At 32.2% G+C, this 72,089-nt stretch overlaps 3 protein-coding genes across 4 annotated transcripts in view; 1 reads left to right on the top strand and 2 right to left on the bottom strand.

Annotated features, from left to right (window-relative positions):
• The window catches only part of LOC105776083 (nudix hydrolase 16, mitochondrial), a 5,758-nt gene extending 1,378 nt beyond the window's left edge, over positions 1 to 4,380 (bottom strand). Inside the window, exons 1-3 of one of the 2 annotated variants that reach the window (XM_012598556.2) lie at positions 3,944 to 4,380; positions 1,931 to 2,045; positions 109 to 192 (exon numbers count right to left, since the gene is read on the bottom strand). In XM_012598556.2, the coding sequence (XP_012454010.1) occupies positions 109 to 192; positions 1,931 to 2,045; positions 3,944 to 3,984 (240 nt within the window). In that variant the 5' untranslated portion in view covers positions 3,985 to 4,380. Of the gene's footprint in view, positions 1 to 108; positions 193 to 1,930; positions 2,046 to 3,913 lie in introns of both variants that reach the window. The other variant, XM_012598555.2, reaches the window with a different exon arrangement.
• Positions 4,381 to 35,286: 30,906 nt separating this feature from the next.
• LOC105778703 (ARGOS-like protein) lies at positions 35,287 to 35,981 on the top strand. The gene has a single exon (XM_012602456.2). The coding sequence runs from the start codon at positions 35,517 to 35,519 to the stop codon at positions 35,784 to 35,786; it is 270 nt and encodes an 89-aa protein (XP_012457910.1). The 5' UTR covers positions 35,287 to 35,516; the 3' UTR covers positions 35,787 to 35,981.
• A 13,787-nt stretch (positions 35,982 to 49,768) lies between these two features.
• LOC105778129 (thioredoxin-like protein CITRX, chloroplastic) lies at positions 49,769 to 53,495 on the bottom strand. The gene is made up of 4 exons (XM_012601744.2): positions 53,252 to 53,495; positions 52,154 to 52,276; positions 50,479 to 50,559; positions 49,769 to 50,137 (listed from the first exon to the last, which is right to left on the bottom strand). Exons 1-4 carry the CDS (start codon positions 53,447 to 53,449, stop codon positions 50,021 to 50,023), a joined length of 519 nt encoding a protein of 172 aa, XP_012457198.1. The 5' UTR covers positions 53,450 to 53,495; the 3' UTR covers positions 49,769 to 50,020.
• Positions 53,496 to 72,089: the final 18,594 nt, after the last annotated feature.

Raw genomic sequence — 72,089 nt, 5'->3', positions numbered from 1 at the left:
TGCTAAAAACTTCAAAACATCAAGAAACAATCTAATATTAGAAAATATGTTAACTTGAAAGAAAACAACATAAAATGCATAATTAAAAGCGAGGAAGAAAATTTTCACCATTAAATCCCCTCGGACTCCCGCCTCTTCAATAGCTTCCCTCACTGCAGCCTCCTCGACCGTTTCATCATTCTCCCAACCTCCCTAAAGTCAAAGAGCAAAAATTCCGTAACAAAATGTTACTCAAGAAATCCTCTTTTCTTCAAAACATTGATAACGAGAAAGCATGGTAACCAAACAACAGTTAATTTTGACTCCATTTAGGTCAACTATTTTCCGTATGCAGTTATCATATTCTTTAATGGCAAGAATAATATAGAACCATGTTACTCGGACTTAAATGTGAGTGTCAAATACGGGATATGCATCCGAAAGAGGTATTTCAAATGTGGTCTTTAGAAGGTTATATGCCCATACCCATGTCCTAATATATATCCAAGTGGATGTCAGATATGCATATTTCAAGAAAAATTATTGGAAAAGCATCTCAAAATTTAGCTAGGCCTAAGTATTTAGTATTCCAAACTCTAGTTCAAGTTTCATCTCAATGATCTCAAACTGTGAATATTAATAACAGGTATGTCTTCGAATGTTAATAGCAAGAAAAACCATCCAGTATGGAGAAAACAACACGAAGTAAAAGATATTGTGAGACTTGCTCTATCGTCAAATGAACCTTCATATTCAAATATGAATGACGATTATTTCAAGCAATTTTATAGCAGATTTAGTTATGCTCCTCAATTGTTGAGTATGTAACTATTCTTGAACAATTCAGTCAAGAATAACATCTACTTAAACTCCCATCCACGTGAATAACAAAATTATCAAAGACAAGTTTATTCATTCAAACCTTAACCCTACTACAAGGAACTCTTGTCCATAGACGGCATTACTAACTTTTTCATGAGATTACATGATCTAATTCAGTAAAATCATATCAGAACCAGAACATCGTTTATTCCTCAACAATTTTCATGAAATATTTACCTCCTATGTAACTTTGACATATTCATTTCCCTGAAGTATATGCGTTCAACACCCATTTCTGAAACATACTCAGACACCGGTATGAAGACATGATCCGCTACGGACCAACAAATACATGAAAATCTTAAAATAAAATTGATCATACCCATGTCTGATACATCCAAGTCTGAGTAACATAGTTACCTCTCAGCAAATAAATTGTATTCTAAACTTAAATACAACATTTCAATCCAATAAAATAGGAAAATGTCATAACTACTTACTACCCAATTATTAGACTACCACAGTGCCCTCCCATCATCCAAGAAACAAGTGCAAAGCTCACTTATTCTGATTTGTTGTATGCCCTATATTGCTCCAAATCTCATTTTTCTTAAGTACCAGTGTCTGATGCCTTTACGGATATGATATAGGGATATAATCCTCCAAAGATCCTCCAAATACATGAAAACTTGAAAATTTTGAACATACCGGTGCCAAACACATTTATATCCGACACTCGCACTAAAGTTGGAGTAACATAATTATTTTCAAAATACTAAGTACACCAGCTACTTTGTCTTAAACGTTAATAGGAAATTTGAATGTAAGACACTAGATTTTTTAGCTAAAAACTGCAAGAAACAAGAAATAGGAATTAAAGGCTACTGGTGAGTAATCCAAAATGCAATTAAACATTACCTGACATTGCAACATAACTAAGGTTGGATACATGCGTTTTTATGAAACTTTTTTATGTTTTATCTCTACCAAAAGTAATGTATATATGGGGAAAAATAAATGCAACCATATTCTACGGGGTAATGGACTTATGCAGGTTGGGAATGGTAGGGAAGAACAGGGAAAGAATGAAGTATTAAACTGTATGCCTGAACAAAAGGCTAGTTTGTACCTTTGGAAATAAAAGACCTGGTCCACTAGTTGAGTTAATCATCAGTACCTCAACCACCTTTCCAAATTTTACATCATCTGCCTCATTTGAACTTCTATACCTAAATGGAATACATCTGTCAAGAGAGAAGAGCAAATTTAGCACATCGACATCAACTGTGAATAGAACTTTTACAAAACTTCAAAACTGAAACCAAGTGTCCCATAAGTCAAAAAAGTCTATGACATTACATTCAGAATGAAACAATCCAATCTCAATCCAAAATAGCAAGCAACAAGGGAAAAAGAAGAGAACAGATTGAAGACCTAACATTCTCCCAACATGGTATGTATAAAAATACGGTCATAGTTTGCCCTCAGACGGTAGAAAAACAGGCCAAAAATAGAGAGGAGCCCCATTCAATAACATCTTCCTCATTAATATGCATTTGTATCTGAAGCTCACATCCTAGTCCAAATAACAAATTGAAGGATGTCCTATCCCCAAGACAAATTTTTTTATTTAGTTCCACCGATAAAGTCAGCATAACTTCAACTGTCAATCATAACTATATAGATTAAGCTGCTTGATCAACCAGTAATAAAGGATATGTTAGGAAATTTCTAAGATCGTTCATTATCTTCCCTAGTTTTTTTTTGTTTGCCTGCCAAGGAAACAGAATCTATCACCATCATACCATATTATTAAAACAATAACCACTACTATTCAACACAATAAATTTTCCAAGGTCTCACAATCTCCTTTTGTCATATGTCATTTCCACCAAAAGTCACTCTCAAGGTCATGTTGATATGCTAAGTCCGCTCCACCTGATGAGTCATTCATGAAATTTTGATATTCCAAGATTAGCTCCAAGAGAAAATATCATTTCTTAAGCCAGTGTCACATTTTTCAGACACTTCAACTACCAATTATACTGAAATCTACAAAGAATTATCCTAGAATTTTAGTTCCAAAAGCTCATAAGGCAATGTAGAGAAGAAAATTCTACAAATATCGTTCACTTCATCACTGAGAACATGTAAGCAATAATCGTTATCCATTAAGCAGACACTATTGACATTTCTCATAGAAACAAACAAACAAAAATTAGACACAAACAAAATCCACCAACTAATCCCAAACTTTTGAACTAAAGTAAAACAAAAACAGTAACACCCACTTGCAATTTTCATGTCAAGAATGTAATAAAACATTTCAGAATTAAAATGTGCACTTTTATGCCATTAAAAACAAAACATAATCAATTTATACACACCAAAGTAATATATCCATTTTCTATGCTCATGCCAAGAATGAAAAAAAAAATCCATAGAAACCTCAAAATGAACCAATCCTAAAAACAAAAACAGGAAGTAACCATTTTCAATCTTCATCTAAAAAATGTAATAAACAACAATTCGAACCTTAAATGAACTATCTCAACACACACCAAAAGAAAAGAAAAACGAACAAACCCTCATCTAAGAATGTAGTGAATCATTCGAATTGTAAAACTACTCATCTAAACAAACAGATAGATAATATACCAAAAATTAAAAGCCATTTGATATTCATGTAAACAATGTCCTTAATAAACATCCACTCCAACCTTCAAATAACCCATTAAAAAACTGCATATACCAATGCACATATACAAGATACGCACCAAAAACAAAATACACTCATTTGCCAACACAATCCCAGAGACGACACAAACCATTCAAAAATTAAAGTGCACCATTAGAATTCAAAAACACAAAAAATAAAACAAACCCATTCTCCAGATTCTTTTAAAAAGGAACATTCTAATTGATCATTCAAAATAAATAAATAACTCAAACCCGATGCTCTAATAAACATTCCAATAACAGAAACAACACCCTTCAAAAAGATAAAAAGAACCAAAAATTGATCAATCAAAATTCTCAAAAGCTACATGCAAACATATCTTCCACATCTACATTACACAGATTAAGCAAATAATCATAACAAAAAACATACCCAGCGACAAGGCGAAAACCAGCCTCGTACCTTTGCTGAAGACGACCCGTACGGGCCACCAAATCCGACATAATATTATGAAAAAATCTCAATTTCTTTTTTTCTTCTTTGTAAATCTCAAATCCTCCTAATTTCAACAAAAGCGATCATGGTTGGTGTTTTTTGTTTCTTTTTGGGGGGTTTACAAAAAATGCTCAGGCTTGTACCGGATTATGGTTCATCCATTGCTGCTGGCATTGGAATTGACGGTGATGATCAATGCTAGAAAACATCATTTAATGGTTGTGATTTTCTTGTCTTTTTATGTTAAAATTTGGGGGGATTTTAAAAGTAAAAAAAAATTCGTAATCAATGCGAAATTTCTTTTTCAGTTTTTTGGGAAGAAAGAAAGAAAAAGAAGGAAACTAAGAAACTAAGAGAGAGAAAAAGAAAGCGCTAAGAACGGATCGAGCGGTGGAGTGGTCAAAAACCATGTGAGCTGAGCTGGTTATTATGTGGCTGGATAAATTACAATATGCATCACCTAAGTCAAAAAATTTACTTTATGCTACCTTTTTAATAAGTAATTATCAAAATCGGATGTTGCATTTGCTTTTCTATCCTTCACTCCAAGAATTATCAAGTATAGTGGTTGTTTTTGTATTTGAGTATAGTAATTTTTTAAATCAATTATCAAAATAAGTATCATTAAAAGTATTTTCTTAAAATATATAGTTTAAAATACCCATCAAATTTATGGGGTGTCATCACAACACATGTCTTATTTATCAAAAGAAAAATATTACAAATTACGGTGTTCAAGACCTCAATACTATTGAATTCAGGTTACTCAACTTTAATTAGGATATTTATTTACCAATTAGTACAACCAATTCATTTAATATTAGAACTCAACATTCGTGAGTGTAATGGCAATGCCGATAATATTTTTAATGGAGACCAAATTAAATTATATATTATATATTTTTACTATATTAAAAATATAATTTCATCATTTTAATAGTTTATATCTTTATAATTTTAAAAGATTAAATCAAATTTTTATTATTTTGGAAGATCAAAGTACAATTTTACCATTACTAAAATTAAGTGTTCAAGACCTCAATATTGCAATTAAGATATTTATTTACCAATTAGTACAACCAATTCATTTAATCTTAGAACTCAACATCTATGAGAGCAATGGTGAAGCCAAATAATTTTTTTGGACAGAATTAAATTATTATCATTTTAATATTTTATATCTTTATAATTTTAAAAATTAAATAAGAATTTTATCATTTTAGGACCAAAATATAATTTTATATTTACTAATTTAAAATTTTATAAATAAAAACTTAAATTAAAAATTTATCATTTTAAGCACCTACCACGTGAGTGTTAAGTTAATAAAAAATACTACACCACTTTCTCTTCTATTCCCACAAAATATCAAACATTCAAACTCTCCTAATTTTCCCAAAAATTATCATTTTCTACTTTTCCAGGAAAAAGGGATCGTTTCAAGGTTTGAAGAAGTAACTTTACCATGCTGTCAATATGGGGATACCTATAGGTTTCCTCTTAAGTCTTCTCTATCAGAGATTCCTTTGATATTGGGGATACTATTTGATAGGACATTTTATTGCATTGATGTTGTGTTCACGCTATTTAACATCGCATCTTATGATTGGTGAGTTTAGCAACTTCCAAACCCTATAAATATCTCCCAACGCCACATTTCGTTTTTCAATTACATCTAATGGTTATCATTTACAGCTTAAGAAAATAAGTAAAATGTTGTCAGTGCTTTGAAATAGTTGTCAAGTGAAAAAAGAAGTACAGAACTCAAGGTTTGGAGTTTTCTTCTTCTTCGATGCATGTAGATGCTTGATGCCACCAACTCGCTCTTTTTAGGATTTACGAAAATTGGTTAAGGGCCTAAGGATTTGCGGCTTTCTCCTAATGTGAGAGCACCTTACAAAAGTTGCCCACTTTTGCGAAAAATCATGTGCAGTGGCTTAGGCAGATAAGTGATGGGTATCAATTTTGGCGGGTGCACATGGCAGCTGAGTCCATCAAAAGTCACTAGATAGTAATGTGTTAGCGACTAGGGAAATGGTTTAAAGCTTTTCAGGCACATACGCTTTAGGGTTTGTGATTGTGATGGCATGGATGACCCTAGACATACACAAAATCGTTATATTTGCCACTCAAATCAATCGATGGGTGTATCATCTCTGTGAAACTAGCAAAATTGGCAATGCTTTCAGAATCGGACTGGACCAGCCAGTATACCCGGTAATCAATCGGTAAACCGAACGGATTGGTCGGATTAAAAACCGGTCAATAAACCAATCCGATGATAAATTAAAAAATGGGTCAAAACGCTTTTAAACCATGAACCGGTAAAAATGGGTCAAATCGTTTTTTGCATTTGACACACAGAAAATAAAAAAAATAACATGAAAAGAAAAAGCCAAACGTTTGCTGCCTTCTTGTTGCTCCACTGCCGTCGGCAACTATTTGCTACCTTCTTGTTGCCGTCGGCAACTATTTGCTACCTTCTTGTTGCCGCCGGCCACCCACCATATTCAATCAAAGAACAATAATGAAAACTCAATGGGGTTGGCTTTGAGCTTGGGTGATTCGGTATTCCACCAAGCCATTTTCGTTTCTAGAGAAAAACCCAATGGATTTGAGTTGTAAAATGAAAAAGTTCAGATAATAGGAAAAAGGTTCGAAAATAGAAAAGAGAGATGAAAAGATGTTAAGCGGCTAGGGAAAATAAAAATGATGAGACTAGGGTTTTGTCAATTTTTTTTGCTATGGGCCTAACATAGCTGGGCCTTAATAGTAATTTAGCTCCACTAAAAGTTTGGTCCAAGTTTTATTTTAAATTAGGTTTTTTAAAGTATTATTATTTTTAATATTTATATTATTTTATATTATTAAACAGTAAACCGGTGGCCTAATCAATTTCATCACTAATTGAAAACATTAAAAATTAAGTTATGCTATTTTTTCCCAATTTACGTAATGTTATTAACTAATTAATTATCTTATTAACATGTAATGTGATATAAATTATACTATTCGAAAAATAATTTCTTGAATTTGATGCCTTACATAAATGTGCTATTAATAAAATTTTAGTACTCATTATTTCTTCCATTTTTATCTATCCAAACCCTATACTTTAAACCAATTGAATCGAATAAATAAAGTAAAATCTTAATTCGTTAACTGTAATTAAAATTAATGAAAATTAGTTTAAATTAAAATTAAAATACACAATTTATCATGGTTGTTTGAACAGGATCAGGCTAGTTGGTTGGACTAAGAACCAATCAAAGTATTGGTCTAGAAAGAGGCATTTGACTGGTTGACTTAAGAATCAGTATAAGACCAATTGAATTAAGCTAAAAAAATTGGTTGAATCGATTGAACTTGTTTTTTAAATATTTTATTTTATGAATTTTTAATGATTCATTTAATCGAATTGGTTAAACTAGCGAGCTGGTGGCCTGACCGGTTTGACCACTAGTCCGATTTTGATAACCTTGCAATTTACATTCATTACATATACCCTAATCTATAAAAGCATAAAGAAATAGCAAATCTATTAACAAACCCTAAAATATTAACATACATCTGTTGGATTTGGTGCCCTAAGTGTAATATTTTCGTCTTTGTATACTAGTAGTTTTTGAACAACTTGGTTTAATAAAATATCTATTAATCATATTAATATTCTTTGTATAATGTCTTTAACGATTTTTGCACAAAAAGAAAAATGGAAGCAAATATTGGCTTACAAGTTATCAAGCGTTTAACTAATATTAAGCAATATTACATGGTCAGACCGTAATATGGAAAACAGCTTGTATTAGTAGATGAACCTAAGCATATTCTTAGTCTAATAAGAAATGAACAAACTGATTGAAAGACTAATATGTTGTCTATCAATTCCAATTGGGGAGATGTTTTGTCTTGAGCGTTAGAGTGGATGACTCCTAAAAGATAGAGATATAGATGTGACTCACTGGGCTGGCAATACATCGGACAAGACCCAAGTAGAATAGATCCCAGATTTGTTTATGGATTTATTCGCTTTTGACTTTCATAGTATGACATACCTAAATCTTAAGTGGATGATGGACTATGTATGCATGACTCATATACTTTGATGTAAATAAAAGCCTAAGTTCAAATAGATAAGGAACTGAAAGCTGATGCGTTAGGTATACGATTTCTGCAAGTAGATAGTATCATTCACAATATTGGAATTCATAACCCAACTAATGGGTAAATGATATCCTCTCATTGGAATTACATGATAAATGAAAAGTAAACATGGTCACGGGTTGTCTGTCTCTGTGATCAATGACTTAATTACTATTTGATAGTAACTAACTTTTCATGAAGAGAGATGTAATGGTTACCATAAGATAAAATAGGATCATATTGAGAGAACGTATTTATCCCAAAGAGATTAAAGATAACCTATGAGGGTAACACACTTATGACAAGGTCATTAGGCGAGCATTGATTAAGTAGCTTTTGTAATTGTATGTAATTAGGGAGAACTCAGTCACAATACTATAATGGAATGACTTCATGACTAAATGAGTTTATAATTAATAGGCGAAAAGCTTGAACTTAATTATAAATCATTTGAGCCCTAATTACAAATGTCCAATCAGTCCTTATTGAAAGTAATTAAATCATTTCTTGTTCAATGTTTGAATCTTACTAAAATTAATTAAATCGTTTCTTGGTCTATGTTTGGTTTGTATTACTTAGCTCACACTCAGCACAATTCGAGGTATGAGGATAAAGGATAAGGTTGTTCCATTGAAAGCAGGGAATGATACATATCCGTCTCGCACAAAACACATGTACTTTTCGGGAAAAGTTTATTACTATAGATATCACAAAGTAGCTTAGTTTTCAAAATTTTAAATTTCCGCTGTGACTGAAAATCATTTTCTAAATCAGATTTTTCCAACAACATTAGATCTAATTAAAGTAATAAAAAAATTTAAATATATATATTATTTGTGGGTGCATTAAATCTTCAACCATGATTTGGGTAAAGCCAAGATTGACTTCCAATTCTTTAAATGTGAAGCCTCCATTAGGTTTAACAAGTATGAGAGTCAGGGCATTTTCAGCAATAATGCTTCGCCCTCTTCCTCGACCTTGACCATGTTGCTCAGCTTCAACAGCTTTGCGTATGCCTCAACCTCTACCACAAGGTTGTTGATTGCTCCCTCCTTTTCCCTAGCTTGCTTTGGTAAGTTGGCCTTATGCTTCCATTTTCCTCATTTAACTTTACAAAATTGGATATTGAATTTGATGTATAGAAGCCTATTTCATCATATAAAGATTTGGTTTACCATTGGCCTTAAATCATTCTAGACAAGTCAATGATATTGTAAAATTACCATCCTTGATCAATGCAGCTTGTGGGCTATGCTAAAGATGATTAGCTCAATGTAAGACTTGTTTGGCATGTTTAATAGCCCATTTATTCTCTAACCTTAAATGCAAATCCACTACATGATGGTCATCCATGTTGTTTAGATATGTCAAAATTTCTTGAAACGTCCTAAATTGTCATATAACCCGATTAGGCTAATGCCACTCAATGCAAGAGAGGCATATAAGAGACATGCACATGTTAAAAACATGACTCTATGCACACCCTTCCATTGAGAACATGGAAATTATTTTTGTTACTTAGTACAACATCCACAAAAATTGCAAAAATAATAAAAATACATTTACTTTAAATTAAATTATACGGTGATATTAATTATAGTAAATAAATAACATTATAATACACAAATTATCGAATTATTTTGTTTAACATCAATACATTCATGTATCATTACAATATTGTCCTTGAACGATGGAAATGTGCAAGTGTACACAATCGCAACAAGTAATAAAGTGTTAAGTAAATGTTAAGTTATTGTACCCATAGGACTGTGAAAAGAATTATTTATGAATGTAATTAAAAACACTTTGGTGAAGAAAATATTTTGATTTTGAGGAAGTGGTTAAAACTAAAATGTAACTAATTAAAATAAAATAAAATAAAAATAAAATTTCCAATACACGATTTCAAAAGATGATTTTAATCAAGATGAGATAATTGTGTTAGATTAATTACATTTCTTAACTTAGAATTACTAAACTCATGTTCATGTTGTTACGACAACTTGGTAATTTACTAACTATTGCTTATACATACTTATTAAATTAACTAATCTCTTGAATATTTTTCAATGTCAATTCAAACAATTAATCAATCTTCATAAGCACATAAAAGATTAAGTGAGGTAACAATATATTCCTACATTGAAACAATTTAATCACATTAATCTTGCAAGTTATGCAAGGCTAATGTACTGCTTAATACCGTAGCTAATTTAACCTCACTACCTTAGAAGATTAAACATGCATTGTTTAAGTATTGTGTCAATTAATTACAATTTCAACATGATTTAATAGTTAATTCATTAGTTACCTTACAATTATAATGCAAGAATAACTTAATCATGATTTTACTTTATCAAACAATTTACCAAGACCTATAACAATACAAACATAATTTAAATAACTTAAGTCTCCGAAATGCAATCAACCTAACACGAATTAAATTTAAGCCATATTAATTAAATTACACATATCAACATAACAAGTATTCATAGACATGTTCATAATCAACAACAATAAAAATTAAAGGATAGGGAACTAGAATCAAATCTGGTGTTTCTCCGAAGCTTGACTAGTTTGCTCCACTCCTCCTTTTTCGCTTGTTCTTGTTGAACCGATGCTTTTATAAGCACTTGAATGCTGCTACCAATGGTGGTTGAAGGGTTTTTTTCCAATAGGGGAAATTGGCGAGGGAATGGAAGGGAAAAATGGAGAACAAAAGAAGGGTTTTGAAGAGAGAAAGTGATAGAGAAGTGAAAAATGAAATGATGAGAGGTTTGTTTCAAATGAGCAGCCAAATGGGGTATTTATAGGTTGAGTAGGCTGCTAAAAATAGTAAAAATTAGAAGCCATTGAATCCCTCATGGCCAGCCACACATGTGGCAAGTTTGAAGCTTTCAAACTTGCTAAATTTAGCTAAGGGCAAATATACAAAAGCTTGATAAGTTGAGGGGTTTGAATGCAATTTCAAGGAAGCTTCAAGGGATATTTTGCAAGCCAAATAATCAACTAAATAAGCTGATTGAGTTAGCATGTGTGATGGTTCTGGGCAGCCCATTGCTCGGTCGGATCGGTCTTCCCAGTTTAATAATTTAATTAATAATAATTATTTAACCCAAAATAAATTGGATTAAAATTACAATTAATTATATTATGAATTAATATTCATAATTTGGACCGTCTTAGGCTAAAAAATTAATTCGCCTCGATGCTTCAAAAATCGCTTCTCGATTTTGTGCTTCTAGCAGTGTCTGCCAAGTCAACTTTCACCCTTTGTGCGAATCTATCGAAAATAAATCAAAATTAATCAAAATTTATTATAAAATTAACTAAAATTCAATATGTTAATAATTTAAGTACAATATAATTATATTATATTTTTGGACAAGAATTACACCGAAACTACATGAATTTGGGTTAAAAAAGGTATGAAAAAGTATATATTTTTGTGTTTCCAGTCCTTCCAGTAAGTTCTATAGTCACGATGCTTAGACCATTATCGCTGCCTTGACGTGTGTGCATTGGGACTGATAATCAACACTAAAACAAACAATCTAAGTGCAGTGTTCTGCAAGTGAGATAGTTCAGTTGTAATATTTGTAGTGTTTCAATGAACACCCGAGTATCTAAGGATCGAACCCAAGAAAGTTTCGAAGCTAAGGGCCAGTTCAGCATTGCTTCTCAAAAGTACTTTTGGGACAATAAGTACTTTTGAGAAAAAAAATATCGCTAAACAAGACGCTTTTGAGTATTTCAAATGTGCTTTTGGAACTAAAAATGCTTTGGAAAAGCAGTTTTTTGGCCAAAAGCAGAAGCATAAAATTTTAGCTTTTTCTTAAAAGTGCTTTTTGGCTCAAAAGCACTTTTGAAAAGTATTGTTAAACTAAAATTAAGTGATTTCTAAATAGCTGGCATGCAATCAAAGAGGCTAGCTAACTACTTACTAAATTTTATATTACGACAAGTCATGGTCAAGATTAATTAAGCTAATTAACTATCTAATGCTAAAAAGGACTAAATTATAAAATAGGAAAACCTGAAAAATTAACAAATTAATGACAAACAATAGTTGGTTGACTTCCATGTGGCTAATTAATCCTTGAATTATGGAACTAAATCATTTAACTCCTAATTTGGCTTAATTTTACCTTTCGATCTCAACTTTACCAAATTAGACAAATTAGTCCAGTTTATCTCTCGACCTCACCAAACTAATTTGGAACTATCAAAATGATGCTCAATGAGATCTCCTCTCGACCTCACTCATCTAAATTTTCCCTTAGGGACATCAATACTAAGTTTTGAAGTCTTTCCGGTTTAGTCCTTGTACCAAACATTAACCAGTCAACATTTTCATCAACAAACCACCTTATATTTAGCTACTCATACTTATTTTCAAACAACTAATTAACTAAAGCACTAAAGAAACCAGAAAAACACTAGGGTGCGTTTGGTTCGCTGTATTAGATTAGAGGTGTATTGGATTAGAGGTGTATTGGATTAGAGGTGTAATAGCTAATCCACTGTTTGGTTGAATGTAATGGAATAGAGGCGTAATAGTAATCTTGTGTTTGGTTGAATGGAATAGAGGTGTAATAGCATAATGGAAAAAACTAAAATGACTAGAATACCCTTAGCATAAAATTGTTTTGGTAAATGATTATTGTTATTGTTATTTAAATTTTAATAAGATTATTATTATCGGTAATAAATATTTTAATCATATTTAAACATAATTATAATTAAATATATTTTAATTAAAATATATAATTTAATAAAATTATTATAATTAACAGAAAATTATTTTGGTAAATGATTATTGTTAATGTTATTTAAATTTTAATAAGATTATTATTATCGGTAATAAATATTTTAATCATATTTAAACATAATTATTATTAAATATATTTTAATTAAAATATATAATTTAATAAAATTCTTATAATTAGCGAGAAATTTGTTATTGTTATTTATATTTTAATAAGATTATTAATATCAATAATAAATAATTTAATCATATTTAAACATAATTATTATTAAATACATTATAATTTTGGTATATAATTTAATAAAATTCTTAATAATTCATATTCTTATATGAATTTACTCAAATCATAATATATGATACTAAATGAAAATTTGAAATAATTAATATTAAATATATTTTAATTAAAATATATGATTTAATACAATTTAAAATAATTATTATTAAATATAATTTCATAAAATGTTCTTATGAATTTACTAAAATAAAATATAACTTGAGAATTATTTTCGCATAAACATAATTAACTTATACTAAGAAAAGTTAGATGAAAATGAAATTGTACATCATAATCCATATGTTATATAGTTTTACAACATCAAAAAGTTTGAACATTGATATTTAATGGTGAGAGATCGGGCAACTGAAGGTAAACTAAAGAAAACGATCATTTGATTTGGATGATCGGAAATTTTACTCAAAGCATCATACCGCTGATCGTTGGTTAAACCTTCAATTGACCATAAGGCTGAATATAAATTTGAAGCTTTCTCTTCCATATTCTCTTCTGACTTGTGCTGAACTACCACCTCGGAGGTAATACTCCTACTGATTTTATCGCCAACGGCCTGGATTTTTTCCCCCAACAAGGTGGCAGCCTCCTCAAATGAAGAATACACATCATCACGAGCATCAGATTTCTTCTTTCTCTTGTTTGAAGATGAGGAACCCCCTTGATCTCTATCTCCTCGCGGATCCGTATCGAAACATCCATGTCGTCTAAAGAGACGTCGACCATGCATCATAGAATGTGTTTCTCTCTTCATTCATATCTCGTAGTACGTTCATCCTCAGATGTATTTCTTCAAGAACATCAAGAGTGCTTGAGCGTCTTTCCGATCGCCGATCTCTTGCGATATGGCGAAGAAGTGGTTGTAGTAAGGAAAGAACGATGTCCGAACCGAGAGGCTTCTTTGTGACTCTAAAAAACGAGAAATCATATTAGTCCATGTGTTTTGTAAAAAAACAAATAAATACTTGAAATACATTTTACCTTACCATAGGATTCCCAAACAGCATCTTCAGCAACAACGAGCTGCCTATGCTCGTCCTAACCAAAACCGCCGTTGTTCTGACCATTAAGCATGTCGTAGACGACTGACCATTCCCTTTTTAGGCACCTAATCCGAGATTCAATATTTGGTCTCGCCTTCAACATTGCTCTTGGTAAAGCCTTTTCTAACATTTTCTCTAGCTCGTTCAAATAACCGGCTTTGAACCCGGTATCAGCATTAAATGTTCCTACATTGTGCAAATCCACCATGCAAGAAACCAAGGCTGCATTCTCTTCTGGAACCCATTTTCTTTTGCTTCCTCGAGAAGCTTGAGAAGAAGCACCCGTTGGTGGAACACCTGACATATTGTTCTTAAGAAAAAAAAACAAATACACATTATTTACTATTTTGAATTTCATGAATCAAAAGGTGAACAGTTTATATATATTATATCGGTAGTTCAATACTAAATTTAAATTTATAACACATGCTGAATGAAAAGATAATTAAATTATAATTCAACAAAGTTTAGTACAATACAGAATTGTAATCAAAGACCACCAAAGTTTAATAAACTAGATACATAAAATAACATCAACAAATCAATTCAAACTCAAATTGTCCCTAAACCTAACTAATTTCTAGATGCTTGCCATTCATCGAACATTTGGTTGGCTAGTTCCATCCTCCAAGTAGCCCAAGCATCCGATGGATGAATATTTGTGATATTCGGTTCATCGTCATCCACCACATTAATAGGTAATCCTTCTCCCACCTCCGCTTCAATGGGATCAATACTCATATGGGTTCGAATAAAATTATGGAGCAAACAACATGCAATAATAATTCTATTGTGCACCCTTACAGGATAAAACGATGGACTCCTAAGTATTCCCCATCTAAGTTTTAATAAGCCAAATCATCTTTCAATGACATTACGTGCTGAGGCATGTTTCATATTAAAAAACTCTTACGGAGAACTTGGCTGATAACCCCGACGCCACTCGCTTCGGATGATATCACCGTCCTCTAAATGGTGCAAGAAATCCTCACAATTTGTGTATCCAAGATCAACTAGATAATAACAACCTATAAAATAAATTGGCTAAAAATGATTAATTCAAGAAACAAAGTTTGATCTTAATGAATAATTCAAATTCCTCTAACTATACACTTGCACCATGAGGAAATTTTAGTCCATGTCTTCTACTAATGGCATCTCAAGCACCCGTCCATCGGCAATCGAACCTTCCCAACCGGAAGAACATAAACAAATTGCATCTCGTGTACAAACACCTAGCATATTTGTTGCTATGTCACCTTTTCGGTGCGATATCTAGGTTTATCAACTGTTGGCACCCTAATCTTGATGTGGGTTCCATCAAGAGCACCTAAGCAATTCTATATCACATGATATAAAACATTGAGTTAGAACACTATGATTAATCATATTAGTCAACTAAATATTGTACAAGCTATATATAAAACTCGGTCTAATACCTTAAACCATTTCCACATTGTGTCGGAAGAATCGGTCAGAATCGGGTCCGCTTTTAAATAAGACATCTTGTAAGCGTGTGACAAGATTTAAAACATTATGAAATGCTCGCTTACGCTTTCCGGACCTCCTAAAGTGATGCTTGATAACTCGATTTTTAGGTGATGGGAGATGATATGTAAAAACATTGCTACTTGCTCATCAACAAGCATGAACCTTGACGACTTCAATCCCCTATCGATTCTAACATCTCACATAGTTTAAAAAGGCACTCTATTCATTCGTACTTGTTCAATACAAGTCTCGTCACTAGCATATACAAGCCTCTTCACATAATCCGTTGTGCATAAAAATCTACGGTATAGGACCTAATCCTTGGTCTATAAGTATGTAGGCTAAGGTGGCACCCATTCTAAATAAGAACCAAATCGCGATTCTCTGATTTCCAACCAAATTGTCAATGCAAGACCGATTCGCTTTCGCCTCACACTTTGTACAATTAAGGCGACGAGCCATTATCGCACCATATTAAAATTAGAACTCAAGATCAATCCCTCACACTTTAGAGTAGCAAATTTTTAAAATAAATATCGATAAGATATCTTTTTCAATTAATAAAATAGATAATTCATTAAATTTTGTTGAGATGTTGTTAATCTTCAAGAAGATTTTATCAATTTTAATTTTAGAACATTTTCTCCGTTGATGCAACAAAACATGAGTAATTAACATTAAGCGCATTTGAAAAAGGAACAAACTCTTTATGAATAATTATGTCAATTGAGTGTCATTTTATAATTTGATAATTTATTTAAAATAATATTATAATCAATTTGAATTAAATAAGGAATTTGAATATTATTAATTTAATAACAATTATATAAGCATCGAAATTGGAACTTGAGAGAATAACATCTATGTTCATATCTTTACGTATGACAACTAATATCCATATTACAACAAAAATTTAAAAAATTTAAAAAATTTAAAAATTTAGAAGAGTGGAGATGATGTTAGCATAATGGATGGGTGCAGAAGAAATTAAATAAGGGGAATGAATGGGTAATGTGAAGAAGATGTGACTTGAAGAGAGGAAAATAGAAGGAATCAAATTTCAAGAATGATTGGATTTGGTTGACAAACTTTTCTAACATTTCCAACATTTTTACATCACCAAAAGATTTTGTCCCCAAATTTATGCTTTGCTTATCTCTCTTATTAATCTATGTTGGATTATATGTAAACACGTCCTTTTTCAATCAAATCTGCAATTTCAATTTCTTTAGTAAAACATCTATCCAATTTTATTATAAAAATTCAAATAAAAAAAATATCCTAAATGATGCATAAACTCGAACGACTTATTTCTAAAACGACATATTATACAAAAAAGAACATAAACAAATTTGGTGTCCTCCTAACTGTGATGCTTTTGAACCGAGAGGAGGTGGAAGCGACAAAATGAGGAAGCAACAGCCTAGCCGAAGCTACAACCCAATATTCCCTGGTCGCAAAATTTAGATAAATAACAACAAAAGTTGAAAACCACCTTCATTACCATAAAGTAAGCTGCATATTTAGGAAAAGGATCCATTCATCTGAAATCTTCTTATGTTTCACGCTAGTTTTATAGGCTACTCATGAACCACATGATAAAAGAATGCAAAAATTCACCAAAATCATGCAAATAATCTCAAGAATAAAGATAAAAAATCAAATAATTTAATTGCAAAAAACTTACGTGACTCAAAGAATACAAGAGGCTCAAGTGAATACAAGTGGCCGGAGGCGAAGCAAGCAAGGAGGTTGGGACTGCACCATATTAAAATAAAATACAATTTCAATAATAAAAATAGAAGAAGAAAAGCGAGAAATTGTAGCATGAATTACTTCTTCAACTATGTTTAGAAAAATTATAAATAAGGACATACATTCTTAGTAAAAATACAATTTCGATATCCAGTTCATTAGCAATTATAAAGCATTCTCACAAATAAAACAATGTCCGTAAATGCAAAACAACACCATTGTAGATTTTTCATTTTGATCGTGACAACAGATATACACGCCACTTTTGGGCATCTATCTCTCCTTACTCAGAATAAAATCGAGTGGCATTCAAAAGCGTGTTTTGAAGGGCCTTTCAAAGGTTTGCCAAAGCTTGTTCTTAGCACCGAGATTTAATTAAGTACATTTCTAAAATAAAAAGTGGTTAAAGAGTTTCAATAGTTGATAGTACACAAATGAGTCCTATCTATACATAATCTAACTTACAATAAAATTTAGCAGTGTTAGTTGTATTGCTTTTGTCTTTGAAAAGTCAGTGATTTATTGGCAGTTTGCTGGGAAAGATCAGTGTACCTTTCTTTCATTTATATATCAAGACTTGCTATACTTTTAGGCCGTGCATTCAAGGCGTGTTTAGTGTTAGGTGTTAATAAGATAGATCTTTGTGTTGTAGGAGTGATAAGATTCCATTCGGTTAAAATATTTTAGAGCTCCACATCTTCGAAGGCTTTTTCAGTGGGTTGTGATTGCCATTATAATTTCATAATGAAATAACCATAGGAATCACATCCATGAAAACTACATGGGATTCAATTCTTATTTTCTTTCTCTTGCTTTGCAATCCAGTTCGAGAACTCCGTCTTGTTGATTCCACACTTGGCAAAAGGCTCTCATTTATTTCTTTAAATCTTAGATCAAGCCTTTTCAATCCATCACCAAGCCAAGATTACCTAACAATAGTATTTTAACCACAAAACCCAATTGCATTAAATAAGATACTTTTCACAACCCTATCGACAGCTTCAGTAAGTAATTTTTCTTGACCAATAAGCAACCAAATTCACACCAAAACTGTCGATACTTTAAACTCACAAAACAATATTAACCATCCCCAAACCCTCCAACAAAACATACCCCACTGTTGTTCTACCTCAATATTATTTCGAAATTTCTCAACCAAGATCTCTGTTTCAGTATCACTTTCTTCCACTATGATTCCCCCCTTTCAATTCTTTCATCATCTATTCATCTCAGTTAACTACATAATAGCAGCAGACTGCCAAATTTTGGTCTACTATAGCTACCCAATAAATATTACAATCATATTTAAAATACATTAGCCACCCCCCTTTTTTTTTTCTTCTTTCTCTCCTATGTGATGCATGTTATATAGTTTTATGTGTGTCGCATTCTGCAGTCAATTTCTAATTCTTTACCCTCGTCTGTGATCTAGCAGCTGCTTACCTAGCCTTCCCCCCCCACCCTAGGGGAACTAACCCATTATCTTAAAAGTAATGAACCCCTTTTATTTTTTTCCTTTTAATTTAGCCAAGCATTTCGAGATATTAATTGTTCTTATGTTCTTAGACACAATTTACTTATCCAGTTCAGCTAGCAATATACACATGACTAGAAAGCAAGAGGGCAAAGAAATTAAGTAAATTAACCTCAAAAAATGTACTCTTACAGGAATCGAAGCTTTTGAAGCTTGCCCGAGTAGATGGAATGTGCCGGTTAAAGTATTCCAAGATCCTCCGGATTATACCGATATGTTATTACTATAAAGCTCCCCGTAAAAAAAATGGTAATCTTCAAAAAAAGAAGTTCAATAGAAGCACATAAACCATGCATGTATCTATGAAAATGCAACCAAATCCAATGGAAAGATGACAACAGATGCAAACCATTGTGTAATGACAAAAGCATAGAACATCATTGTTTACAACTATTTCTACAGGTATACCGAATACCTCGACATTCAGTCGGTTTTGGTTACTAGGATGACAAAATCATGCTGGTGTTTTGTTTTTCCTTTATGTATGTCTCAATATTCTAACAATGAGAGGTAGCATGTAAGAAATGAGTTATCTATTTTGGGGTCAACCAAAATTAGACTAGGCCTACACTATCGACTTACAAATTCGCAAAACCGAAGTCGTCCAAGTGTGGAACCAAATGACCGACAGATGACAACAAAATCGATCGCCAAAAATAAAACCAATCAAATGCATATAAAATAACTTCAATTAACACCAACTGCTTTCTTTTACACAACAAATCAATAAGAACAACAGAAGAACACATGCAACCCCAAATCCCCCTTAAAAACGCTTCTTTTCCTTTGATTAATTAATGCTTTTAACAATTTAAACCCAAAATGAAACAACTTCCAATTCCTGTTAGAACGAACCAACAAAGCCTATATACTTCAAAAAATGAATGATGCAATATAAAACCAAAAGAGCTAAAAACTCAGTAAATGAATGATATTAATTAGCATACAAGGAAAATGATCATAGTTTATATGAAGAAAAATACCGAAACTAGGTGCAAACTTACGGTCTCATATCAAAACAAAGAAAGAAAGGAGAAGAATTTGGGGCTTCGGGTTAAAACTTCAGATGTTACAGAAAACAAAGAAAGGAGATAAAGGCGAAGCAAGAAATTGGGGCTACTGGCCGAAGGCGAAGCAAGCAATGAAGGAGATAAAGAAGAGACAAACCCAGGAAACAGAGGGCAAATTAGGGCGTGAAACTAAAACGGATGTAAACTGAGGAGGAGCCAGGGATTAGAAATCGGGAATTTTCGGGGATTAGGGCCGTAACGTATTAGGGGTGTATTAGCCAATACATTGAACCAAACAACTGCTTAAGAGGGGCTTAAGTGGGGCCCACGGATTAGGGGTGTATTGGCTAATCCAATACACCAAACCAAACATAGTGTAAACCTTAGAAAGCCAGAAGAAGATGACAACAAAAACTAAGCTAAAAAAATGTTAAAGCAATAAGAATAAAGGTACCTCCTTTTTAATCCAAAACAATGGTTTAAAATATTAGAATATAGACCTAAAAAATATGACCAAAATGCCATTGATCGTCTAATTTTGGTCGAGGGACATGTTGGGCAAGGACTACCCCTGCAGTCATTTTTTGTCTTGTGAAATAGTGGTGTCATGGCACCCATGGCTTGTTGTCGCGACACCTAGGGCGATCTCTAACGGGGGCTCTTGAGTGGTCTGACAATGTAAAACAGAGTCCATGTCCCAACGACCAACCCACCTCGTCGCAATAATGTAACAACCCGTTTTTCAGTAGTGACTGAATAGTGTTTTTGGGACCACCAATTTCCATCGTGTCAACCCATAAATATTATTTATAGAATATTTATGGGGTAATTAGAGTCGTATTAAAATTTGGTTAAGAAATTTTAACGTTTAGATAGACAATTAAAGAAAAATGACTAAATTGTAAAAGGTGCAAAACTTAGTAAATATTGCATAAGTGATCAAATAGGTTAATTATTAAATAATGAAGGACCTATGTAGCAATTAGCCCTTAGCCATTAATGTTGGATGGAAATTAGAGTGAAAATGATAAAATAACATGTGATTAATGGCAAAATTATAATAAAAGTAAAATTAAAACAAAATTAAAGGAAGAAAAACATTTTCTTCTTCATTTTTATGCCAAAATCACCATTTAAGGGAGCTCCAAGCTTTTGTTTCATTCTCCTTGTGCATATAAACTTAATTCTCACATATTTCTTGTAGTTTTTATGTTTTTGAGATCGTTACAACTAGGTCCAGCTAGCCCAAAGCTTCATTTTTGAATCTGTTAAAAATTTTATAAGTTTCGATTGATGAATCTTGAATGTTTTTTTATGATAACTATGTGTTTGAAGCTTTGATTGTGGTATTTGGTTGTTTTGTAAAGTAATTTTTGTTAGATTTTGATTTAAGGATTGAATTATTAAAATATCAAAATTTCAAGGTTTTTTAGTGAATTTGATGTATAATAGGGACTGCTAAAGGGCCTAGAATACTCGGTTGTAATTTGATTCCTAGAAAATGGTCAAATTGACGATTTTCGGGTCAAAAGACTAAATTGTAAAAGATGTAAAAGTTTAAGGAAATGTGTAATTAATGAAAATTTAAGGGTCATATGCATTGAATGGAATGTGAAATGTGTATGAGATTAATATATTTTGTTTAATTATTATATAGATCAAGACTTGAATAAAAATGACAATAACCGAGGAATAGGGAAAATAACGGAATAGTCCCTGCGTGTTGGCCGGACTTAAATCGTAGGTAAGTACATACTTTTTCAATGCATAAATGAAATTCTACTTGTAAAATTATATTATTGTTCTTTAGTTTATATGTTTATGGATAATTATTGTATGAATGCACATACGTGCTCCTGTTTGTACTTCAGTACCCCTGAATGCACATACGTGCTCCTTTTGTACTTCAATACCCCTAAATACACATTCGTGCTCCGTTTGTACTTTGATAACCCTGAATCAAATAATATGTGAATTGTGCCTAATTGTATTTAGATTAAATGTTATACTATGTCCTTATTAAGTTGTGTACGCTTATAGGGTTTCTTGTGGATTGTTTTGTAGATAATCGTTACTAATATTTTGGAAAGATCAATCAATCGGCTCACACTATCCATCTAAGTTGGTAGTTTTTGTATCTCTTGGGGTTGTGGCATGTATATATAGATAAATATGTGGTTTTGAAATGTTGATAGGTATATTTTATGAATGAGATGTGTGTTTTGCTTAGGGTATGCTTTGTATTGATGAAACAGGTATACTTATGTATTACATAGATGAAAACCTTGATGTTTAGTTGTTGAATGAAGTGGCTTAATCATGGTGCAATGCTTATTTGTTCGATGTCTTATAAAGGAGGTCTTTTGATCATTTTTTTTACTAAATGTTTAGTATATATATATGTGGTGCCTTTGAATGACATATTGGTTGGATGAAATTAATTGATTGAATTGGTATATTTAGATGTGTTGAAGTAGTGCCTAGGTTTATTAAATGTGTGCATAATTGGAGTGGGTGAATAGGTATGGTTTGGTTTTAAAATGGCATGTTTTTGGGTCAAATTTGGTGCACACGGCCTGGGACACGGGCTGTCACATGGTCGTGTGTCATTTGAGAGTTTCTTAGTGTTTCAAGTAGTGAGTTACACGGCCTGGCACATGGGGCATGTGTGGCAACTCAGAGAGTTACATGGCTTAACACACGGCCTGGCATACAGGCGTGTGGGGAAACTCAGTGAGTTACACGGGTGAGGACACGGGTTGAGACACGGTTGTGTGTCCCTAGATTGAATGTTACATGGCCTAGGGTGTTTTCACATGGCCTGACCACACGACTGTGTGACCCTTGTTTTCCAATTTTTACAAATTTTTCTTAAAACTTCTATTTTGTTTCAAATTAGTCCTAAATTTCTTCAAAGCTATTTTTAGGGCTTTGAAAGCTCGATTTAGGGACAAAATGCTTATGATTGATATGTTTGAATGTCATTTATTTATTTTGATGTTATATTGATAAATGTTTCCTGATTGTATGGTAATACTCTATAACCCTGATCTAACGAAGGTGACAGGTTAGGGGTGTTACAGATCGATAGTGAGTCATGTCGCGACGTTGAGTGGCCTGATGTCATAACGTGACATACTATTTGGTGACATCACGACGTGGAAGAGGTGACGTCACGACGTCGGTCTTGAACTTTTAAAACTGTGCAATTTGGTCCTATTTTAAGTTCAGATTGACAAAAGAGCTCTCGTAAGCTCAATTAATACTTGAAATTGATTGTTTAACATGATTTTGAATGTGATTAAATCCTGATTACATGTGTAAATGATTATATGTTGGCCGATTGATTCTACTTGCTTCGACAACGAATGTGGAACTTTTTCGCTTATTTCTTTTATTCCAATAGATTTTTTTCTAATTGTTTGATTGCTAGGATTAGTTAACTATATTGAATAAAAATTTCAAAATTTTGACTCGATCTTTGAAATCGATATTTCCCTGTTCATCTTCTGTCAATGTCAATAAAGAGAGTTCTTTTTCAGTTGCTAATAATTTTATATTAAGTGTATCTAGTGTCTGTTCAAATTCAAGATAATCAATAGTAAGAAGTAGAGCATGAATCTTATTTATTCAAAACAGGTTCATGGTTTTTTATAAGTTTGATTTCTGCTCCTGTAGCTTGGACCCGACAATCGGGTCAGGCAAGGGGTGTTACATCTAGTGATCTTGCAACAATTGGACTCGTAGATATGTTAATAAAATAGCTCACTCTTTGGCGAGGGCAACTTTATCTCATGTGAACTACTTTGAATTTGTTAGTTGTCCTTCTTCTATTTATGCTATTTTAATCTCTGATTATTCTTTTATTTTGGGTGAATACGAGGGGAGTTAGGTTCGGTGTATTGGGTATGCTTGTTGACTTGAGTTTAGATATTCTACTTTTTTTTTCCTTTTGTTATTGTTATCCCTATTAATGGCATTTCTTTTGCTTAAAAAAAATCATTTCCTTTATAAAAATCATTTTTAGAACCTAATTGATAAATTTTTAAAAATAATTTCTTTTGCTAAAAAATAATTTCCTTTATAAACTATGACTTTCATTTTAAATTGGTCCACACACTTTAAAACATTGTAATTACATCCCAAACTATCAATGTTATATCAATTAGGTTCTATTATTAAAATTGTTAATTTGATCATATGTCACGCCAAATCTTTTGCTTAACATAATTTAAAATGATTTTTAAAAAAAGTATAATGTTCTTGCATAACTTTTAAAAGTTAAAATTAAAAATAAAGTAAATTTGAAAAAGAGAATGAATGATAAAGGCTTTGTAAAAGCTTCAATCTTTCTTTAAGTTTTTCATTTTAAACTATCACATAAGATTTGACAAATCATTTAATGACTAATTTAACTATTTTAGTAATGGAATGATCTTATTGATATAACATTGATAGTTTGAAGATCTAATTTGAATGTTTTAAAGTTTGAGGATCAATTAAAAATTAAAGGTATATTTTAGAGATGTATGATGCAATTAACTCTAAATTTTAACCATCCAAACAAGAAATAAATATATACTTTCCTTAACCATGAGAGTTAGGTAAGATGATAAGGGTCTCTCTCCTACCTTACCCAGAGGTTCGATCCTCGCCATAAGTATGAAGTAGCTTTAAAACTCATGATCAGCGTCTACCCCCTTAATGGGTCTACAGAAAACGGAGAATTAGTCACTAATCTTGTTCCGGGAAAAAGAAAGAAAGAAAGTTAAAGAAAATTACAAAAGGAAAAGAGAAAAGAAAGCTTTAATGGATATCATATACACATGTTTGACTCATGATTTGTTATCTTTTGACTTTGTTTTATATGTTATTAGTATATATTTTGACAATGAAAGCGTGACTAAATATCTTCAAATTAGGATTTCTAGAATCGTATGTACTTTGAACCTTTCTATCATCATTTGTTTTTCTTTGTTCATTATATCATGATTTCTTTTGGTGAAGAAACATGTCTTCAAAATTCTTGTTTGAGACATGTATTTAATAAAGTTCAATTTTGGATGTTACAAGAGCAGTAAATCTTTTCTCATGTGTAAGTAGATTTTGAATCTAAGTTTATTTTATTATTTTTAAAATGTAGACTGTAAGTGCCCAATTTCGTTCGGCTCAAACAAAAACCAAAAAATCAAAGTCCATTTACAAAAATAATGGCCCAAATACAAAAACCCTAAAAATCAAAGCTCAAGCCCACGACCTAAACTTTTTTCAGAAAATCAAAAAACCCTAGACCCCTATGTGCTGCTACTTCTGGCCACGTCAGCGGATGCATTGCCCGAGGCCTGACGTCTTCTCTGCCACCATTGCACCAAAATAGCAAAGGTGCGACTCCCATCGTCGCCGTTGACCATGGATGCCTGCAAAAAGAAAAAAACAAGGACAGAAATGCAACACACAAAGAATAGCAAAAAAGAAAATGAAAAATAATAGTCTAATGTAACACATTCGGCTATTAAAGCCATAACAACCATGTAAAGTTTTTTTAGAGACAATCGAATAGATTAAAAAAAATTGAATACAAAACGGAGAAAGCAATAGAGTTTTTTAACAAAACAAAGGTGGTTCATTTATTTTGCCTTTTTTATATCGAAAAAAATAAAATAAAAAGTTTAGATTTTTACTTGACGCTTCGTCTTCCGCCATCGTGGGTGGGTGAGGACTCCGTCTCCGAGGAAACACAATCTTCCCCGATGCGAAGGACCTTTGAATCCATAAGGATTCGTTGAAGGCTTCATCGGAGAGAAGAAAACCGAAAGGTTTTCTCTCCTTTTTTGGAGTTTTGGCTATAGTTCTGGCAATTTTGACTCCGAATCAGAGTTTTATGCGAAAAAGGGAGTCAAATGGGATATTTTAGAATTTTTTTCGGCCATCGAAGGAGGCGATCGCCGTTGCCAATGACCGGTGGATACGGCGGAGCTACGGTGGCTCCCATGACCAGCCTAAGGAAGACTTCAGAGAAAAAAAGAGAGAAGGGAATGTTTATTTTTTAAAGACCGAAGAAAATAAATTTTTAAACATTTCTTTTTACTTATATAGCCCTATAAAACAGCGTCATTTTGGGCTTAACTTTCAGACGCCAAAATGGCGTCGTTTCAGGCCTGATCTGCCAACCAAATTCGGATCCCCTGGGATCCATGCATTTTCGTGGAAAGAGTTTATTTATGGCCCTAGTCCTTTCGCCTTTTAAGTTTTTTAAATCTGGTCCTAATTTCACTATTTCTTCTTTTTAGAAATTATGCCACTCAATTTGGATTCATTTGCAGTTTGATCCTTAGACCACTGACCCCTTGGGAATGACGCGTGTACTTTTTTGGATTAATTCTCCTCGGATTCCTTGAAATTTTGCATCGCATTTTACTTTAGTTCTGTATGTCCTTTTTTTTAATTCAGACATCAGATTTCACTAAACTTTCAATTTAGTCCTTTATTTTCCCTTTTCTTTATTTATTTTGCGATTTATAATTTAATTTTCACTTAAATTTCAATTTAATCCCTCTGTTAGTTAATTTTGCCTCTTTATTTACTATGTCATTTATTTTAACGCTTAAATTTATGTTATTTATATTTCCTTTCATTTATACATTTTATTTTTATTTTACCTTTGTTATTATTATCATTATTTTATTTATTCATATTATTATGATAATAATTATGATATGATTAGTGCTATTATTATTACAAATCGATATTCTCATTACTATTATAGTTGCATTGTTATCGCTCATTTTTACCTATATGGCTATCTCGTTTTATTTTGCTATCATCATTTCACGTGTCATATTACAACATATTCATCCGATTTTTTGAATGCATATAGTTTTAAAAAGGGGTTACCTTCGTTTTATCTAACGTATAAAAAATACTTAAAACCAAGGAAATGTTCATTATTTTTGGAATTTGAGGAAGTCGTGCTCCTACCTTACAGAGTATGACATCTTTTTAGAACCGAAGTAATCAAATATCCTATTTAAAATAAAATAAAAAACAAGATTTAGGTAACGATCAAATGACGATTATTCTGGTTTTCGAGAATTTGAGGGATTGTGTCCTAACTTACGGGTACGAAATAAGGCCCTCTTCCATAAAATTTAATTTAGTTGAGTGATATTTTAATCAAATAACATTATGCAAAGAGGAACCGTGTTTTAAATTCTCTTCAAATTTTCAATTCTCGACACTAAAACATCAATTAATCAATTAGATACCAATTTTGGGCGTTATGATGGTGTTAATCCTTCCTCATATGTAACCGACGCCCGAACCTGTTTTTCAGATTTTTGTTGACTGAAAATAATTTTAATAAACCTAACATTTTATCGAGCTAATACTCAATCGACTTTAAAAAAAAAATTCTTTTTGAAAGAAGATATTATAAATAAGTGTCCAGTAAAACTTAATTAAAATAATTTTTGATAAATCTCGTTTCAATAAAATACCTTGTGGTTTTTTAAGATCAATATTTTTATTTTTTCTTAATTTTTTTTGGTCGAAAAGAAAATGATAATTAATATAAGCTAAAACAAAGTTCAATATATAATTACCTCTATGCATCATCGAGAAGTAGACGAGCTAACAGAAAAAGTGATTAAAAGCAAGATTACCTAAGAGAAGGAGGCTGAAAATTACTAGCAAATGCGCGTAATAAAAATTGGTAGCCAAAGCTAAACTTTGATCAAGCGAAGGGCGCAAAGAAAATTGTCTACAATCATACGACCCGTTTCCATGGAAGGGTAAAACGAAACTACACGAGTGACAAAGTAAGAAAAAAATGACAACCGAGACAATATCTAGAAGGATTTAGTTAAAATTAGTAGTATTTTATACTAAAAATTTTATTATATATGTATATGTATGGAAATCATTTATTTAAAATATAAATGTGAATTAAAAATAATATATAATAAATAATAAAATATATGATTTGAAATTAATTATTAATAATACATAAAATATGTATTATATTAAAATAAAAAATAGATTAAAGTATGAGTAAAATAAAATTTAAACATGTAAATATAGAGTTTTTTACTAAAATAATCCAAAAAAATAAAATAAAAAACCAAAATAGTATACCATTTTTTTATTTACCAAAATGGTACCAAAAAAAAAAACAAAACAGTTAAAAAAAAGCAGAAATCTGGATGATGGGCCTGCCACAGGCGACACCAAAGGTGCCTGTGACAGAGGCGGCACCAAAGGTGCCACTGCCACAGGTGGCACCACTTCAGTTATAAAGCTTGATTCAGTCCAGTTGAAGGAGAAGAAGGTGGTGCAGAAAAAGAGAGAAAGAGAAGAAAAAAAATAGAAAAAATAAGGTATTTAAAAAAAAAGGATTATCTTGTTATTATATTTTTTGTATAATTTTTATTGTTTTTTGTTGTTAGTTTAGTTATTATCTTGTTATTAAGATTATTTCGGCCTTTTGTTCGTATTTTTTCCGTATTTTATTACTTTCAATAAAAATATATTATTTTCGTATTTTATTATTTTACATTATTTTAGTACATTATGTTTGAAATGTATTATTTTAATGTGTTTTTAAATAAATTTAGTAAAAACTCTTGTATTTTTTACCAAAGCCTCATTGTTTCAAAAATATATTATTTTCGTATTTTATCATTTTACGTTATTTTAGTACATTATGTTTGAAATGCATTAATTTTGTAAAAACTCTTATTTCGCCCTTTGTTCGTATTTTTCGGATTTTATTATTTTCAAAAATATTTTATTTTCGTATTTTATTATTTTACATTCTTTTCATATTTTATGTTTTCTTAAACATATTTTTTATTTTTATTTTTAATGCTATTTTGTAAAAAAACTCATTACAACATGCTAAATAAATTTCATAAAAATTATCTAATTTACATAGAATGTACATAACATGGCTTTTTCATACTAAATAAATTTCATAAAATATATATGCTAAATAAAATAATAAAACACATATAATGTACATAACATAGGTTTTTACAAATATTACAAAAAATTAAAATAATACAAAAAATTACCTTTACTTATTTTTTTCTTTCTTTTCCTTCCTCTAGACTGTCGCTTTGGCCCGACGACCGCCTAAAAATATCGGAGGTTCGGGTAAAATATAGGCCCAAATATGGGCTTGGGCAAAAAAGAGGCTGTTTAAAAAAGCAGCCAGGCCTCGAGCACCACTTTTTGGCCCAGCCCACTTTGCCTACCTTTACCGGCCGAATATAATAAATATATTTTTATTTTTATTTTTATTTTAATATACTTTTAAAATATTTTTATTTTTATTTTTAAAATAATTTTTAATGTTTATTAAAAATGGGCGGTATGGCCGGCGGACTCAGCTTATGATATTTTTCCGGGCGGGCCAGGCAAAATTTTAGGCCCATATTTCGGGCCTGGCCGGGCCCGGGCCTAGGAGGCGGGCCGAAAATTTTTCTCAGGCCGGCCACCCATTGATGTGTCTACTTCCTCCTCTTCTTCTTCTCCTTTCCTTTTCTTTCTTTTCCTTTCTTTTCCTTTCCTTTTCTTTCTTTTTCTTTCTTCTCCTTCTTTCTTCTCCTCCAGTCGAATGGTCCCCCCAACCCAATATAAGGGCTGGTGCCGCCTGTGGTAGTGGCACCTTTGGTGCCGCCTCTGCTACTGCCACCATTGGTGCCGCCTGTGGCAGGCCCTCCACCAGGGTCCTGTCACTTCCATCAGTAGCTTTTTTTTAACTTTTTTGTTTTTTTTTGCACCATTTTGGTAATTAAAAAATGGTATACTATTTTGGTATTTTTTATATTTTTTTGGATTATTTTCGTAAAAAAACCCTATAAATATATCATATTAAAAAATATTAAATGAAGTTAATTATTTATCATGATATTATTAATTTTGAGTTGGTCTCAAATTAACTAAAATAAAAGAAATATAATATAATTTATTTTAAATATAAAAAATATATTTGTAACTTTTCTAATCGAATTAAAATTCGATTCACTCATTATATCAAATTAAATAATAATATAAAGATTTTATTACGTGTGGGGTTGGGAGAAAAATAAAAGAGAGAAAATGTAAAAGGCGTGGGATAGCGAGTGGGTTTAGATTCGGTGCATCTTGAATGACAGAAAGTTGGTAGGTTAGCGAGTGGCATACGGCCAACTTGCGTGTGTTGTACCTCAATTACCGAAAAGTAAATGAATCTTTCTCAGCTATCACTACCGAAAGACGCGCCGACGTCGATTTTCTTCACTCGTCTTCGGCCCTATTCATTGAATTAAGATGCTTTGTGTACGATGTTGCTGTCCTTTTCTCTTTGCTCCCTTCCCCCAGCGTTCTTCCATTTTGGGAGCATTTTCGAACCTCACTCCTTTCTATTCCACTTAATATTATTATTTATTTAATATAAATATTATCATGAGAATAAAATTTATTGTTTTTTAAATAATAAAATGGATTTTTTGGGACTTTCCACAAGTGTGTTTAAATAATAGATTTAAATTATGGATGGCTAATTCTCACCTCCTCCTTTCACTACTTTTCTTATACAAATATATATATATATATATATATATATATATATATTCACATGTTTATCTTATCTTACCATCATTTTGTTTTTGTGGTCATATAGTCACGTATTTTAACTTTTATATGTTTTTGTTTTTTATACTTTATTCGTTTACATAATGGATGATGCACGTAAATTTTAAATATTTTTATGTAAAAATTCAACAATTATTTATTCAAAGGTAAAAAAAAAACCTTCAACAATCATGACTGTCTGATATGAATATAAATTAATTTGAAAATTTTATGTAGGTGATGGGTAAAATTATATTCTCAAATTGATATGAGAAAATATTAAAATACACTTTCGATTGAATGGTTATTATTAATTAATTTGATGGTGTTTTTGTTTTTCATATTTTTATATAATTAATTAATTGAGTTAATGTTATAAGTCAACTTGATATTTAATTTTTTATAATTTAATTTTTAATATTGAAATTTTCTGTCAATAATGTACTACAGAAAAAAAACAATACCATTATAAATAATTAATATACATTTATTATGCTTAATATGATGCATTTATCTATTTAATTTCTTTTTACTCTCAATTTAATTTCGTACATATTGTATATGTATTGTTATTATTATTAATTTCAAAATGTACATTTTATTATTTGTTATATATTATTTATAAATGCATACCTATATTTTAAATATGTAATTTTACATACATATATAATAAAAATACATCATTCTATGTAGTTAAATTATAATCAGCAAAGTTAACCAATTTTGTTTGAATTTGGACTGAATCCAAACGTTCCAACTTGATTTTGTTTGCAAAAGCAGTAACTAGGGACACGAAACAAGTTGAATCCAACGTTCCAACTTGGTTTTGTCTTGGACGCCAAGAATTTCATTTTACTCCAATTTGAACAACTTCAATTTTAACCTTATACCGGATTAGATTGAAATTGATTCACGTAAACATTAAATTTTAATAATCCAAATTCTTTTGATATTTCCACTGTTGATATAAAATATAGCAAATCATGACATATGCATATGTTAAGATTAAAGACCCTACTTATATTGCAATTAGAATGGCGAGACTCAAGTCTCAACCCTAACCAACAATACCAAAGCTTTATTGGAAGACAATTTAAAATACAGTTAATCCTCTATTTCCCATTTATCTATCAAGATTTTGTCTATTATAATCTATAACAACATTTGGATGTTATAAAGAAATTATTGTTATAAACTTATTTTCTTCACCTTATAAAAATAAAACTATGTTTAAATTGAAATTTTTAATTATATTGTATTATATTAATAAATTAAATGAAACTATTTAAACACCAATATAAAATTTTAAAATTAATTAAATAAGTTTTTAATGGTAACTTAGAGTTGGTAGATTTCATCCTGGTAATATAACACTTATATTGGCAAAGAATTCAATCCATATCTTGAACCAAAGGGAACTCAATAGCTTTCTCTTGTAGGCTATTCAAGAGATTAATAGTTGAAACTTTTAACTTATATATTTAATTCCACTTATTAAATATTATCTTTATTTAATAAATATAATTAACATATTTTTATGTGAAATTTAAACATTTTATTAAAATAATATTTTAACTAAAATTATTTTTATTTAATAAAATATAATTAATATATTTGTTTATATAAAACCATTATAATTTAAAATTTAAAATAATTAATTGTTATAGAGAATTAATTAAATAAAATATACATTTTATAATTATAGATGTGCTATTCAAATAAAATATAAAATATCGATTCTACTAAAACTTAACTGAATTTCAAAATATCTGTATTCGAATACTATTAAGCGCATAATATCTTCTATTTTAGCTTAAGAATTGTATATATAATCAAATTCCTTAGGATCTATTCGTAGTAAGGATTTAACTAAATATAGGAGTCCCTAAAGCTTTATTTAGAGAATGTGACTGACAACTGACAAGTATTTTCTAGTTTCAAACATGGCTGGTTACTTCTTTTAACTAAACATCTTGTTTGATTACCCAATTCAATTTCATTCTCTTTTAGAATTTTAAACATTAAATTATAAAAATTTTTCTTTTTTATTTTTATAATTTAATCCAAGTATGGCTTTGTCAATAATTCGAGCCTATTGTTTACTATATTTAATTTTAATTAGTTTTAGCAATTTGATTATTATTTTTTTAATTTCTCTATAAGACGTGGCTCCCATGTAGCAGAAATTTTTAAAAAAAAAAAGTTCCTCTGGCCTGAATTCACCCCCAACCTGCCAACTTGTTTTACTCTTTATAAATATATTTTTATGATTAATTATATTAAAAGTTTAAAATTCATATTTATTAAGTTCAAATTTTACTGTAATACTATTTTATTAAAAATATGAAAAGATAATAATATTATTTTATTGTTAACTTTGTAAAACAAAGATAACTTTGAGGTTTAATATAAAATAGATATATTAGAAGTCTAATTGTATTTTACTTTTTCTTTTACTCAAAACGAGTAAATTATCCTTAAACATAATATCAAAGAGCAAATTAATTATTTTATTAAAAATTTCATTCAAATCTACTGATAACAATTGGCGCGACTAACGGAATAATTAGATAGTTACACATGGTATCTCATGCTAATATACATATATCAATATTAAGCGGTGAAGATAAATGGAAGTTTTAATAGAAAGACTAATTCATTTATTTTTATTTTATATACATGAACTAATTTATCTATTTTTAAGTAAAAAAATAAAATACAATTTAACTCATAATATAAACAATCCTATAATATTTTTATCCACTAAAAGCCTTTAAATTCGAAAAACGTATACACTATCAAAAACTAATACAAACCGAACCAAAATCAAATCGAGATGAAAATCTCAACTCCACCTAAATTGACCCATCAAACTCGACAAACCATCCAACTGTTAAACACGTGGAATAATAAATGGGTTTCTCAAAATAAAATATTTACAAAAAGTTAGGGCGAAGGAAAGAGAGAAGGTTTAGGACATGACGAAAGAAAGAAAATTGACACATGATTATGGTGGCTAAATTAAGTGTTAAAAGTCGATTTAGAAGGACAAATTGACTAAGGAAACGCAGCTACAATTTCCAATCAAATTTTTGGAATTAAATACTTTGAATATTGATTTCTACCTTCTTAAAGTTAATTCAAATCATCCAATTTTTTCAATGTTTTTGATGTCTAACAACAAAAAGGAGGCTCCAAATATTGGGATTTTTCACATTTTTATCGTGTTATTACCTTCTTGGCAATTCTCAATTTCTCTTCTTATACTTTTATCATTGTACATCTATAATAAAATAGAATGGTGGACTAAATTATGAGTTACTATTCTGGTCATTTTCAGTAAATTTTTTACTTTTATAAGTATGATTTAATAAATAATACGTGTCTATTATAATTTTATTAATATTTTTAAGAATATATGTCAATATTTTATCTTTGTTTGTAGAGTAGTTTAATTGCATTCGCTATGTCAAAATTTAATCCTAATATTTGGTGATCTAGCAATGTACACTTTTAACTTCATAAGTATAATTAAAAATTATTATGTATCTCATTCATTTTATATAATACACTTCTCGATAATTAATAATTTTAATATTTTACTATATTATATAATATATTTGTCGATAACTCAACCCTACTTTGGGTGTACAAAATACTTTCTCTTAATTTAATAAGTGAATATTTGGTACAATCGACAATGTATGTTTTTTTTATTTCACAAGTAACTTTAAAAAATTAGTATGTGTCTCTTTTTCTTCTTCAATATTTTACTATATCCTTATATAGAACACTTATCAACCCATGATCTTACTTGCAGAGTCTAAAAACTACATTGGCAATAAACCAAATAATTTTTATTAGTGAATTCATAAAAATATTAAAACAAAAAATTACAAAAATGTTTATAATTTTATTATTTTAAAATTAAGAATTAAAAATAATTAATTAACATTTTTACCACTAATAATAATATTCTGTGATCCATTTTTAACTTTTAAAAATTTTCTCTCATTAATAATTACTTTTATACGGTATTTTCTTTAAACTCTTAAATAAAAAGAAAAGAAAAGAAGACATGCTTAAATACACTCGAATCCTTAAGATTATTTCAATAACAATAATGCCAACCAAATTAAGTTAAATCAACCAGACAACCACTAATAACTTCTTTAATATGCAACTTTAATTTCTAAAACCAATTTTATTTTTCTATCAATTCCATACTTGAATTATGTTATTTAAATAATGATGATATAATAAATATTTTAATATTTTTAAAATTATATCGATGATCAAATTGATTAAATTATTAATTTTAGTTCGATTGATCCATCCGATTCAAATCAATTAATTATTAAAAATTAATTCAATTAATTTTTAATCCGATTCAAGCTCTTTGTATCAATTCACGAACCAACTAATTTTTTTTTGTGTACCCTAGCGAAATTCAATTCAACTTGCCAATCAACTAGTGTAATCCGGATCTGAAACATCTTTTTATAATTAAAGAATATTATTTAATTTTTAGTATTTCAAAAGTGAAAAGAAATTTGTTGGACACTCAACATAAAATTTCCTGGTCCAAGAGTACCGACACGACATGATTGAACTCTGAATCAACAACTGAGATTTAACGCAGCCACCATACAACTTGACATTCATTTATATATATATATTTATATACACATTCTCTCATCCATTTTCACTTCAAAATTTCATTATTCTCCCAACAAACCCAAAACCCAAAATCCAGAATCCTTTCCTATCTTAAATTTTCATTCGGGAAATCTCCATTACTTGCTCTTCTGTGCTCCAACATTGGGTTTCAGCTTTTAAACGAGTTTCGTTGCTAAAAGTAATCATTTCATCGCCATTTTTTTTGGTGAGATTATGCTGAGAGTTTTGTCGACGGTGACAAGATCCGACCAAAAACAACAAGGAAGCAATTGTACGATGGCTTTTTCTGGCTTTGGAATTGGGGGATTACTGTTGATGGTGGCTTTGGCGGCCTCCATGGTGTTTCTCCCGTTGATGTTGCCGCCGTTGCCGCCTCCGCCATTGGTGCTTTTGTTCTTTCCTGTTGGGATCATGGCGGCTCTCATGTTCTTGGCGTTTTCCCCGGCGGAGGTTGTCGGCAACGCGGTTGCTAGTACTTTATAACTACCGGTGTCAAAGCGCGTGTTTTGTAGGAAAATGGTCGGCAATTGTGCCGGCTGCTGGCGGCTTTGCTGTGTCTAAAAAAATTCAACAAGTTGATGAATTTTTTTATTACGTTTCTTTTTGTATTAATACAATTAACATTAACATTATTTTGTTATTAGTTATTTCTTACATATAAATATACATTATATTTTTGAGAAAATAATTGGAAAATTGCATAAAAATAAAATTAATTGTGGATATTCCTTCATCTTGGTCATTTTATTTTGTTTATTTTCTATGTTTCTATGATTTAAATTTTGAATTTTGAGTTAATTTAATTAAATTATTTAAATTGTACATGTTTTTAATCAATTCAAATAAATAATTTAATTCTTTATACTCAATTTAAGTCGTATTTTACAACTTGAATAATTTAAATAATTTTTAAGTTATTGATAGTTTTAGAAAAATGCAAATTGATGTCTCTCAAAAAAATTACAAAAAATAAAAATAATATTCAAATTTTCATAATATTTATATAATTTTTTTCAAATTTTTATAAATATATAAATATTATTTTAAAAACTTTAAGATATATAAAATGCTAATTTATATATATTTAAAAAATCAAAATTATAAATTTAAGACTTTAAATAAGTTACCAAATCAAATTTATCATAATATTTATTTTGTTTTGTTTTAAAAAAATTTCAAATATATATTGAAATTATGTTCTTTAACTTGGAATTTAGTTACATTGTCAATAAAATTTCAATATGATCAGTTTAATTTTTTTATTTTTACTCAAATAAATTTATTTGAATGGACTTAAATTTTATTTCATTCTATTTGATTTAAAAATTCAAATTAAATTAACATAATAAAATAAAACTTATCAACTCGATTAACTCAAATTTTTTAAAATCAAATTCTAGATTAAAACTAACCCTTGAAAAATGGGTTGAGATTTTGTTCTCATTTCCTGGTTTTTAGTTTCATGTAATAACGAAACACATGTTCCATAATTTGAAGAAAAAAAAGGACAAATTTAAACCGGACTTCAATTTTTAATGATAAATTTATTTTGGTTGTGCATTCTAGTTGATTGTAATTGTAATTATGACATCTTGTAAAAACTATAAATTATGCTTGTATAATTAAAATTTCTTTTAAATAAAACAATAAAACACATATATTAATAAAATAATAATTAATTAAATTATATTCAAATAATAAGTTAAAATTAAATATTACAAACATTGAATTGACTAATTTAATTCAAATTAACTAACTAATTAAACTTAACCCAACAAATTAATTAGCCTAAATATAAGTTTTATAAGATGAAACTCGAACTTAATTAGCTTAAGAGGAAAACAAAGTCCTAACAACAACGCGATTAGTGCGATTCAATACACGAGATTTTTGAACTATTTATGTTATTGATGATATAAATGAGCTAAGTATATTTTATTTGAATTTAATTTATCTAATAAATGATTCTCAAAATGTTTTCTTTTTTTAGTTCAATATACTCAAGATGGTATTCATCATCATTTATTTAACTCAATAGTCAAACACAAACAAATAAAACTCAAACAATTCATAACTTATTCGTTGAACATTCTGTTGATTTAAGCAGCCACATGAAAACTCCTTGGAGCCAGTCAAAAGCAAAAGGGTTGAAAATGATTCAACCTTAAATTAGAGAAAACATCAAGACCTTGGCATAAAGTTTTAGGGTTAATTTCACCAAAACGCCCTCAAACTGATCTTTAGATTTTGAAACATTTTAAATGAATTTTTAAAGTGCTAGTGTTACCTTCTAGCTTAATGTCTGTTTGGATATGATATGAAGCATATTTAAACATATATGTACTTACTACATAGCAAATTAAATTTGATGTGTTAAATAAAATTTAGGATGGCTATTTTCTATACTTGTCGGATCCCAACTGTTTATAAAGTAGATACAAACGTATTTATAATTTGATCAATGTATTTTAAATATGCTTTAGGTCATATTTGAATAGCCATTTAATGCCTAAGCTAATAGTTAGATTGAAGAAAATATTTGATTCTTACAATATTGATACTTTGTGAATTCAATAAAATTTGAAATTCATGAACCAATTTAAGATATGGGTCATGATTTGAGGATTTTGGTGCAATTAACCCAAGTCAAAATTAAAATAAACATTACAAGGATATTTCAGTTTTGAAAAAGTTAAATTTCAATTACAATGTTGTGGCTTATTGGTTTGAGTGTTCACCTTCCTACAAGTAATTAATCCAAACAAATACATAACAAAGCTTAAGGCTTAACTCGTGTAGTCACCTAAAAACCCTACGAACCTAAACATTGTCGTTGCCGTGTAGGGGGGGGGAGGGGAGAGAGGATTTATTAAATTGGGCATTAATCAAATTAGAAAAAAAAAGTCTAATAGGTTAAAAGCAATAAAAAGATTGAATCGAATATTGAACCAATAATTTTTCTTATTTATAATTAAATGACATTTTAACATATTAATTTTTTGGGTAAATTACAACCAATGTCACTAAACTATTAGTATTTAGTAAGCTTAATGACTTAAATGAAAATTTTGACTAGTTTAATAATCATTTTATAACTTTTTATAGTTGAGTGATCAAAATGTAAACTTACTAATAGTTTAATAACTTTGGGTGTTATTTATCCTTATTTTTTCCTATTAAAAACCATACCACTAATCATAGGTATATGTTAATGTTTATTTCTTTTGTCTTTGGTTCAACTAATCATATGTATATGTTTGTTAATCATTATCTCAATATAATAAATACAGTGTTTAAAAATATTTTTAAAAAATGATAAAACTGGAAAGTCCAAGCGATTGAACCGATCCTTGTGTTAGCACATGCTTTGTCGCCTCGATGTGTTGCTTTAGCAGCCTAATTACGTTTCCAAAGGTTTAACATTATTTCTTTTTTGATTGAGACTTTAACCAAAGTCTTAAAATGGAAGTGGTAAATTCTGACCTACCAAGGGGCAAAGAGGATTTTTGGCATTGTTTAAACATTAGTGATTTGATTGAGATTGAGGTTATTCAAGTATTGAATCTCCCCTTGGAATCAGATCATACAGACTCAAAGCCATGTGGCTGCAGCACCCCGATTGCAAAATAGGTCATAAGACAAAACTGGTGCAGGCTTGGTCACCGGCATTTCAGGTCTGTTCTAAGATTAAACTATGTAAGAGAGCTCTCTTAAAATGGAACAAACTTTGTTTTGGTAACTTGTGACAAAGGAAACTAACAGGGGATTCCCTTTCAACATATTTGTTCATACTTTGCCACAATTTTCTTTCCATGGCCCTAAGGAAAGTGAATCAATTACATGGTTTCAAGGTCAGCGGATGGAGGAATCCAATAACTCACATATTGATGACAGCTTCCTTTTCTTCACCGCATACTTGGAAGAATGCAGAGTTGTCAAGGACAGGATCAGTTCTTATTTGCTTTCTCTGGTCAGTGCTTAAATTTGGATAAATCTAATCTCTTTATTAGTCCAAATTGCCCTCTAATGTTTATGATAATCTTTAAGCAAATACTGGGAGTCGAAGTCAGCGACAACCTTGGGAAATATTTGGAGTACCTTGAAAACCTATCAACCAAAGTAATGGCAAATAACTATATTATGAGTTGTTACCTTCTTGTCTGACTTGATCAACTCAAGTTTGGTGAACATTCACGGTTCTCAATAACTTGAAAACTGTTGAACTATCCATGACTATTTTTTCTTCGTCCTCATAATCAATGGCTCCTCTGCCTAGATCTCTTCTTCCAGCCGCAAGAATTTCATTTAACTTCATTGAACATTGGTCTCGAAACTTACATTCAAATGTCTCTAGATATATTGATCAATGTCTTTATGTAAATATATTGATCAATGTCTCTAAACATGTAGCTCTTGAAGTTTCATGTAAATTGGGTGTTGTCATATCATTATTATTATTTTCTATATAATTATTGTTAGATAATTTTTTTTTCTTTGATTAAAAGTTCTATAATACGAGTTAGAGGATTGAAGGCTTCCAAGCAAAACTTTACTAGGAATACGACAATTTGTTCATCCAATATTTCTATTGATAGTGTCTCCTATTACTTGAAAATCCCTAAGCATTACTATGAACCTAGTCTTGAAGCTATTGATTTAAGTTTCAATTTCTTTTTCCCATACTCTTTTCACTGAAGAAAGTACACTTCACATGCCACCAGTCGTGAATGAAGTTCGCTTGCATCTGTTCAACTAAAATACCTAAAAATAAATAAATAATTACATAAATGATTCAAGTTAAAAAATAATCACCCAATAATTTGAAATGAACAGTAAATTAGGGTGGGGGACTTAAATGGCCGGCACCACCTAGATTTTTATGCCAATCATCACCTAATAATTTTCTCAGGTGTTTAAAAAAATATTTTTTGGGGCACCCTCGTATTTGTTTCCACTCGTATCATACTAATATATTTTACACGAGTATTTTAAAAAAATTGGGCTTGGGGATCCTAATGGTCGGCACCAAATTTACAGATTAAAAATAGATCTTTTTTGGGTGCTGGCCAACTGATGGCTGGCACCCACTTTTTCAGAAAAAAATTTAGGGTTGGGGGTACTAGATGGCCGGCTTCAGCTTTCTCGGGGACCGAAAATTTTTTTTCATCTGCTAGGACATTGATGGCCGCATCCTTGTACCAGATTTGAGAAAAAAATTTGGGTGCTGGGACATTGGTGGCGGGCATCCTTGTACCAGATTTGAAATTTTTTTTTAGGTGCTGGGACACTGATGGTTGACACCCACTTGGTCTATATATATGGAAGGTCTTGGGGTGTGATATTGTAGTTGGTTAGAAAAAAATTGTTGAGCGTACCACAAAATGAGAGCATCTGGGAGTGTACTATCAAATGTGGATATTGATTTTGGTAGTGTATCATCAAATAAGTGTGATGTAGTGGGCTGCAGATGGGAGTATTTGGGAGTGTACAATCGAATTTTGGGGTTGAATCATATATTGTCATTTTTCAATAGAGTTGAATTATATACTGTCATGTGAATCGCAAAGGTTATGCCATTAAGGGTCAGATGACTTCTTCCACCATAGATAGTGAACTGTGTAGACCGGTTATGGTTAAAGAATATGACAGGCGAACAAGACCTGATTCAAGCAGAATACGACTAACTGTGGAGAAACTATTATTCAAAATGTTTGTAATATTTTTGTATCCGTAAATCAATTTTAGTCTGTATTATTTGTTGGTTGAATTTTATATTTTTGTATAAAAATTGGTCTAAAATGTTTGTTTTATTTTGGGGTGCTGTAAAAATGTTTTAATCCGTATTTGTTGGTCGAATTTTATATTTTTGTATATAAATTATAAATATTTCGTAAATTAGTTTTGTAGAATGTTCGTGTTTTCTTATATTATTATTTGCGTAATATTATTTGTTGGAATCATATATTTTTAACTTAATATTTTGTATTATGCCAACTTGATAATTACGATAAAAATTCCAATTTGACTTGATATTTTGTACTAGCCAACTTGATATTTTGTATTATGGGGATTACCTCCAAAATGTTGGATCAACTACTCAAACTATCGGAAATCTACTATACTTGCGTACGGAAAAAACAAACCGTACGCTAACCAAATACGCTCAGTAGTATTTCTCTGATTCAAGCTAAAGCAAGCAAATGCAAGCCAATGCATATATTTCATACAATCTCAATTTATAACCTAATCTCATGCCATTTCATACCAAAACACTTTCATTGATGTATAGACAAGTATATAATCAACTTGCAACCAAATCATACACATATTCATACTAAAATTTCATGAATACATAACTTGTATATAGCCATCTTACATAACAATTCACCATATGTATACCTAATTTACCTTATCACATTCATTTCACATAGTACCAATACATTTCATATTGTTTTCTGTAGGCACATGTATATTCAATTTCATAACAACAATTAACCATTTTCGAGCCTATTACTTCATTCGCAGTCAATCCACCCCCATGGCTCGTTCTCGGTTTGTTTTATAAAATCATTTGTATCTTACCGTATTCACAATTCAATATCATTTCATTTCATACATCATTTAACCAATTCAAGTATTTATAACCCTATTAACTAGACACGGATTCAGAATGGATACACTGATCTGTCACCCCGGGTTGCCCGACGATGATGGCTTTCACAATTTGATTATTTTGTCACCCCGAGTTGTCCAACAACGATGACTTTATATGTACAATCTATGAATTTGGTTTGTCCAGAAATGATGGCTTTCAATCAAATAATCTAACCCTATGACATGCTAGCTATATCCAACTCGGTCCGAACAGCTAATATGGTAACCAAATTTTCAATTCATTATATATAGTTCAAATCACACTTTATCATATCCAGTTAACCATCAATTCATCATATAATACAACAGGTTTCAACTCAATTTCATACAAATTCTCATATGTCAATCAAATCATACATTTTTCTATTCTATTCAATTTAGTCTCTATCTTGATAATCACTTCCAATCGAAGCAGTTCAATTCAAAAATCCAATAACAATTCACCTCTATATTATATGATGCAAAATAACATGAATATACAGTAATAAAAAATGCTTCAAGCAGGATGCTTTATCAGAAGAATTTCTGAAATCGCGCCCATGTTGACGCGCTTTTGCTATAGTAGGTCCTGAAAAATAATTTCGAGTTGACGTTTCTGAGCGAATAGTATAAAAAATGCTTCAAGTAGGATGCTTTATCAGAAGAATTTATGAAATCACGCCCTCGTGGACGCGCTTTTGCTACAGTAGCATGTTTGGGGTGAGGCTATAAATGAGGCAAAAAATGTTCTCAGATGCATAAGTTACAGAGCAAAAAAATTTAGAGAGGCTAAGAAGGTTAGAAATTAAATATGAGTGAACGTATTAGTGCTGTTATTTACTATGATGGCGAGGTTTGCCACACCGAGAACGGTGTTATTTTTTTTTGGAGAATACGGTGCGACTGGTTTTTAACCAGAATATAGATTTGACAGAACTTCGTAAAAGAATTAGGCGTAAAATTTTTGGAACGACGCCAATGAAAGTTCTGTCTATTACGTATCGATTTTGTTCTTCTGTTAACCCGGTGACATATGACTCGTTCGACATAAAAGGTGCTCGTAGCTTAGAGTCAGTGGTGTAGACTCATCTTGCTAGTGCAGCACCTTATATTGAGTTATATGTACAATTTACATCGCCAAATGATGTACTTGCGACCGATGTTCGAGATGTATACACGACCCTGGCTGACACTCGGTTAGCGGGTTACAAAACACAGAACAACTCATGTTTGGTAGCGGTGTGGAATGCACATCCCCTGTAAGACACTTTGTCGGTGGATGAGACATGTACGTCGGTGGCTCGATGTTTGATGCTGGAAATACGTACTGGGGAACGATATCAAGTTTTAGTGGTTGACAATCTACATCCAATTGGGGACATTATGAAATGCCCAGAAGAAGGGATGATGTACTCCCTACGACGTCCACCGATGAGGGGACCTCGTACGCTGCAGATGATGGTGGGTTAGAAGATGACTCTGATGTGGACCCACCTCGAGAGCCTGGGCCCGATAGTGCAGAAGTTGGCTTATTTTTTGAATCGAAGCCTATTTTAACAAAACCTGAAGATGCTGAAAGGAGTTTAGATGAAGAAGAAAATCCACGATTCAGAGCATACTCACCTCCAGCCCAAATGCATAATGTCGATCTGTCTGCAGATGATGCATTAGAGTTTCCAGATCTACCACACCGGTTGCATGATCGTACAAGTTCGGGGCTAGATTTGGGTGAATTTGAAGTTGGTAATCAGTTTTCCAACAAGGATAGTTTTATTGGTGCTTTGAAACAACATAGCATCAAAAACAGCGTTAACTACCACGTCGTTAAATCCAAATCTGATACGTTTGAGGCAAAGTGTGCCGTGCAAGACGGCATATGTTCATGGAAAATCTACGCCTCGTTAAGGAAAAGGACAGGGTTATGGGAGATAAAAAAGTACAAATGTCCACAAACATGTACTGCTGGTACAGTATTGACGATTTCTGAATAATACAGTTATTATGTAATGTTGCATTATTTAATATACTCCATTTATAGGTGTTTCACAAGATCATACCAGGATGGATTCAGCTATGTTAGCTAGCTTGATACTGCCCACGGTGAAAGCAGATCTCAGGACTTCAGTGCCGTTGTTAATTGCCAATATTCGTAGCCAAATGGGGTACACACCCTCTTACCATAAGGCTTGGATAGCTAAGCAAAAGACGTTGGAGAAGATGCATAGTGGGTGGGATGCCTCATATAATGAAATATGGCATTGGTGTCAAGTGCTAGAGAGATACGTCCCAGGTGCCATCACAGACCTTGAAACGGAACATGTGTACTACAACGGTCGATTGCTACGTGGATGTCAAGTGTTCAAACGCCTGTTTTGAACCTTTAAGCAATGTTGAGACGTATTTCCATACTGTAAGCCATTGGTACAAATTGATGGTACCTTTATGTTTGGTAGGTATACTAATCGGCTATTGCTTACAGTGGCACAGGATGGCGGTGGGAGAATTCTTCCAATTGCGTTTGCAATAACACCGGGAGAGTCATCTGATGATTGTGATTTCTTTCTATCTAGGTTAAGGTGGCATGTGTGCCTCCAACCTGATATCTGTGTTATTTTAGATTGGGGTACAGGTATACTAGCTGCATTTGATCGACAGGGAAGCTTATGGCAGTGCACACACCATCGATATTGCCTAAGGCACGTTGCTTCCAACTACTACAGGTAATATCCATCTAAGAGCGAACGTCGACAAGTGACCAACATGGGTATTTAGTCTTTATCTGTGTTATTTCGTTTGTCAATTTGAATTAGTTGTAAATGAAGAAGTGGTATGTAATATTTGCTATGAACTTATATTGGCAGGGTATAAAATAAATAAAGACCGTTTCACGAGATGTTGGCAATTTTGCGTTCAATTAACGGAGAAGGGGCAGACTACCTTTGTAACATACGTTTCGAACAGTAGGCATAAGCATACGACGGCGGCCTACGATATGGTCATATGACCTCAAACCTGGCTGAATACATAAATTCTGTTCTAAAAAGAATGCGTCATCTACCGATAACATCGGTTGTGCAAGAGACATATTTTCGTTTGACGGTGCTATTTCCAAAGCGAGCAGCGAGTTATGCAGGCCAGATGCATGGAGGCCATGTATGATGCAGTAAGGTAGTACAAGAAATTAACAAGGCCAAGGCACGAGCGAACACTATGCACACAGTGTGTCACGATCGAGACAACTTATGGTTTCGCGTGACAGAGTTTGACAGACTGCACCAAGGTATTGTTGGGGGCAATATTGTATACACTTGCAAAACAGGACTTGCGACTGTGGGATGTTTGATGCACTTCGTTATCCATGCGCTCATATTATTGCAGCTTGTCAGACTCTCTGTCTGGATCCGATGAGCTATGGGGATGAAGTGTACAAATTAGAAAACATGTACAACGTCTGGAGACATGTTTTCCCATCAGTCCTAGATGAACGTAAGTGGCCGCCCGTATCTCTTGCTCCTTTTAAGCTGTTACCGGATAGAGAATTGCGTCGCAAACCAAAGGCTCGACCTTGCTCGACTAGAATACGTAATAATATAGATATCCGAGAAACAGCCAGTCAACAGAATTTTGTGCGGATGGTGTAGGAATCCAGGCCATACAAGTCGATCATGCCCAAATTGCAATAGTTGAATGTCACTGTAAACAAATTATATTTTTTTGTACCAATCAAAACATTTTGTAAAATCTAACATTTTGTTAGTAAAATTTTTAATTGTTAATTGTATTAATTGTTAGTAAATTTATCAAATTATATCATATTAGGGTTAGGTTTAGGGTTAAAATTTTTGTTAAGATTAGGGTTATAGGGTTTTTATGTTAAGGGTTGGGGTTTTTAAGTTAAGGGTTAGGGTTTTTAAGTTAAGGGTTAGGGTTTTTAAGTTAAGGGTTTAGTGTTTTTAAGTTAACGGTTAGGGTTAGGGTTTTTGTTAGGGTTTGTCAAATAAATTATAAATTTAATTATAAATTATAAATTTATAAATTTTTAATAAATTAGTTTAGGGTTTTTAAGTTAAGGGTTAGGGTTTTTAAGTTAAAAGTTAGGGTTAGGGTTTTTGTTAGGGTTTGTCAATTAATATCAAAATTTAATTATAAATTATAAATTTATAAATTTCTATTTTATTACATCAAATAATATCAAAATGTTCAAAATGTTTGTACAAATATATTAAAATACAAATCAATCTCCGTGCCCACCAAATTCAGTGCCACATGACGGCCGTCGACGGTTACGCGCTGGATTCCTCATTTGTCTAGCTTCCGGCGGGGGTTGTGATTGCTCCGGCAGGGATTCTGTTTCCTCCAGTAGGGCATCTAGTTGTCGGTGTTGGGACGATGAGCCACCTTGATAGAATAGTGAATGTGGAGGTGTTTGCATCACCAACGGTGACGGTGTTTGAAACCCATACGGTGATGGGGATTGGTAATAAGAAGAGCTCCTCGACGGCCCCTCTTGCGATCCTTCGTGCGATGCTGGCCTATACATCGGCGGTCCACTCGGCATAACAGAAAATGGAGATGAATCGGGCCATTGACTCCAACCTGCCATGAGACTCGAAAAAGGAAACATATAAGGGTTAGGATACATTAAGGGGCTAGGATACGCACCTGACATCATCTGAAAAGGTTGTGCCGTAGGTATCATCGGTTGAATTGTTGGGTTGGGTGACTGTGTCGGTACTGTTGCTGGGCCTGATGAAGTTATGGGCGCTGATGATGGGCCAGGTGAATTTCTGGGCCTTGTTGATGGGCCTGCGTTGTCATCCCTTCGTCTTGGATTTAAAGGCCCACGTCTTTCCCTTTAGACACGCAATTGTCGCTGCCTCTCCTCTACCGACAATAAATACGGCTTGCCATAGATCCTAAACCATGGCATGTATTCCGGCACGCACGCTAACTCCGGAACGATGATCGGTTCCATAGTAGGTATATACTCATACTGATCTTCCCACATTTCGATGTAGTGAGACCAGAATCTCGACCAATCTGTATGCAGTTGTCGTAGGTCGATTTTGTGTTGATCATCAAACACCTCAGGTGCCACGAGAATCGGTTGTCTACATCCAAATTGCCGTAACACTCTGTCTGACTGGTGCATCTCCATGGTCGCATAGCTGATCAACGCGACTTTTGCGTGCCAAGCGTTTGGATTTTATAAGAACTCATCCGAAATTACTGCCCGAATTTTCGGATCCTCGTATGGTGTCCATTGAAACTATATAAACATGATAGAAATATTAGTTATATACATAATACTAAATACTAAATACTAAATACTAAATACTAAATACTAAATACCAATCGACTAGCTCATGATGGAAATATAAATTTTATTTAATACTTACATGTGCTTCCGACTGTTGGTCTAATAGAAGCCGTATATCTTCAAGAGAGGTAGGTAATCGAGCATAACTTGCCGGATGGTTACACCTAATTAAAAAAAATTTAGCATACTATTATTTTTAAAAATCTACATAATAATTGTAAAAAATCTAATATAAAATTTACCTCGTTATTAGTGGGAATGTATATGGGTGGTCCACTCGAGGACGTAGAAATGGAAAGCGAAACCGTGCCCATGACTGCAGTAGTGACAGGCAACCTCCGATTTTCGCTTTACTCGGTCGCGTCGCTCCGCACATCTCCCGATATAATGTTGCCAAGACGGTAGACCCCCAACTCAATTCACCAGTTGCTCTAAAATCAATGAGTTTCAGCAGCCATCTTGGATGTACGAGGTTTCGTGACAAGTCCGGCATCAGATAACCTCCACTTATCTGAAGAATGTATGCCTGAGCATATTGAATTATTTCTACTTCAGTTGAATCATCATCCGGCTCCGGGAATGTGTCTCATAGCTAGCCCATCTCTATCCGACCTCCATTAATTTTCTTCGGAATAGCGCCCAAAAGCTCGTAGCACACCGCTCCCCAATCGCCAGATTGAACAGACCTGGTGATTGGGTACCCGTCCACCGGCAATCCCAATTGCAGATTTACATCTTCCAAAGTGATAGTGCACTCTCCACATGGAAGATGGAATGTGTGCATCTCGGGTCTCCACCTCTCGATCAACGCACTGATAAGTTTTGGGTCCAACTTGCATCCCCAGCCTACTGTCGCCATGTGCCAAAAACCCACTTTCCGCAGGTAATTCTCTACCAATGGTGATGGAGGACCATGCATATTCCGGATATAGCATTCCAATATCCGATCTACAGACTTTTATAACAAATAATAAATTAATAATTATCTAAAATTGCATAAATAAAAAAATCTTAAATAATATTTAAAAAATAAATTTAACACTTACCATTTTCATTTTTTCGACGGATATGTCTGGCCATTGCTAAATTCGTACAAATTTTTACGATTTAAAAAAATTTTAAAAAATTATTTTTTTTAAAATAATTAAAAATAGGGATTTAAGAGAAATTTAAGAGGAAATTGAGAGCAAAATAAAATTAAATATGGATTTGAGAGAAATTTGGAAGGAAATTGAGAGCAAATTGAGAGAAAATTGAGAAAATAATTGAGAGAGGATTAGTTTGTGAAAAAAATGAAAGGGTGGGGGGTTTTATAGTTTTTTTTTACCGTTAGGGGGGGCAACGGTCAAAAAAATGACCGTTGCACTGTTCACGCGCGGGGAAAACGCGTCCCCAGGGGCGCGCTACGTGGCAACAAATCGCGTCCCAATGGCACGCTTTGCCTACGTGGCAGCAAAGCGCGTACTCGTAAGCGCGCTTTGTGTCCATGCAAGCAAAGCGCACTCCCAGGACGCATTTTGCTGACGCGTTTTGCTGACACCGCACTGACGGGGACGCGTTTTCGGGGAAAAGGGCCCATTCTGGTAAATAATAAAATATCGGGCCCATTTTGGTAAATTTTAAAAAAAGGGCCTTTAATGGTATTTTGCCCGTATTTTTTATCTTATTTTAATATCTCATATGGGTTAGCCAATGAATTATAAAGGGCTAAAACTATTTTTTCTAATATTTTTTAATTTTTAGAGTTAGGGCTAAATTGATAGATTTTGTAAATGTTGAAGGCCAAATTTATTAATTTTTTTAGAACTAGAACTAAAATGACAAATTTTGAAAACATTGGGAGCTAAATTTGTTAAATTTTGTACATTTAAGATCAAATTTATAAAATGTATTAACATTAGAGGTGTAATTCTATTACTAGACTAATATAAAAACTTACATCAACTCGAGTGATTAAAATATTTAATTTTGAAGATTTTAGTAATCAAATTACAAAATTAATAATTGAATAACCAAAATGGAACGAAAGACACCATCTTTATAATTTACCCATAAAAAGTAATTTTCAGCATTTTTAACGTTATTATTTAACAAAAAAAAAATTTAAGATCAGTTAAATTGCATCTTTCGAAATGCACAAGAATCAATTTACCCATTTTTCAATAAAACAATCCATCCTTGAGTATAAAAGGCTTCCCTCATACTTTTACAATATCTATTCTTTACATTGCTTGGAGGAGAGGTCCAGTAGGAATGGGGTTTGCATTCTTACTCTTGAAACCATGGAAACAAAATATGCAAATCATAGGAAGGAAGTGGTCAAAAGGGCATCAACACCAGCAGCTTCATCACCTTGTCACTTCCTGCTTTTCTTCTAATCCTCTTAAGTTTAGTTACATATATAGTCTAAGGGTTTTCATTTTTAATCTTTTAAGCTTGCTGTATACCATAAAAAATTATCTTTGATTAAGAAAATAATAGTGATAACGAAATAATCAAATTACATTAGTGATAACGAAATCTCAACGCAATTCCCTCAATTAAACTAGTTTATAATCCTTTGACAAAGAAGAGATAGTTGACATGCCATCTATACAATAAATAGATCATAAATTTGTTTAAACTCCATCCCAAGTTTGCTACAACATCATACAGTTTCCCTACTACATTGTGCATCAAATCAGCACCGGAAAATATATATTAACACTTTGAAGCAAAATCTGGTACCTTAATTCGGTTATGCAGTAAATAATCAGTCTTCTTCTCACATCTCGTTGTCTAGTATATCGCGCATCATTTGTATCGGAATAAGGCCTTCAGTCCGGATTGCCTCTTTGTTTGGATCAGGACTGATGAAGAATAAAGTAGGCAACCCTCTAACCTGGTACAACAGAATTTCCAGTTCCATTCACTCACTACTTTACTAAAATGACTGGAAGACTTCTAGTCAAATTGACATTTGGAAAGAAGCTACTTTAATCAGGTGAATGGTTGCTTGGATTTGGACGTGTCAGATACGGGTATGCATCCAACTAATATTTTCATTTTTTAAAAAGTTCTTTTCCCCTATACTTGAAGGGTTCTGGGAGGGTAATGTCCCCATACCTTGTTTGAATGAGTCGGACATGGATACTTTTAAGAAAAATGTAGTGTTGAAGCACCACAACTAGAGAAACAAATTGTGAGAAAGAAGTTGAGGAATAAATATTACTTGAAACTTACCTGCATATCTTGCGCAAATTGATGCTCTTCATCGGTATCAACTTTGACAATAATTGCATTTTTCTCATACTCCACTGCTAGCTGTGATTAAAAAGAGAAAGAAAAAACTAAACGGTTATACTTGACTTAATCTCCAAACCAGGTCAAACAAGTCAAGCTGGTCCTACATGTTAACGAGTAGAAATTTAGGTGAGTTAACAAAAATAAGTAATCCAGTTGACTCCAAAACTTTTTATAGCAAAGCAACCAAATATAAAGGCAAACCCCAGTTTAATGCAACCAAATGTCTGAATTTAATTTGAGAAGAAATGGGGTACTTAAGTTCTGCAAGGTGATTCCTAGACTTTTTCTAGCACATAACTTAGTTAAGGGCAGTGTTTCTGCCACTTTTCCCAGAAATCGGCATCCCAAAATATTTCAAAAACATATAAGCTACTTTAAAAACTGTGTTGAAGCTGAGAAATTTCAGAAAGCATCTTACTTGAGCATTAAATGCAAAACTGCAGCATTTTTCAATGCCATTTCAATGGACCCACCACCAACATTTAAGTTCATGCTATGTTAACGAATGAGATATCAAAAATGTTTGCAGAAAACTCACGATAGCATCTTTAGTTAGCAGTCTATTCTGTAGTGCAAAATGTCAAGAACATTGCTGCTCCTTTAGTTCTACCACAAAGGCTACTCTCAAGGAGAGAAATGAGTATCTCAAACCTTCCTAGAGTTCTGGAAGAGAAACAAAAGTCCCATACTAGTCCTATTTCACGGAACTACTTCAATAACATGAGTCCAACTAAATATCTGGAAGTTTCAGGTTGTCCTATTTCACGGAACTACTTCAATAACATGAGTCCAACTAAATATCTGGAAGTTTCAGGTTATGGACTTGCTTTCCACTACCCATTTTTTAGGTTTCATCAATGATCTAGTGCATGGGCTTGTTTTCAGTCCTAAGATCCAGAAAATCTATCATGCAATCTGAAATATAATTTCCTCACCGATAACCCGTACCATGAAATTAATCTATTTTGGTAAGTACCACGAGATTAATCTATTTTGGTAAGTACCGCATCCAGACCAGAACTTGGCTGAAACGAAATCATAGTTTCATCTTCTACTTGATTACATTAGTATGATTGCAGTTTATTCTGGTAAAATTTTATCGCAAAATTGAGATACATGCCAAACTGATACGTCCATCAGATAGCAAAAATACTATCCTTATCCATGGATGCTATCAATTCGGACAACATGTAAACGTAGCACAAGTTCTAGGATAGTCAGAAAATTCTCTTAAAATGATTTGGAAGGCTTAGGAATTAATTGCATATCCATGATGGTGGAGGACAACTGGACAAGCTTATGTTAATCGGACTTGGATGAGAGCATTAGATACAAGTAGTGTCCAGCATGAGTAAATTTTTTCCATGTATTTAGATTTTTTTGGTGAGTCATATCCTCATACCCATGTCCGGATATGCATCGAACACAGGTATTTCGAGAAAACAAAGAGTGGGAGCAACATAGGGATAGGTTACCATTTCAAGTTCTCAATGGTTACTGTAAAATATGTTCAAAATTGAAAGAACCTCAAACTCAACCAACTCAGACAAAACATTAAATGTTAGTCATCCTATCATTTTCATAAATAATCCAGAGTTAAAATAAAGCTTACCATTTCAAGTTCTTGAGCCATCAAAATACAAGGCCCACACCATGTTGCATAGAAATCAATAATTATGGGTACTCTTCTCTCCCCTCTTACTAGCTCCTCAATTTCTTGAGATGACATCTTTTTCTGCTCACCCAAAATGACAATATCAAAGTCATCAATTTTCAAAAGTCAATAATACACCATTTCATTATGGACAAAAGCAGAAAATGAAAAGCATCCTCCTACAAAAGTTTCCATTAATAATTAGTATCCTCTATTCAAAGTAAATCAATTGATCTATTTCTCAATAGCAAAGGCAAGGATGCGGGCGGAAGCAGGACTTAGTCCACCTCATACCCTGCTCTTGCAAGGGTACTGAAAAACATTTGCCTCCATAGATGTTGGTTACATATATAATCATTCCAAATTACTCCTAGTCGCCCCACTCCACTTTTTACTAATGATTTTTAGTTTAATTGTACAAATATGTATTATAACTTTGTTAATGAACAAAACTTCACCATATACAATTATTTTGTATATGGATACATATGCATATACATATACATATACATATACATATACATATACATATACATATACCTATTCCTATTCCTATATAAAAGATTATTGTATATATATGGTTTTAGTATATACAATATATAGTAAAATTATAAATTTTGAACGGCAAGGAGGAGCAAAACCATCTTTTCCACCAGCCCCTTCCATTTTTTATTTTGTTTTGCCAACCCTACAAACAATCTATCTAAAGAAGTATAATAACTGCATTAATACTCTTCAAATTCCTCTATTTTTTTTTCTCAAAATTTCAGCAACCCAACAGGGAAAAAAGCTACAAACTGAATTATATGTATATGGGAAGATTAATGAGAAACAAAAACGAAAAAGACAATTGAATTCCAAGTCAACAATCAATAATTTCACTTATCTTTCCAGTGATGAATAACCTAAAAAAATGAAATTCATAAAAGCACTTCATTTATCTTCCTTTTTTTTTTTTTTTCAATTTTGACAGAAACCCAGTAGTGCAAATGGCAAAGCAAAACAAACCCAGAAATGAAAATAAAAATAAATTAAAGAAGAAAGAAGAAGAATTACCACAAGATAATCTTCCCTGACATATTTGCCAAGTGGGGGTTTGCAAAGCAGCTTTCTGGGTTGTGTTGAAAGTGAGAAAGGTCTAACCTTTGTTGTAGAGAAGAAGAGTGAGTTTTGGGAATGTATTTTTGATGAAGAAACAATGGGTGAAAGTGAAGGAATTTGATGAGGAAGTGTGTGGATTTGGAGGAGAGCCATCTTTTGAAAATGAAAAAAAATAGAGGTTTAAGCCTTCAAGTATTTGCAGTTTGAGGGGTTTAACCAAGCAAGAAACGTTTTGTAGATATTATAGTGGATATGTTTGGTTACATGAATATTCTTATTCACCTACGGAATTAAGATTTCCTCATTTCGCAGGCCGGACGAGGAGGGATAGTAAAAAGTCGATTATTCCATATTATTATGTTTTAGTTTTGGCTGGAACTATGTTGAATATTTCATATATTATTCGAATTAATTTTATTTATTCGGATAATGATTTCTATTAAGGTATTCATTCATGATCTAATTCTTATTTATTTTAATATTTTACATTTTAAAAATTAATTCAATAAAATTGAATATTTAGTGAATATATATACATAAAGGATATCTTCAAATTAATAGTAAAACTAATTAATTATTAATTCAATTGGTATCTACATTATTATGTATGTAGGAGTATGTATATTAACTAAAAAATAAATTCTCAACTATAACAACATTGGTCATATGCCCATATTGACTAAATGTGGGTTTGGATAGATGGTGGGATGTAATACGTTTACCTTATTTTTTGTTTTACGCTACAATATCTTTACAATATCTAATCTCATCGTCACCAATGTTTTTACACTAACTACAAATAAATACACCATTCATCTAAACCTACCTAGAATACATTTTAAATTTATCAGCCAAAATCTATTTCACCAAACCGATTTTAGCCTGACATTTTTTTGGATAAATTACACCAACAGTCACCCAATTTTGGGGTAGCTGACAAAACAGTCATCTAGGTTTCATTTCAGTCACTCAACTTTCGAAAAGTTACAAAACAATCACTAACGTTATAAAAAAGTGACAAAATATTCACTGCTTAACAGTTTTTGTTAGGGTGTTAACTGGACCGCTGACGTGGCAAGTTAACCAGCTGATGTGGCAAGTTAACTTGCCACGTTGGTGAAACGACTAATGGGTCTTGGTTTGGGGCGAGTTTAGGGAAAAAAATTGAAGGGTTATGGGTTTAGGGGTAAAAAATTAGAAATAGATTAGGATTAAGGGGATTTGGGGGGAAAAAAAGAAAATCGATTTGGGGAAATTTTGATTGTGATTTGGGGGTTTTTTTAGGGTTGAAACTGATTTGAAAATCAATTAAGAAAGGTTTAGGGTTAAAAATTGATTAATAATCGATTAACAAGGTATAAGGGTTTAGGGTAAGATTGGTCTTTTTTCGTTTGGGGAGAAAAGAAGACAAAACCAGAAACCATTCAGTGTTTTTGATTCTTAGCGATAATGGGCAATAGAAGATAAGCTACCAATGTTGTTACATCCACTTTAACGGGTAAGTTGTTGCATTTAGTTTTTTATTTTTTGGATTTCAATGTTGTTATTTCGATTTAGGGTTATTTAGGGTTATTTCGATTTCAATTTTGATTTCGATTCTGATTTTGATTTTGATTTTGATTTCGATTTTGATTTTGAAACACTCACTGATTCTGATTTTGATTTTGATTTCAATTTTGATCTCGATTTAGATTTTGATTTAGATTTTGATTTCAGTTTGGTTATTAAAGTGTATGACATATAATGTATATTGTATGCCATGTGCATGATGTTTATTTTTTGTATCCACCATTGTATGAATGCCATTTTCAAACTGATGTTTATTGTGTATATCTGTCATTGTTTGTATCCAAGTTGCTATATTGTATGTGGCAATATCAAAATTTGTTATTTACCTTCTTTATTGTATTGGTTATTGTCTGTTATTGTGTGCCATGTGCATGACAAAAATGGTTGTCTTTGTATTAAATTATGTTTGTATTGTTTGTTGTCTACCATGTGCATGACATAAATGGTTGTGTTTGTATTAAATTATTGAGTATTTTGTATTGGTTATTGTTTGACAGAAATGGTTAAAGTGTTTGCCTATGTTGTCTGCCTTTATTGATGAGTAATTTGTTTGGCAAGTTTAATTGATGACAATTTTAATGAGAATGAAGAAGAAATGTCTGGTAGTGATGCATCTGAAAGTGATGTGTTTAATAGGATAAGAGTTAATTTAGATGGTTTAAACATAGATGGTATAGAAGTAGATGAATTGTGTAATAGTGATGATTCTGGGAGGTTAGATAGTGCACATGAATCTAACTCAGATGGCCAAAATTGGCCTGAGTTCAACCTAGGGAATGACATGAATAATCTTAAACTTAAGGTTGGAATGTTATTTAAGTCTAAAGACAGTCTAAAAGAAGCTACCAAGCAGTATGGTAGGTTGAATAGTTATATGTCTGTCTGCAAGCATGCAAAGATGGCTATAGGGCTGGTTGTAGGAGGATAGTAGGTTTAGATGGATGTTTTTGAAGGGCTACTATGGGGGCTACTTGCCTGCAATTGTTGGGATAGATGCAAATAATGACATCTATCCTCTTGCATATGCTATTGTTGAAAGTGAAAACCAAGCATTATGGCTTTGGTTATTGGAGTTGCTTGTAATAGACTTGGAAATTGTGAGCTCGTACCAGATATCTTTCATGTCTGACAAACAAAAGGTAAAACTCCATTTATTTATTTATGTTGTTTCTATTTAGGGTTTAGGGTTTGTCAAAGAATTAAACTGTATTTTTTCTAATTGTAGGGACTTTTAGAAGCAATATGTATGTTGTTTCCTAATGTAGAAACAAGACACTGTGTTAGACACCTACATGCCAATTTCAAGAAAGCTGGTTTTCGAACAAAGGAATTGAAAGATTTGCTTTGGAAAGCTGCCAGAACAAACACTACAAGGGATTTTGAGGATGCCATGGATGAACTGAGGAAAACCAATCAGCATGCTTAAGATTGATTGAAGGAAAAGAACCCTACTCACAGGTCAAGGTTTCACTTATCTATTAAGAGCCATTCTGACATGTTGGTGAATAATCTTTCTGAATCCTTTAACAAGGTAAACCCCTATGTTTTATGTTTCTTACTAATCATTAGCAATTCACTAATCATTTATGTTGTTTACTGACAGATGATACTGGAAGCAAGAGGGAAACCTATTTTGACCATGATGGAAACAATAAGGACCAAGATTATGTTGCTTATTGTCAAGAAGAAAGAAGAAGCTGACAAATGGAAAGGAATGTTGTGTCCAAAGATCAAGAAAAAGCTGGATGTAAATATAAAAGATTCATTGAGGTAAAGTTACCATTTTTAATCTTTCTGATGCCTTTATTCTAACTTCATGTTGCTGGCCACATGCTATATTAGTGAGTGTTTTTTAATATGCATGCAGTGATTGTTGGTGTGTTGACTATTTTTTACTATGTATGCAGTAAGTATTTTTTAATAATATGCATGTAGTGAATGTTTTTTTAGGTGTGTTTGTGTGTGTATCATTGTTGGTGGGGCTGCCTGGACCACATTGTTTTAGTGATTATTTTTTAACCAAGCATGGTGACTATTTTTTAGGTGTGTTCCGTCACATGCTGGTGGGGACAAGTATCAGGTTGAATGTGGTCTAGACAACCAACATGTGGTGGACTTAGTTGAGAATTCATGCTCCCGCAGGAATTGAGATCTCACTGGCATCCCTTACATGCATGCATTAGTTGTCATTCATCTAAAAGATGAGTTCCCAAAGACCTATGTACAAACCTGGTACACCAAGCAAACCCAGCTTCAAATTTACTCCAACTTTATAAGGCCAATAAGGGGTCCTAAACAATGGGGCTCTTTGTCAAACATGCTGCCAATACTGCCTCCTACATTAAGAAGGCCACCTGGTAGACCTACTAAAGTGAGAAGGAAAGAACCTAATGAACCACAAACAACAGAAATGTTAAGTAAGAGAGGGGTGGACATGAGGTGCAGTAAATGCAAAAGAATAGGCCACAATAAGAGGAGTTGCAAAGGGGAAGTTGGCCAAAGCATTCCAGTAAGTCACTTGCCTTAAGTTAAGTTATAGTATACTTCTGTTTATGAATTTGTTTGACAGATTTCACTTGTTCCTGTAGGTTAAAAGACATAAAGTTGGTGTCCCAACTCAGCAGCAGGCTACCCCAAATCAGCAAGAGAGTACCCCAACTCAACAGGCTGCCTCAACTCATTAACAAGCTGCCCTAAGAAAAAAAACTCCCATTCAAGAGAAAACCAACCACTGTTAGATGGATGCCTCCTACTCAAGAGTCATCTATGACAAACCATTGATGATGATGTAAACAAACCTTATTTTGTTAACTTTTTGAAATTGTGTAAATTTGCATGCTACTGATTTATTAACTTAGGCAGATAAATTTTTGTTAATTTGCCTATGATTGCTACTGTTGATAAACTTAGGCATATAGTCACTGAAATTTTTTTGTAAATTTTCCTACAATTCACATCTGCTCAATTATGTTGAATTGTAGGAAAATTTGGCAATATTTTGCCCCTTATTCCTTTTGTAAACAGTTTGTCGTTTTGGCCTTAATATTTGAGCATTGATCTATGCTATTTGTGTTATCTCTTCTCTTTTAAGATATGAGTATTGAAAAAAAATGTTTGAAAATTGAGAAATACAAATTTTTTTTTCCATCTGTTATCTTTTTTCTAATATATAAGTATTGAGAAATACAAATGAAATGAATATTAAACATTCTTTCTAACTGTTGTAAGCAACAAAAATATTACAAAACAATTTGTAATCAACAAAAATATCCCATTTCAAGTCTTTGTAAACAACAACATGAGCTGGTTAGCAATGTATACCAGTAGCCATGTATACCAACATAAGTAACAATATACCAGCAACAATATTACAAAACATAAGCTGGTTTTCAATGCTAACAACAACAACATGAGCTGATTTTTAAGGTTTAAAAAACAACAATACAATTACAAATACAAGCACCAAAAACCAGGTTCTTCTCTCCCTCCTCCTTGCATCCTCCAATGTCCTCACTTTTCTTAGAAGACCCAATAACACAATTCGTGAACGGGGCGTCAATGGTGGATCAAACTAGCTGAAAAATAGACATTGTTTTTGAAATCCACTGCCAAATTTCTTACACCCAAAAAACCTCCTACCTGGGTTGTCATTGGACCAAGACGTGTTTAATTTGGCTGCGTTTCCACAATAGCACACCGGAATCACTTCAAGCATCTCCATTTTTCCTCTTCTCCTTCTTCTTCTTCTTCTTCTTCTTCTCCTTCTCCTCCTCTTTTTCTTTTTCTTTTTTTCTAACCCTAAAATGTTGTTGGTAGGGCTATTAAAATGAGAGTAATCGGCCAGCTGGACAATTTTTTGACACCAACGATGCCGTCACCTGCCATGTCACTTTGTCATGACGTCTGTGACGGAAAACGACAAAAATGACTATTTTGTAACTTTTTAAAAGTTGAGTGACTGAAATGAAACCTAGGTGATTGTTTAGTCAACTACCCCAAAGTTGAGTGACTATTGGTGTAATTTATCCCTTTTTTCATCTAGATTGAAAAATAGGTGAAAAAATAATAATATAATAATTAGGGCCTTTTTACCCAAACACCAGTGAAATGAGAGCGGTCATATCAGCACAGTTGATCAAAATAAGATAGGCTTTTTTGTAACCTTGAGCAAAGCAAAATGGGTCTAGTGAAATCAATTTTGAGGCTTGGAGCCGTGGCCTATTGAGTCAAATCCTGGCAAACTGAGAAGGCTGAAAATGGGCCGCAAAGATCGATTTCCAGGCCATGGAAATCAACGTACAGGCCTGACATAAAAAGGTCAAATTGGAGCAACCTTTTCCAGGCCTGTTTACCAGGATTCCCACACCACTAAACCTTTTAAAATCCCCCAATCCTACAGTATATCCATGGTAAAAAAAGAGTTGTCAAATTTTATTTTACTCAAACTCATCTTCATAAGTTGTTTTACAAGGTTTTTTTTTTTAGTTTAAAATGTTAAATTAGAATTAAATTAAATTTAATTGATATTAAATTCAAAATTTTATTTATTTATTAATATTGAGATATAGATATTTATATATAAATATTATAAATTTAATACATTATTACAAATTATAAAAATGGCATCATCGTCATCATGTTCTCGAACTACTTCGAACTACACTTTTTTTATATTGCTCAAATGGTAAAATAATTTTTATAACATTACGAAAATGTTGATAATAATAATCTAAATGCTCATTACTAATTAAAATTTTTTATATAATCAAACTTTTCGCAGTTCTACGATCATGTTATTAAAACAAAGAGGCACAACAATTGGGATCATCGAGATGGCCGCTTGCATGTGTACCTAGATGTAGTTAGATTTGGTCATGCATTTAAGATTGAGAGTTTTAATCTGAACCGGGAATTGATATTTACATGGGTGGAACGGTGGAGAGTTGAGACACATACCTTCCACTTGCCATGCAGGGAGTGCACAATCACACTGCAACATGTAGCATTTTGATTGGGGCTTCCCATAAATGGCTTCCCATTTACCAGTGTAAACGCAATCAATATTGATGAAACTTGCAGAAAACTGCTTGGCAAGATACCATATAAGGAGATGTGGAGGGAGCCAAAGTGAATATGACATGGTTGAGAAAAAATTTTGAAATTGTCCTAGAACAACCTACATTTTACATTTGTTAAGTGGAGTGTTGATGCTGGGAAATTCGACAAATTGGGTACACTTGATGTACCTAGAGTTACTTTGAGATTTCTAATTGGTTGCGTATTATAGTTAGAGGCTCTATCTTAGCATTCTTGTATTAGGAAATGTGTCGTACGATGAATCAAAAGCCATAAAATATTGGAGAATGCCTACTTTTACTTTGATCGTGGGCTTGGTATAGAAGGCCTTTTTTTGGCCCTAGTAGGTTGATTCAATTTATTCCCTTTGGTTAATAGGTAACCCATAAATTTTTTTTATTTTGTATAGTAATGCTTGAATTATTTTTTGTTGTCAATAACCGTGTTAATCTATTTTCAACAAATGGGGGAAACCTGACACAGGTTCAGTTCAAGGGACGAATCTACTCATTTTTAAACAAATTGATAGATTCTTCTATTGGATCTAGGATAATCACAGAATTTATATGTTATTATATATTATACTTATGCTTTAAGACTTTAAGACTTCAGTTTATGAAAAGTAAAATGAAATGCAAGTTAACATTTTTTATATTTTTTACAGTTTCGATGCCTGTCAAACGTTGACCCCAAGATAGCCAATGTCGTCATACCAAAATACCTATATTATTGGTGAGAATGAATGAGGCGGTTGAATGCAGAAGCGGATCGTAAAGTTTGTCAAAGTTGCAGATTTGACTTAGGATTCTAGAATTCAAAAAGAAACTTGGATTCTGACACAACCTGAAACGCAAACGAATTCAAGTCAGATAAAAATAAAGAAAACAATTAAAAATAAATAACTAAGGTGAATAAAATAGAATAATGAAATCTAAGATTAGAATTAATAAAGAAGATAAATATAGAACGTGGTATGTAGAATTCCTAAGAAACCTTAGAAACACGAAGAATCCACAACCCCCTTCAAACGGCTCTAATTTTTCCTCCAAGAAAGAGAAATTGGCAAGAAAAAGTTTGAAATTGATCCCTATAATCTGTAAAGATTGTTAAAAGTCTTCAAAAAGAAACTCAAGGGAAACTATTGAAAAAAGAATACTCAAAAAGAATTTATTAATTCACAAGAAAAGTTGAATAATAATGAATTTATTGATTTGTGTACAATGCAACTAACTAAATAAATCTAAATAAAACTCTTAAGTATACTAGAATTCTAATTAATCTAAACAATAAGTAGTTTAAACTAAACTTTCTTATTAACATAAATCTCCTAAATAACTTAAACTACTTAATAATTATTAAAATTTCTATCATACTAAAAAAAGATTTGTTTGATCTGGTTTGGAGATTAACTCAAGTATAACTGTTTAGTTTTTTCTTTCTCTTTTTAATCACAGCTAGCAGTGGAGTATGAGAAAAATGCAATTATTGTCAAAGTTGATACAAATGAAGAGCATCAATTTGCGCAAGATATGCATGTAAGTTTCAAGTAATATTTATTCCTCAACTTCTCTTTCATAATTTGTTTCTCTAGTTGTGGTGCTTCGACACTACATTTTTCTTAAAAGTATCCATGTCCGAATCATTCAAACAAGGTATGGGGACATTAACCTCCCAGAACCCTTCAAGTATAGGGAAAAGAACTTTTTAAAAAATGAACATATTCGTTGGATGCATACCCGTATCTGACACGTCCAAATTCAAGCAACCATTCACCTAATTAAAGTAGATTCTTTCCAAATGTCAATTTGACTAGAAGTCTTCCAGTCATTTTAGTAAAGTAATGAGTGAATGGAATTGGAAATTCTGTTTTACCAGGTTAGAGGGTTGCCTACTTTATTCTTCATCAGTCCTGATCCAAACAAAGAGGCAATCCAAAATGAACGCCTTATTCCAATACAAATGATATGCGATATACTAGACAACGAAATGTGAGAAGAAGAAGACTGATTATTTACTGCATAACCGAATGAATGTACCAGATTTTGCTTCAAAGTGTTAATATATATTTTCTGATGCTGATTTGATGCACAATGTAGTAGGGAAACTGTATGATGTTGTAGCAAACTTGGGATGGAGTTTAAACAAATTTATGATCTAGTTATTGTATAGATGGCATGTCAACTATCTCTTCTTTGTCAAAGGATTATCAACTAGTTTAATTGAGGGAATTTCGTTGAGATTTCGTTATCACTAATGTAATTTGATTATTTCGTTATCACTATTATTTTCTTAATCAAAGATAATTTTTTATGGTATATAGCAAGCTTAAAAGATTAAAAAAGAAAACCCTTAGACTATATATGTAACTAAACTTAAGAGGACTAGAAGAAAAGCAGTAAGTGACAAGGTGATGAAGCTGTTGGTGTTGATGCCCTTTTGACCACTTCCTTCTTATGCTTTGCATATTTTGTTTCCATGGTTTCAAGAGTAAGGATTCAAATCCCATTCCTACTAGACCTCTCCTGCAAGCAATGTAAAGAATAGATATTGTAAAAGTATAAGGGAAGCCTTTTATACTCAAGATGGATTGTTTTTTGAAAAATGGGTAAATTGATTCTTGTGCATTTGAAATGTGCAAATTAGCTTATCTTAAATTTTTTGTTAAATAATAATGTGAAAAATGCTGAAAATTACTTTTTATGGGTAAACTATAAAGATGGTGCCTTTCGTTCTATTTTGGTTATTCAATTATTAATTTTTTAATTTGGTTACTAAAATTTTCAAAATTAAATATTTTAATCACTCTTAGTCGATGTGAATTTTTTTATATTAATCTAGTAATAGAATTACACCTCTAATGTTAATACATTTTATAAATTTGATCTTAAATATACAAAATTCAACAAATTTAGCTTCCAATGTTTACAAAATTTGTCATTTTAGTTCTAGTTTTAAAAAATTAATAAATTTGGTCCTAACTCTAAAAATTAAAAATATTAGAAAAAATATTTTTAGCCTTTTATAACTCATTGGCTAACCCATGTGAGATATTAAAATAAGACAAATAATACCCTCTTTTAGGTCACTTGTAACAATTTTTTTAACTACAATGTAGGTTTCACACTAGACCAAACCGATTGATTTGGAATCTATCTGGAATAATTAGCTACATTACCACCCGAACAGATAATGTTTTTAATGCCTTTATTTTCTTTTGGGTCTTAATTTTTTTATTCTAACTTTTTAGATTTCTTTTGCAAGTGACTTGAAAGAGGGTATTTATTTTAATATCTCATATAGGTTACTTCTAGGGATGGGAAAAAAACCTGAATCTGATGGGTTTTGAGCTAATCCAACTTGATAGGGTCAGGTTTTTTTTTGTAAAAGTTGGGGGTCGAGGCAGGTTAATTTTTAAAAATAATTGGATCAAGTCGGTTTAGAATGTAGTCACCCACCTTGCCCCGAGATATTTATGAAATTACCCTCTATACATATTTAATATTAATTAAATAAAAAATCTCTACAATTTATCACTACTTGTAACAACCTGGTTTTGAGTGGTACCGAAAATTGTGATTTCAAGATCTCATTTTCATAAATTGAGTCTCTAAATATTAAATAAGGATATTTACGGAGTTATTATATAGGTGAATTAAAATTTGGATGGTCAATTTAGCTGAATTTATAGTTAACTAGGGTCGAGAGACTAAATTATAAAGTTCAATCACTATAGATTTTTAATTAGGAAAAGACTTGGGGACTTAAATTGTAATTAACCAAAGAGTCAAAACAACAATTAGACCATGCTTAAGTAAGAATTAGTAGACGATAATGATAGTTAATTAATTAAGCAAATTGTGATTAATTAAGGTGAAAACATGATTAATTAAGTTAATTAACAAATTGACTTTAATATAAACGGAAAATTAGTGGAAGGAGGGATGAAAAATAATCTTCTCCAACTGGCCAAAAAAAAGAAACCAAGGAGAACGATGCCATAGCTAGGTTTTTAAGTATTTGACCCTTAATTAAAGTAAGTCCCTAGCTAATTTTGCTTTGATTTTTATGAAAATTGAATTATGGGAGCTTGAGCTAACTCATGTACTAATTTTTAGAACTGTTAAAGTTTAGAAAGTTACCATTATTAAGAATTAGATGAAATTGGTTTGAAATTGTTAGAAATAAAACTTAGATTAAGAAAAGAACTAAATTGTAAAGCTTAGTTGTTAGTTCCGTATATTAGGGACCAAATTGAATAAAATGAAAAAAAATTGAAGAATGTTGGTAGGAATAGCAAGTAGGAGGTCCCTAATAAAAATTTGTGAAATTGGATTTCAATTCAAAGTTTTAAATTGAAAGTTATCTTTGTCTTGGGTTTAGGGGCTAAATTGGATAAATTGGAAAATATGCTTGACTTTGTAATTGATTTCAATTTGAACTGACTTTTACAGTATTATATGTTTATGATTTTATTGAGATAACGCTGACACGGAACTACCAAAAGGGAAATGAAAATTAAAAGTCGTCGATGAGTAGCTCAAAAATTCAATTTGTATTTCTATGATTCAGGACCAATTTAATTACTGTATATTCATGTTATTTTGCATCATATAATATAGAGTTGAATTGTTATTGGATTTTTGAATTGAACTGCTTCGGTTGGAAGTGATTATCAAGATAGAGACTAAATTGAATAAAATAGAAAAATGTATGATTTGATTGACATATGAGAATTTGTATGAAATTGAGTTGAAACCTATTGTATTATATGATGAATTGATGGTTAACTAGATATGATAAAGTGTGATTTTAACTATATATAATGAATCAAAATTTTGGTTACCATATTAGCTGTTAGGACCGAGTTGGATATAGCTAGCATGCCATAGGATTAGATTATTTGATTGAAAGCCATCATTTCTGGACAACCCAGATTCGTATATTGTACATATAAAGTCATCGTTGTCGGACAACTTGGGGTGACAAAATAATCAAATTGTGAAAGCCATCATCGTCGGGCAACCCGGGGTGACAGATCCGCCTATCCATTCTGAATTCGTGTCTAGTTAATAGGGTTATAAATACTTGAATTGGTTAAATGATGTATGAAATGAAATGATATTGAATTGTGAAGTACGGTAAGATACAAATGATTTTACAAAACAAATCAAGAACGAGCCATAAGGGTGGATTGATTGCGAATGAAATAATAGGCTCGAAAATGGTTAATTGTTGTTATGAAATTGAATATACATGTGCCTCCAAAAAACAATATGAAATGTATTGATATTATGTGGAATGAATGTGGTAAGGTAAATTAGGTATACATATGGTGAATTGTTATGTAAGATGGCTATATACAAGTTATGTATTCATGAAATTTAGTATGAATATGTGTATGATTTGGTTGCAAGTTGATTATATACTTGTCTATACATCAATGAAAGTGTTTTGGTATGAAATGGCATGAGATTAGGTTATAAATTGAGATTGTATGAAATATATGCATTGGCTTGCATTTGCTTACTTTGGCTTGAATCATAGAAATTCTACTGAGCGTATTTGGTTAGCGTACGGTTTGTTTTCTCCGTGCGCAAGTAAAGTAGTTTCCCAATAGTTTGAGTATTTGATCCAGCATTTCGGAGGCAATCCCCATAATTGAAAATATCAAGTTGGCTAGTACAAAATATCAAGTCAAGTTGGAATTTTTATCATAATTATCAAGTTGGCATAATAAAAAATATTAAGTTAAAAATATATAATTTCAGCAAATAATATTACGCAAATAATAATATAAGAAAACACGAACATTCTACAAAACTAATTTACGAAATATTTATAATTTATATACGAAAATATAAAATTTGACCAACAAATACGGATTAAAATATTTTTACAAAGATCCCAAAATAAAACAAACATTTTAGACCAATTTTTATACGAAAATATATAATTCAACCAACAAATAATACAGACTAAAATTGATTTACGGATACAAAAATAATACAAACATTTTGAATAATAGTTTCTCCACAGTTAGTCGTATTCTGCTTGAATCAGTTATTGTTCACCCGTCATATTCTTTAACCATAACCGGTCTACACAGTTCACTATCTATGGTGGAAGAAGTCATCTGACCCTTAACGGCATAACCTTTGCGATTCACGTGACAGTATATAATTCAACCCTAAAATTCGATTGTACACTTCCTTGTGCAGCCTACTACATCACACTTATTTGATGATACACTACCAAAATCAATATCCGCATTTGATAGTACACTCCCAGACACTCCCATTCTGCTGTACAATCAACAATTTTTTTCTAACCAATTACAATATCACACCCCAAGACCTTCCATATATATAGATTAAGTGGGTGTCAACCATCGGTGTCCCAACACCAAAAAAAAAAATTCAAATCTGGTACAAGGATACAGGCCACCAAAGTCTCAGCACCCAAATTTTTTTCTCAAATCTGGTACAAGGATGCTAGCCATCAATGTCCCAGCATCCTCTAATTTGATTTCCACAATTTATGGCGATTTTTCAAAGTTAGCCTACTGCTGCTGTCCAAACAGCAAGCAATTTCGGCTTTTCGCCAAATCCCTTATTTTTGTGTTTCGGGTACACACCTGGTTTTGTTTCGTTGCAAAAACACTCCTGAGCACTCCAATACCTTAGGTCGAGCAACGTTAATCTGCATATTTAAAGTGTTGACTGGGAAACCCCAACACCTTGATCAAATGAAAAAGGGCCACGAACGCAAGAGCAATGATTGACTGCAAAAAATCCAATAGGAAGCCGCGAAAAATCGAAGAAGAAAAGTGAAGAAGAATGTCAACGTCAGAATTTTAAAGAGAAAGTGAGAGAAACAAATTTTGAAAAGAATAAAATAAAAAACAAAAATAATCCTGATAACTCCCCAATCTTCTCTGAATTAACTATCCACTAACAATCCACTACACAGAATCCATCTTCTGCACAACTTTTTCAGGAAAGAGAGTAAAAAGATTAACATTCTCTCTAGTGTAGAAATTCGAACACAAAACCTCCAACACTCCAACTCCCTTACCTCTTAAACCAACAAGCTCATTCTAATATAGTTTTACAAATAATTAAACTTAAGCCCACTGAACAAGGATAAGACTTTAATCAAAAAAATTTCAAAATTTCACCAAAGGCATGGCTTGAACTTGGGACCTCATGCACACACCTAGAACACTTAACCACTGAAGTAGAAAGATATTTGTGTCAGATTTTTACAAACAAAAATATACATTTTTGGGGCGTTACACCCAACCCTAAATTTTTTCCTAAAAAAGTGGGTGCCAGCCATCAGTTGGCCAGCACCAAAAAAAGATTTATTTTTTAATTTTTAAATTTGGTGCCGGCCATCTGGAGCCTCAAGCCAAATTTTTTTTAAATACTCGTGTAAAATATATTAGTATGATACGAGTGGAAACAAATACAAGGCTGTAATCTTTTAAAATAAAATATAATATTGGGCTCATATATAATAAAAATTAAGCTTAAAACTCTAATCTAATATGATTTAAACTCAAATTAAAAGCACAAAACTTGTAATTTCCGTCATAATCCCGTCCAAAACTTCTGCTCGCTCAGTCTTCAGTAACATAGTCATAACTCGAGCTCCCGAACTCAAAATTGAGTGATTCAAAGTGTGTTTCAAAGTTAAAGGATAGATCTTCGAACGCCATGAAGACATCTCAACCCAGAAATGCAGGATTCCATCCAAAAAGTCATCGCACTTCTGCTGATTTCCCAAGCTTGAAAATTGACAGCTTTAGTGAATGAAATTTAATAAATTTCACCCCATCCGTGCATGTATCAGTTGGTCGAGCATATGGCACATTAACTTGGCAAATATAAATTTTGCAATTCTCAAGTAGTATCACGCAAATCACATGTTGCGTCAGTTCGAAACGTATCAGCGTCTTCTGGCTGAACCAGTTGAGCTAGGCAAGTATCATGACGAGGACCTTTGGGGAAACACAAAAAAGTTTTGGCCCCGGGAGCATTATCAGTGGATCTGCCTCTGGGGCAACCAATTATGATGAGTTGCTGACGGGGTTAGAATACTAAACATGGATTTTTCAATGTTCAAGCAGTATCAGAGGTGGCTCTTGGAAAATGGGAAACCATTTTTATATGTTGATATTGATGGGTTCATATTTGTGTTCAATCGAGACAGGGCGTTGTCAGGCTTGCACCTCGTTGATACGCAACCAGTGCAGCCAACCCTAATCATGGATCAGTTCAATGTATGCACCTTCATCGTCCCCTACTGCTGAATTTGCAAATAATCCAGAAGCTCCACTTTGAATGAAAGATTACCAGATGGACATCATGTGCTTTGTTGATTTGGAGCAAGCTCGAGAGAGGGTTCTAAATCCTATAGAAAATGTCTCTGTAACACCCTAAAATTTTAATTTTGGGTATTGTGAATGTGTGACACAAAATATTTGTTTGCTTTAGTGGTTATATGTTCTGGGTGTGTTTGGGAGGTCCCAAGTTCAAGCCAGGACTTGGGCAAATTTTGGTATTTTTATGAATAAGCCTTATCTTTGATCAGTAGGCTTTTAAGTAAAAGTTGGCAAATAATTAACAGAATGGGCCTGTTGGTTTGGTGGATAAATGGAGTGTTAGCGTGAAGGAGATCCTGTGTTTGAATCTTGGCGTGGGCATTATTTTTGCTCGTGTGTCCAGAAGAGTTTGAGATGGACTAAAAATCTGACTAGTGGATTTAGTGGGGAGTTTGATAGAGAGAAATAAGGGATTGGAGTGGTTATCAAATATTCTGTTTATCTTTTTTTTTCTTTTTTTACTTTCCCCAAAATCCCTCCACCCTCTTGCCGTTTTTTTCTTTATTGCTGTCGAATTTCTGCTTTCTTTCACCCTTCATCTTCTTGATTTTTCTTTTCCCATTTTTCCTCGTGTCACTCCACATTTGTTTGTGATTATTCGAGGAGGATTCAAGGGCTCGTAATCACCAACTGGAGTGTTAGTTTATGTGGGAATTACAGTTCATCGGTTGAAGGTAAGGTTTAGTCACTTATGGATTAAAACCTCGATACGAGTTCGATTTGGGATCACGTTATGTGAGATTAAATTAGTTTTATTTGTTCAATTATAGAATTTGGAGTGCTTGGGGACTGTTTTAGCATCAAACAAAACCATGTGTGTACCCGAAACGTAGAAAATGGGATTCAGCGAAAAGTCGAAATTGCTTGTTGTTTAGACAGCAGTAGTAGGCTAACTTTGAAAAAATCACCATAAATTGTGAAAATCGAATTAGAGGATGAAAAATAATATTAAATTAAATTTTATTGAGTCTAGTTTCTCATAGAAGAAACGGTGTAAGTAATGAAATTGTAAATAGTGAGATATAATAAGTTTTGTGAGACAATGTCAGAATGAATTCGGGTTCCCCTATTCTGACTTTGGAAAATCATCAAAAATTGGAGAAAAATAATTAGAATTTAAATTTTACATGTTTAAATTATTAATGAGTCTACTTTCAATATAAATAAATGACAACACCATCCAAATTTTTTACTACGAGATAATTAATTTTTAGCAAAGAAAGGTCGAAACTGTCAGATAGCAAAATAGGGGTAAGATTGAAGATTTTACTGTACTTATTGGCTAAACCAAAAATTCTAAAAATTTTATGGTAGGAAGATATTTGAGTCTAGTTTCAAAGACATCAAGTGGACCTTAATTTGGAATTCTGTAGCTCAAGATATAAATAATTTTGTAACAGTGACTCAAGTAGACAGCTCTGAAGGAACATATAAGTAAATAGTGAAAACATATATGAATATTTAGCTAGCATGGGTTACATTAAAAATAGACCATGCGGCCAATGCCAATTTGGGTCGAGTGGGCCACACGGGTGTGTGGGCCCACACAAGCAGACAACATGGGCGTGTGAGCCCATTACCACTGAATTGATTGTTAAGGTTGCACGGGTCGCCCAAGTCCTTTGTGAACCTACTGTAGGATCGGTAAGCATCACTTAGACCCCTAATTGTAAGAACTAACTGTTTGATTTATATATGTGTTGAGCATAATGATATTATGCTTGTATACTGAATTGGTTATATGTACTGATGTCCTGAGATTGCATGTCATGACTTGTATGTTGCATTGCAAGGGGTTGGGTTAATTATATTTGGAGGAAGTGTACAGAAAGGCTCTTAAGCCTAACATACTGGCAACTTAGTTGTAAATTACTATTTTGTGTTGCATTTGGTACTACCTGGAGTGTAGGGATGGGTGGGTTGATTTGATCCCCACATAGAGTGTAAGGTTGGACAGAGATAGTATGTAGAGGCTGGTTGGGTAGGACTTTGTTACTGAATACTGCATGACTGCTACTGATATTGTAATAGGCTAAGGCCCTACTGTATATTTGATACTGTACTGAGATGGGCTAAGGCCCAAACTGTTACTGATACAGAAAAAGGGCTTAGGCCCAGGACTGCTTTAACTGTGCACTGTGATTTGCTATTGTTTGTTTTTTGTGGGATTACACACCGAGTTTTCGTAAACTCACCCCTTTTGTTTAAATGTGCATAGGTAATCCCCAGATCTAGACGGATCAGTCCGGCGGAGGACTTGACGGTGACCACGGTTTTGGACTTTCATGGTTTTTAACCTATATTTACGATAATTGGTTTTATTTTTATTTTATTTTTATTGGCTAAGTTTTTGGGTTGTAAATGGGCTTTTGGACTTTGGTTTTGGGTTTTACTTGTATATACCTTATGGATTACAACTGTTAGTAGTAGGAAACATTGGTTTCAAACGAAGCAAATGTTTTTCCTAAACGCACGATTGTTTAATCTGTTTTAAAAGCTTCCGCAAATGAATAACGTTTTGAAACTATCGATTAAATGAGCAACACAATTTTGGAACTAATAAGATATTAAGATAAGGAATTCAATGGAAATGGTTTTAACACAATGACACGATTTTCAAACACCCTATCATGTGACATCGCTAGATCTGGCCATAATGTCTAGGCCGGGTTTAAGGTGTTACAGTCTCGAACTAGAATATGTCAAATAATGCAACATTTGATGATCAAACTTTTTGGCAACAATTCGACATCTTTGGTACCAAGAGATGACCCAATGTTGGGGAGAGGTTGTTTGGCAATAAGAACCCCTCCCTCTTGAGTCTGTCAAGCCCATCCACTCTAAAATTGGAGGTTTCTGATCCTATTAATACAATCCCTACCCCACTGATTACAATGATGCCTCCGACAAAAGATGATGACCCTGACACCCCTTTGACGATACAAACTCGCATCTTGCCCTACAACGTCAACTACCCCAATGATACACTCCTCGTACGACATCGTCAAATCATATACTTTTCAGAATTTTTAGACGATGAGTTGCATTTTTTTCAACATTTAGTTATAACTTTTTTGTTTTTATTTGTACTTTTTTAGTCATTTAGTTGTAACTTTTTGTTTTTACTTGTACTTTTTATCATTTAGTTGTAACTTTTTTCTTTTTAGTTGTACTTTTTATCATTTAATTGTATGTTTTTGGTTTTAGTTGTTTATTATTATTTTAGTTGTATCTTATTTTTTGTTTTAGTAGTTTCAATGTTTGAACATTTTTTTACTAAATCGTATAGATAGAAATAAAAATATAGGATTAACATATACAATACTATTTTCAATAATATCAATCTAGTCATATTTCAAATTCTCAACTTTACAAACAATGTAATTACGATCTAGATCTTGAAGTTGATGGTTTTCTAACATATATATGTCAATGGGGACATTTATTGCAGTTGTGCCCGACGTTTCTACAGAGGCCACATCTTTTTGGTTTGTATGTTTTTCTTAAATCCATCTCATTTTAAATTTGACTTTACTACGATCAACCTTGTGATTTGTGACGCAATCCTGGATTCTATAGGAAAACAAACATAAGTTTTGGCAAAATATCCTAATATGCTTCATTCTTCATCCGAAGGAACTCATATATCTAAACATTGAAAAGTTGCTCAAATCTATACACATCGTCCATGTTTTTGCATATAGTTGACATAAAAAATGGTACATGCCATAACCGCATGAGAACACGAATATTAGAGTTCTT

The sequence above is a fragment of the Gossypium raimondii genome, chromosome 10 (genome assembly GCF_025698545.1).
Source record: "Gossypium raimondii isolate GPD5lz chromosome 10, ASM2569854v1, whole genome shotgun sequence".
Classification (NCBI taxonomy): Eukaryota; Viridiplantae; Streptophyta; class Magnoliopsida; order Malvales; family Malvaceae; genus Gossypium; species Gossypium raimondii.
The sequence above is the reverse complement of the archived record's forward strand: the minus strand, read 5'-3'. Positions and strand labels throughout refer to the sequence as shown.

Bases quoted from the DNA above. Each gene is read 5' to 3' on its own strand.
- LOC105778129 (XM_012601744.2), bottom strand. From the start codon at position 53,449: ATGGCTCTCCTCCAAATCCACACACTTCCTCATCAAATTCCTTCACTT. The intron at 52,277-53,251 runs GTAATTCTTCTT...TTGGGTGAGCAG, and splicing joins TCAGGGAAGATTATCTTGTG to AAAAAGATGTCATCTCAAGA. The intron at 50,560-52,153 runs GTAAGCTTTATT...TTTTAATCACAG, and splicing joins TGGCTCAAGAACTTGAAATG to CTAGCAGTGGAGTATGAGAA.
- LOC105778703 (XM_012602456.2), top strand. From the start codon at position 35,517: ATGCTGAGAGTTTTGTCGACGGTGACAAGATCCGACCAAAAACAACAA.